We start from the raw sequence: 72,089 nt of genomic DNA on the forward strand, positions 1-72,089 counted from the left end.
CATTACGTTTTATTATGACACACACCATCATTGTCATATTGCTTTGCATGATCGTAAGATAGCTAGCATAATGTTTTCATGGCTTGTTTGTTTTTTATATCTTTGCTACGCTAGATCATTGCACTTCTTGGTACACCGTTGAGGCATTCATATAGAGTCATATCTTTGTTCTAGTATCAATTTATAATTCTTGAGTTGTAAGTAAATAGAAGTGTGATGATCATCATTATTAGAGCATTGTCCCATGTGAGGAAAGGATGATGGAAGCTATGATTCCCTCACAAGTTGGGATTAGTCTCTGGACTTAAAATAAATAAAAAGAGGCCAAAGATCCCAACAAAAAAGAGAGGCCAAAGAGCCCGAAAGAAAATAAAAAAATGAGAGAAAAAGAGAGAAGGGATAATGTTACTATCCTTTTCCACACTTGTGCTTAAAAAATAGCACCATGTTCTTCATGATAGAGAGTCTCCTATGTTATCACTTTCATATACTAGTGAGAATTTTTCATTATAGAACTTGGCTTGTATATTCCAATGATGGGCTTCCTCAAATTGCCCTAGGTCTTCGTGAGCAGGCAAGTTGGATGCACACCACTTAGTTTTCTTTTGAACTTTCATACACTTATAACTCTAATGCATCCATTGCATGGCAATCCCTACTCACTTGCGTCGATATCAACTGATGGGCATCTCCATAGCCCATTAATTTGCCTAGTTGATGTGAGACTTTCTCTTTTTTGTCTTCTCCTCACACCCTCCACCATATTTTGTTCCACCTATAGTGCTATATCCATGGCTCACGCTCATGTATTGCGTGAGAGTTGAAAAAGTTTGAGAACACCAAAAGTATGAAACGATTGCTTAGCTAACACCGGGGTTGTGCATGATAAATACTTTGTGTGATGAAGATAGAGCATGACAAGACTTTATGATTTTGTAGGGATAACTTTCTTTAGCCATGATATTTCGAGAAGACATGATTGCTTTATTAGTATGCTTCAAGTATTATTGTTTTTATGTCAATATTAAACTTTTGTTTTGAATCTTACGGATCTGAATATTCATGCCACAATAAGAAGAATTGCATTGATAAATATTTTAGGTAGCATTCCACATCAAAAAAATATATATGTTTTTATCATTTACCTACTCGAGGACGAGCAGGAATTAAGCTTGGGGATGCTTGATACGTCTCCAACGTATCTATAATTTTTGATTGTTCCATGATATTATATTATCTATTTTGGATGTTTTATATGCATTAATATGCTATTTTATATTATTTTTGGGTCTAACTTATTAACCTAGTGCCCAGTGCCAGTTGCTGTTTTTTTCTTCTCGTTTTTGGCTTTTAGAGAAAATCAATATCAAACGAAATCCAAATGGAATAAAACTCTACGATGATTTTTCTTGAACCAGAAGAAACCTAGGAAGCTTTGGGAGGAGGCCAAAAGACCTATGAGTAGGCCACATGACCTAGGGGCGCACTCCGAGGGGGGCACGCCCCATGGCTTGTGGGCCCCTCGGAGACCTTCCAACCCTAACTCCACCACTATAAATTCTCAAATATTCCCCTTGAAGGAAATATGCCCTAGAGGCAATAATAAAGTTGTTATTTATATTTCCTTATATCTTGATAAATGTTTATTATTCATGCTAGAATTGTATTAACCGGAAACTTGATACATGTGTGAATACATAGACAAAACAGAGTGTCCCTGGTATGCCTCTACTTGACGAGCTCGTCGATCAAAGATGGTTAACTTTCCTGACCATAGACATGTGTTGTCATTTGATGAACGGGATCACATCATTAGGAGAATGATGTGATGGACAAGACCCATCCATTAGCTTAGCATAATGATCGATAAGTTTTATTGTTATTGCTTTCTTCATGACTTATACATATTCTTTTGACTATGAGATTATGCAACTCCCGAATACCGGAGGAACACCTTGTGTGCTGTCAAACGTCACAATATAACTGGGTGATTATAAAGACGCTCTAAAAGTGCCTTCGAAGGTGTTTGGTGGGTTGGCATAGATCGAGAGTATGTTTTGTCACTCTGAGTACCGGAGAGGTATCTTTGGGCCCTCTCGGTAATGCACATCATGATAAGCCTTGCAAGTAATGTGACTAATGAGTTAGTTGCGGGATGATGCATTACGGAACGGGTAAAGAGACTTGCCGTTAATGAGATTGAACTAGGTATGAAGATACCGAGGATCGAATCTCGGGCAAGTAACATACCGATGACAAAGGGAATAACGTATGTTGTCATAACGGTTTGACCGATAAAGATCTTCGTAGAATATGTAGGAACCAATACGAGCATCCAGGTTCTGTTGTTGGTTATTGACCGGAGATGTGTCTCGGTCATGTCTACATAGTCCTCGAACCCGTAGGGTTCGCACGCTTAACGTTCGATGACGATTTGCATTATGAGTTATGTGTTTTGGTGACCAGAGATTGTCCGGAGTCCCGGATGAGATCACGGACATGACGAGGAGTCTCAAAATGGTCGAGAGGTAAAGATTGATATATTGGACGATGGTATTAGGACACCGGAATGGTTTCGGAATGTTTCAGGTGTTTTTCGGAGTACCAGGAGGTTACCGGAACCCCCGGAGGAAGTAATGGGCCTACATGGGCCATAAGGGAGAGAGAGGGGAGCCCACAGGGGTGGCGCACCCCCCATGGGCTGTCCGAATTGGACAAGGGGAGGGGGCGCGCCCCCCCCTTTTCCTCCCCCTCTCCCTCTCCTTCCCTTTCCCCCCTACGAAAGGAAGGAAGGGGGGGACTAGGACTAGGAGTCCTAGTCGGTTTCCCACCCCCATGGGGCGCCCCCTGTGGCCGGCTTCCTCCCTCTCCTCCTTTATATACAGGGTCAGAGGGGCACCCCAAAGCACAATAGTTGTTTCTTAGCCGTGTGCGGTGCCTCCCTCCACAGTTTACTCCTCCGGTCATATTATCGTAGTGCTTAGGCGAAGCCCTGCGCAGATCACATCACCATCACCGTTATCACGCCGTCGTGCTGACGAAACTCTCCCTCGACGCTTTGCTGGATCAAGAGTTCGAGGGGCGTCATCGAGCTGAACGTGTGCTGAACTCGGAGGTGCCGTACATTCGGTACTTGATCGGTTGGATCGCGAAGACGTTCGACTACATCAATGGCGTTAACCTAACACTTCTGCTTTCGGTCTATGAGGGTATGTGGACACACTCTCCCCCTCGTTTCTATGCATCTCCTAGATAGATCTTGGGCGATCGTAGGATTTTTTTTGAATTGCATGCTACGTTCCCCAACACCCCTTACATCAAAGGGCACACAAAAAAATACTTTTCTGCTGCCACAAGCTTCTGTTCTCGTGCGATCCTGTCTTGGAGCCTTTTTTGGCACTCCGTCGGAGGGGGATTCGATCACGGAGGGCCTCTACACCAACCTTGCCGCCCTTCAGATGATGCGTGAGTAGTTTACCACGGACCTAAGAGTCCATAGCTAGTAGCTAGATGGCTAGCATCAACATTATTAATACTTACTAGCAAGATACCCATGCGTTGCACGGAACATCAAGGTGCATTTATATGAGTAGTTTATCTTGTGAGAGAAAAGGATGAACAAGAAAAGACCTTATTTGCAAATATAGAGAGGTGTGGGTATCTTTTTGTAAAATTGCCATAGTTTCCTTTCTATCCATCAGATATAAATCGGACGGCCTATATTGCAAGATGACAGGCACACCATCATCACCAACTCTGTTTTTTATAAGAGTAGAGATTCACCATTTTCGAATACTCGTTCAAATTATTTTAATACTTATCCAACATTTTCTTCAAATACTCGTTCAACATTTTAATACTTATTCAACATTTTTCAAATTGTTTTTCAACAATTTTTAAATACTTGTTCAACATTTTTAAATACTCATTCAACATTTTCAAATACTTATTAAATATTTTTAATACTTATTCAACATTTTCCAAATAGTTGTTCAACATTTCTTAAATACTCGTTCAACATTTTTCAATACTTATTCAACATTTTTTAAATATTTGTTCAACAATTATTTCAAATGTCTTTTGAAGAGTTTTTTAATATATATATATATATATATAATATTTGAAGTATAAATAAAAGTACAAAAATAAATCAAAAAACGAGAACAGAAAACCGAAAAAAAAACAGGCCGTGGCTCCCGCGCGGCTGGGCCGGCCCGTCTGGGCTCCGCCAGAAGCGAGAAATAGGGGTGCCCGGGAAGGAAAGCCAGCGCTACAGATTCGCAACTCGCAAGGAGCCCCACATGCCCCATCTTCGCCCCACCTCCCCCCTCTCTCTCTCACGCCCCACATGCGAAAAACAAAACCACAAAATTGAAGAAATATTACAGAAAATATAGAAATAGAAATTAACTCTCTCCCCACCTTCTCTCTCTCTTCCCGTTCGTCTCTCTTCCTCTCCTCCGCGGATTCAACCAAAAGATCGATCTTCTGGCCCCATCCCGATCGGATTCTGGCACCGCCCTTTACACGGCACCGCAGCTAAACGGGTTCCCGTTTGCATCGCGCGGTGCGCCGTCTCGTGCCGTGTGGCCCCGGCGTCGCCGGCGCCAATGCCCGGCGCGAGCAGCGCTGCCGCCCCGGCCCCGCCGCCTCAACGCAACATGGGCGCGGGTCGCGACATATTGTGGTGATATCGTACTTTGTTTTCTCGTAGGCGGCACCTGATTGATCTTGATTCTCTTGGAGGCCCTTCTGCGGATTCCGATGCAATTTTTGCCACGGCCCTGGTGGTGCTAGTTCTGATCAGTTTTGTAGTCTTGATGAGGTATAGCCCCCCCGGCAATATTATTGATTCAGTATCTCACTTGCATAATTTTTTGGGTTAAATTAAGGCTGAACTTGTGGTTGCTCTAAAATAGGCAAAAGCCGGTGGGGAAACAGGATTAGGCTAATGTACCGCAATGCCAAACACAGCCTAAGTGCAGCGAGGCATGATGCCCTAGATTGTTAGTGCCATATCTGAACAAATTAGATTAGATACTGTATACTGAAACCTGTGGATTCTTTCTAGGTGCTTATACTGTTGTGCTCTGTATGTATTATTGATTCCTTGTATGCCCGTGGACTAGCGCATGTATCTTTAGACAACTTAGTAATGAATTATAAAACTGGAGGTAAAATACCATGTTAACCATACGATAACTTACAGCAGTTTTAGTTTGTCATGCTCCTGCTATTTTGTCCATTGTGAAAAAAATCTTTTTGCATTACAAATGCAATCATTTTTTGGTGGTGGGTGTCCGTACTATATTGTGGACAAGGCACACATTATAATTTAGTTTTAATAGAACATTTCTGTTAGAGCATCTACAGCCGGACTCCCCCAACCCCTTCTTTACGCCCGGGCGGACGGCCCGGTCACTGATTGGTCCAAAAACCCCATACCTGCCCCATATGGCTGGGCTGACCAACACTCCTCATATCCAGCCCATATCTGGGCGGATATGGGGAGGCCCGAGTGCGGCCGGGCGCGTTTGATTCGTCGGACTGACTGCAGGGACCCATGCGGAAACACCCCAAAACCCATCGGTCCGACGGGCATCTCCTTCGATTTTCGATGAGGGCGGTGAGGACACATTTATGGCGCCGCGTGGCGCGGCCCCAGCGCGCCGCCCGATGGCTCAAGTCCGGCTATTTAAGCCGGACAGCGACCCCCAACCCTAGCCGCATCCCATTTCCCTCCCCTCCGTGTCGCCACACACCCATCCGCTCGCAGCTCGCCATCCGTAGCTTTGGCCCGACAGTGGATAACCACCTACGCTTTGCTCATTCTAGAGCGCCTTCGTAGATACAGGCACGACGCGCTGCTCGGTTTGCAGCCGGCCTGCCTTTGGACTCTCTGAAGCATGAGGAGGAGGAGGAGGAGGAGGAGGAGGAGGAGGAGGAGCAGGCGTTGGCGTTGGATGCGATGATGGAGGAGGAAGAGGCAGAGCTGGCGCTTTCGGTTGCCCAAGCCGGATTCGGCATGACCAAGCGAGTTTGAGGTCATCCTAGACTCCATCCGCTCGGAGGCGGAGGTGGAGGCAAACCGCCGCTACATACGCGACCAATGGGCGGAGGTGGACGCAATCTTCGTGGACATGGAGTCTGACAAGGAGCCAGAGCCGCCGCGGGAGGCGGCGATCCGCTAGGTGGCAGGTTCGTTCGGCACTGCTGGCATGGACGTCGTGTACATCTCCGACGATGAGTGGGCTAGGCTTATCTTTGTAGCATGTATTTACGTAGCTTTTGTGTGTTGCTTGATGTAGTATGCATTTGAGGAGTGAAGTTTGAGGTATGTGGTTGCAATGGACCAAAAATGAGTGCTGACCGGTCATTGTCCGCGGACGCGCCCGGGCGCATCCGTGGACGTTTGGGGGGCGGATTTTGCTAGGTTTGGCTGTAAATGCTCTTAGATAGTTCTCCCTGCAAGATCTTTCTTAGGGCAAGCCTGGATTCATTTTATTAATTTAATAGAAAATAGGCTTAGATAAAGTGTCTAGAATAAGTGTTGGCGCTACACTGAAGCAGCACAAAGGTTGTGGAGGAGTAACTCCACCATGCTGCTACAATGTGTACAACACAAGTGCTGAAGGAACAGCTTCAACGTGCTGTGTTAGATATCGCTCTAGAGACGAATGTAGGCCAATAGGGCAGCAAAAGTTCAATCCAGAACTCCTAGGGCACAAGATCTACTCCAAGATCTTAGATAAGAACAACCAGTTCTATTATAGGTAGTGGGTGCATAGTCTGGGTACAAAGTAGAGGTGAGGACCTCTATTTATAGGGCTTTGGGAAGCCTTCACATACTTCTACTTATAGCTAGAATACTCTAGAAAACATTATTTAAGTTCCACCATTCTACTCATAGCTACTCACAACTAGAAGACTCTAGAAGACAGTAGGCAGGGTAGAAAAGGAAAGAAATACTACACTGGAGTGGAAGCATCTAGAACTCTAGAAGTAGCCAAACAGATTTGGCATGTGTTTTTCATCTTTTTCTCTCATCTATTGTTCCTCATCATTCTCCCCTGGTTGTTTGGAACTCGCCCTCGAGTTATCGTCATAGAGCATTTCTCTTACCTCAGAAATGGTCTTCGGAGTTGGCCATTCTCGGATTGCTTCAACCTTAGAATCATCAACACGAATACCGTCACATGTTATGACGAATCCTAGGAAAAGAAGTTGTGTTTGCAGGAAAACACATTTCTTCAAGTTGACGTAGAGCTCATTTTCCCTTAGTACTTCTAGCACCTTCCGAATGTGATCAAAGTGTTCATCCTCATCCTTGCTGTAGATCAAGATGTCATCGAAATAGACCACAACAAAGTGGGACAAGAAGGGTCGAAGGACTTGATTCATTAAGCACATAAAGGTACTTGGTGCATTTGAGAGTCCAAATGGCATGACTAGCCATTCAAACAACCCTTCCTTTGTCTTGAAGGCGGTTTTCCATTCCTGGGTCTGATACGGATTTGATGATATCCGCTTCTTAAATCTAGAACTCCGCCTATGTTGTCTCAACATAGCCGGTCCCAAGCCCGGGTAAAGGAGGAGGGTTGTGATAGGCTTGGCGAGCCAACGTAAAAACTCAGCCACTCTTATGGAGATGAAACCCAAAAGATTTTCGTTGGGGCGTAACCCTCTCAGCGACGCGCCACATCGGAACCCGGGTGTGGTGGAAAATGGGCAAGGGCCGGGCCGTCACCCCCCAAGTGGCGCGCCGTATCTTGATCCGGATACGGTGGCAAGTGAGCGAGGATCGGGTCGTCGCATCCTTAGTGGCGCGCTACATCGGCGCCCGGATGTAGTGGAAAATGAGCAAGGGTCTTCGCATTTGACTCGACGAGTGCGAAGGGTAAGGAAGCTAGCCGAGCCTAGGAGGATTCGCTTAGGTAGCTGGAACGTAGGGTCTCTGACAGGGAAGCTTCGGGAGCTAGTTGATGCAGCAGTGAGGAGAGGTGTTGATATCCTTTGCGTCCAAGAAACCAAATGGAGAGGACAGAAGGCGAAGGAGGTGGAGGATACCGGCTTCAAGCTGTGGTACACGGGGACGGCTGCAAACAGAAATGGCGTAGGCATCTTGATCAACAAGAGCCTCAAGTATGGAGTGGTAGACGTCAAGAGACGTGGGGATCGGATTATCCTGGTCAAGCTGGTAGTTGGGTACTTAGTTCTCAATGTTATCAGCGTGTATGCCCCGCAAGTAGGCCACAATGAGAACACCAAGAGGGAGTTCTGGGAAGGCCTGGAAGACATGGTTAGGAGTGTACCGATCGGCGAGAAGCTCTTCATAGGAGGAGACCTCAATGGCCACGTGGTTACATCTAACACAGGTTTTGAAGGGGCACATGGGGACTTTGGCTATGGCATCAGGAATCAAGGAGAAGATGTCTTACGCTTTGCTCTAGCCTATGACATGATTGTAGCTAACACCCTCTTTAGAAAGAGAGAATCACATCTGGTGACTTTTAGTAGTGGCCAACACTCTAGCCAGATTGATTTCATCCTCTCGAGAAGAGAAGACAGGCGTGTGTGCCTAGACTGTAAGGTGATACCTGGAGAGAGTGTTGTACCTCAGCATAAGTTGGTTGTTGACTTACGCTTTCGGATTCGTGTCAAGCGGGATAAGCGTGCCAACGTCGCTAGAACGGAGTGATGGAAGCTCAAGGGGGGAGGTAGCTCAGGCGTTCAAGGAGAGGGTCATTAAGGAGGGCCCTTGGGAGGAAGGAGGGGATGCGGACAATGTGTGGATGAAGATGGCGACTTGCATTCGTAAGGTGGCCTCGGAGGAGTTTGGAGTGTCCAGGGGAAGGAGAAGCGAAGATAAGGATACCTGGTGGTGGAATGATGATGTCCAGAAGGCGCTTAAAGAGAAGAAAGATTGCTTCAGACGCCTATACCTGGATAGGAGTGTAGACAACATAGAGAAGTACAAGATGGCGAAGAAGGCCGCAAAGCGAGCTGTTGGTGAAGCAAGGGGTCGGGCATATGAGGACCTCTACCAACGGTTAGGCACGAAGGAAGGTGAAAGGGACATCTATAAGATGGCTAAGATCCGGGAGAGGAAGACGAGGGATATTGGCCAAGTCAAATGCATCAAGGACGGAGCAGGCCAACTCTTGGTGAAGGACGAAGAGATTAAGCATAGATGGCGGGAGTACTTCGACAAGCTGTTCAATGGGGAGAATGAGAGTTCTACCATTGAACTGAATGACTCCTTTGATGAGACCAGCATGCGTTTTGTGCGGCGCATCCAGGAGTCTGAGGTGAAGGAGGCTTTAAAAAGGATGAAAGGAGGCAAGGCGATGGGTCCTGATTGTATCCCCATTGAGGTGTGGAAAGGTCTCGGGGACATAGCGATAGTATGGCTAACCAAGCTTTTCAACCTCATTTTTCGGGCAAACAAGATGCCAGAAGAATGGAGACGGAGTATATTAGTACCAATCTTCAAGAACAAGGGAGATGTTCAGAGTTGTACTAATTACCGTGGAATTAAGCTGATGAGCCATACAATGAAGCTATGGGAGAGAGTCATTGAGCACCGCTTAAGAAGAATGACAAGCGTGACCAAAAATCAGTTTGGTTTCATGCCTGGGAGGTCGACCATGGAAGCCATTTTCTTGGTACGACAACTTATGGAGAGATATAGGGAGCATAAGAAGGACTTGCATATGGTGTTCATTGACTTGGAGAAGGCCTATGATAAGATACCGCGGAATGTCATGTGGTGGGCCTTGGAGAAACACAAAGTCCCAGCAAAGTACATTACCCTCATCAAGGACATGTACAATAATGTTGTGACAAGTGTTCGAACAAGTGATGTCGACACCGATGACTTCCCGATTAAGATAGGACTGCATCAGGGGTCAGCTTTGAGCCCTTATCTTTTTGCATTGGTGATGGATGAGGTCACAAGGGGTATACAAGGAGATATCCCATGGTGTATGCTCTTTGCGGATGATGTGGTGCTAGTTGACGATAGTCGGACGGGGGTAAATAGGAAGTTAGAGTTATGGAGACAAACCTTGGAATCGAAAGGGTTTAGGCTTAGTAGAACTAAAACCGAGTACATGATGTGCGGTTTCAGTACTACTAGCTGTGAGGAGGAGGAGGTTAGCCTTGATGGCCAGGTGGTACCTCGGAAGGACACCTTTCGGTATTTGGGGTCAATGTTGCAGGAGGATGGGGGTATTGATGAAGATGTGAACCATCGAATCAAAGCCGGATGGATGAAGTGGCGCCAAGCTTCTGGCATTCTCTGTGACAAGAGAGTGCCACAAAAGCTAAAATGCAAGTTCTACAGGACGGCGGTTCGACCCGCAATGTTGTATGGCGCGGAGTGTTGGCCGACTAAAAGGCGACATGTTCAACAGTTAGGTGTGGCGGAGATGCGTATGTTGAGATGGATGTGTGGCCACACGAGGAAGGATCGAGTCCGGAATGATGATATACGAGATAGAGTTGGGGTAGCACCAATTGAGGAGAAGCTTGTCCAACATCGTTTGAGATGGTTTGGGCATATTCAGCGCAGGCCTCCAGAAGCTCCAGTGCATAGCGGACGGCTAAAGCGTGCGGAGAATGTCAAGAGAGGGCGGGGTCGACCGATTTTGACATGGGAGGAGTCCGTTAAGAGAGACCTGAAGGATTGGAGTATCGACAAAGAGCTAGCTATGGACAGGGGTGCGTGGAAGCTTGCTATCCATGTGCCAGAGCCATGAGTTGGTTGCGAGATCTTATGGGTTTCACCTCTAGCCTACCCCAACTTGTTTGGGACTAAAGGCTTTGTTGTTGTTTGTTTGTTTGTTTCGCTTCTTAAATCTAGCTTTGTGAACACTCTTGCTCCACTAAGCTGATCCAACATATCATCCAGACGGGGAATCGGGAATCTATACCTTGCGGTGATCTTGTTAATGGCTCTACCGTCCGTACACATGCACCAAGATCCATCTTTCTTTGGCGCGAGTAGGGCTGGTACAGCACATGGGCTAATACTTTCTCGAATGTGCCCCTTTTGCAGCAATTCCTCCACTTTCTCCTTCAATATATCATGCTCCTTTGGGCTCATTCGATAGTCTGGAAGATTAGGAAGACTTGCTCCCGGAATTAAGTCAATTCTATGTTGAATTCCTCTCATCGGTGGCAAGCCTTGTGGCTCTCCAAGTATGTTCTAAAATTCTGCCAATAAACCACGTACCTTTGCTGGAATTTCAACAGTCGGGTGCTCTTCTCGTTGTACAACAAGTGCAACACACAAATCTGCCTCCTTCAAGCCTTCCATAAACTCATGAGAGGTATGGGAGATAGTTAACATAGTTTTCCCTTCCTCCTTAGAGGTATTACCTTCGGTTTTGTTTGGTAAGATAATGATCTTTCTCTTGTTCCAAGTGAAAGAGTTAAGAGTTTTCCTTGCCCTTGTGTGTAGTATCCACATCAAGTTGCCAAGGTCTCCCAAGAAGAACATGGCTAGCGTCCATATCAACTACGTCACACAACACATTTGAGCGATAATGCTTGCCCAAGGAAAGTGGAAGGTTGCATTGTTTGGTGATCCTCATATTCAATCCTTTCTTGATCCACCCAATAGTGTAGGGGTTTGGATGATCATGAGTATCAAGCTTTAAATGGCTCACCAACTTCTGGGAGATAAGATTCTCGCAGCTGCAACTATCAATCACTAACTTGCATACCTTGCCATTCACTATGCATTTGCTCTCAAATATTTTCTTCCGTTGTGTGTCGTCAGGTTGTGGTGTGGAACATAGGAGACGCTGAATCACACATACCACCTCTTCACCTTCTTGACAAACCTCTTGTCCCTCTACATCTTCATATTCGTATTCTTCCTCATCGCCTTCACCATCATGGGTAGTTGTGTTAACAAATTTCCTTAGTGGGCAACTGCTGGATATGTGTCCCTCTTCGCCACATTTAAAACATTTCGGGCCTTCATTGGACTTACCCTTGCCTCTAGTTTGCTTCTGGATGGGTCGTTTTGCCTTTGGTGGAGCGGTCTTTTCTTCCACTCTATTAGGCCGACTCCTAGACAAGCCTTTGGTATGAGGATATGGAGGATATGGAGCCTTAGTTGCCTTTATTGTCCTCACAAACCTCTCGGCCTTTAAGGCTAGAGCTTGTGCTTGATCAACGGACCAGATTTGTTGCAGCATCAATTGATCTTGAATAGCATCATTGAGACCATTGATGTACCTTGCAACTTGTTGATCTTCAGTTTCAGCAAGGTTGCACCTCACTTGTAGCCTTAGAAACTCCTCCGTATAATCTGAAACAGTCCTATTTCCTTGAGCACAATTTTGAAATTGGATAAATAGGATCTGGTCATAATCAGCGGGCAAAAATCTCCCTTTCAAGAGACTTTTCATTTGCCGCCAAGTTCTCACACAAGGTTCTCCTCTCAGCCTGCGCTATTCTTGAACGCGATGCCACCAGGCACCGGCTCCTCCTTTCAGCTTGTATGCGACCAAAGGGACTCTACGATCTTCTGAAACCTCCATGACCTCAAAGAAAGTCTCCACTTCATATAACCAATCTAGGCACCCTTCAATATCAACATTTCCATTGAAAGTTGGGATCTCAGCTTTCACCATGTATGTATCCCTTGCATATGTAGGGCTGGGTACTCTCCGATATGCATAGTGATCAGCTTCTTCAAGGGCTTCATCATATTCTTCACCTTCAGAGGTTTCAACATAAATTGGCCTTCTTGAAGCACGTTGAACAACACGTTGTTGTGGCGGTCTTGCTCCAAGATTACCTCTCCTTCTTCTTTGATGAACATCTTCTTCTTTAGATGAATCTCCTTCATTGGTAGCAGGGGGAACACCCTTTCTTATCATCTCAACCAGCTGGTCAAATCTCCGATTAAGATCTTCACGCAGCTCTTTGATTTGTTGTTCTGCAGCACCCATCCTCTTCTCCAATTGCTCCATTGCTTGCTGCAGCTTGCTCTCGAAGAGGACAGCAAGAACTAGTATGGGTCAACGAGGCTCTAATGCCATCTGAAGCAGCACAAAGGTTGTGGAGGAGCAACTCCACCTTGCTGCTACAATGTGTACAGCACAAGTGTTGAAGGAACAGCTTCAACGTGCTGTGTTAGATATCGCTCTAGAGATGAATGTAGGCCGATAGGGCAGCAAGAGTTCAATCCAGAACTCCTAGGGCACAAGATCTACTCCAAGATCTTAGATGAGAACAACCAGTTCTATTGTAGGTAGTGGGTGCATAGTCTGTGTACAAAGTAGAGGTGAGGACCTCTATTTATAGGGCTTTGGGAAGTCTTCACATACTTCTACTTATAGCTAGAATACTCTAGAAAACATTATTTAAGTTCCACCATTCTACTCATAGCTACTCACAACTAGAAGACTCTAGAAGACAGTAGGTAGGGTAGAAAAGAAAAGAAAAGAAATACTACACTGGAGTGGAAGCATCTAGAACTCTAGAAGTAGCCAAACAGATTTGGCATGTGTTTTTTTCCTTTATCTCTCATCTATTGTTCCTCATCATACACTGCGTCTGGACTCCCACAATAAATAGACATTACAGCCAGACTTAACCAATACATGAATGAACTCACTCTCTACAGGATTGGATGTGTCGTTGCAGCATTATCTACATGTTATACAAAACATGACTTTTTGACGACCAATTTCTATTGCACTTTATATGCACTACCTAACAAAAATTATAATATTTTCAATTTTTTTACCACCAAGTTCAAATAGTTTGACTGCATGCGTTCTTGAGCAAAACTCTTTTCATTGTCAGGGATTATGTCATATTGAGTGCATTTCTGATTACATTTATTATTTTGCAGCAGATGAGGATGCAACTATGAGGATTTCTTCAAGGTGGTACCATTGCAGCCACCCATGGAGGCCTCGGATAAAACTTTTGCTGATGTAGTTAAGCTTTTGACATCATGGCTGCCTCGACGGTCGAAACCAGACAATGTCTCGAGGGACTTCTGGATGCCTGATCACAGTTGCCGAGTGTGTTATGACTGTGATGCACAATTCACCATATTCAACCGCAGGCACCATTGTCGTCGTTGTGGGCGCATATTCTGTGGTAAGTGCACAGGGAATTCCGTCCCAGTTCCAAGCGGCCCTGATAAAAGCGATGATGAGGGGGACAGGATTCGTGTCTGCAACTTTTGCTTTAAGCAATGGGAGCAAGAGCAAATTGCTGCTGTCAAACAGATACTGCCGGTGCTCAGTCCTTCCCTGTCTGAGGCGAGCCTGTTCAGTACAAAGTCATCTATCACCATTAATAGTGTTAGCACACCAGCTGCATCTTACTCTACTGGAAATTATCAGCATGTGGCTCGTGCTCCCAACATTGCCCCCCCCCCTCCCAAATTTTCCCAAGACAAAGTTTCCCTCAGTATGCAAGACAGCCATGTGCCTGAGATAAGTATGTCCACTATTTCAAACAGAGATGACTCTACCTTGATGCAGTTTGGCTATTACACAAACAGGTATTCTGAATAAGATCTCGTATCTTATAACATTACCCAGTTAAATTGTAGTGTAGTATTGTTTGTTTTCCTTAAATACCCTGCTATATCATATTATGCACTATGTTTTTCTTAATTACCATGAGTGTAGCTTCAGAAAAGGAATACAATTAGTTTACTTAAGATTTAAAGATGAAACTGTATTGATTTTCTTGTGTGGTACTTGACTAATTAACAAGTTATGTTGCTTGAAAAACTCCTGCCTCATCATGTGATGTCACATTCTTCTTCAGGAGTGACGACGAAGATGAAGAGTTTGGTGCTTACTTCTCTGACAGGCAGGTGCAACGTGAACAGCATAATAACCAATACTTCCGCTCAGTTGAGTTTGATGAGTTCAATGCATCGTACAATACAACAATATCAAAGACCATTGAAGTAAATGTACTTCCAAAAGAGTTATCAGCTTGTGCTGTTGACCATGGATTCCCTGGTACATTGCCAGTCACCAAAGTGGAGGATGAACAAGAACTTGATAATAGTTCAGACTGCGGGGCTGCATCGTCCATTTATGCTCTGGAAACTGCCGATACAAATTCAGTGGATTTTGAGAAGAATGATTATTTTTGGATTCCTCCAGAACCAGAAGATAAAGAAGATGAGCTAGAAACTGATTTGTTTGATGACGACGATGACGATGATGAGCCTGTATCTGATGGTGGACGGTGTTACCTTCAATCATCAAGTAGCTTCGGTAGTGGAGAATTTCGAAGTAGAGACCGCTCAACTGAAGAACACAAGAAAGTAATGAAGAATGTTGTTGACGGACATTTCAGGGCTTTGATTTCTCAGTTGTTGCAGGTGGAGAATATCACATTAGAGGAAGGTGATGACATGGGTTGGTTGGAGATTGTTACTTCGGTATCATGGGAAGCTGCAAACTTCCTCAGACCAGACACAAGCCAAGGTGGTGGCATGGATCCTGGTGGATATGTCAAAGTTAAGTGTTTAGCAAGTGGACACCGCAGTGAAAGGTGAGATATCTCTTGTTTATACATTAGACTCAACTAGCTACAATTGAGATCCTGGTTGACACTTCATGAAGCTCTATCTGTAAATATTTCCCCCCTTATGGGGTCTACATTCAATAAATGGTGATCCTGTTCATCCCGTCAATTAGCATTGGACAGTGTTGACTTTGATGCTTCATCGAGACATAACAGTTTGAATATTAACTGAAACATGTCTCCATTTTCTTTCAGCACTGTTGTGAAAGGAGTAGTCTGTAAGAAGAATGTCGCACATAGGCGCATGACTTCCAGAATAGAAAAACCTCGCCTTCTTCTACTTGCTGGAGCTCTTGAGTATCATCGAGTTACGAATCAGCTGTCAAGTATTGACACATTGCTCCAGCAGGTTCACGAATCTTTTCATGCTTCTTGTTATGCAATCTTAAGCTTGCATTGGCCTTACATGTATTTTTCTATGATATACAGGAAACAGATCACCTTAAAATGGCGGTCGCGAAGATTGTAGCTCAAAAACCTAACCTACTTTTGGTCGAGAATACTGTTTCTCGCTATGCTCAAGATTTGCTTCTAGAAAAGAACATATCACTAGTTTTAAATATTAAGCAATCCCTCTTGCAGCGTATAGCTCGTTGCACAGGTGCTCAGATAGTTCCTTCCATTGATCTCTTGCCGTCTCAGAAACTTGGTTATTGTGAGTTGTTTCATGTAGACAAACATATTGAACATTCCGTGACTTCGGGTAATAAGACTAAGAAAATGCTGAAGAACATGATGTTTTTTGAAGGATGCGCAAAGCCATTAGGTTGCACTGTAAGTGATATAACTACTTCCTGTTATTTTTTCTTGGACACTTGAGCTCCAAAAGTGCATTTACTATTTTATTTACAGAAAGAGACATAGTGCTACTTAGGATTAGGGTGATCATAAGTCGTAACAATAACTTGTTTGCTTATCACCATTGCTTGTGTATTGCAAACCAAGTAGTGTCACAACATTAACATTTTTTTCTCTAAAAAAGATCATCCTATTTGAGATGGTGGCTTTCAGAGCATTTTATTTTTATTTTTCAGCAAGATACATAAAATATCTGTACATTTTTTTTTCCTGTCATCCTCCAGTTTGTCTGCATGAAACATTGAAAGATAATATCTTCCTGAAAATATCATTTTACCCTATGTGACCTGCAGGTTCTGTTGAAAGGTGGTAGCATGGATGAGCTAAAGAAAATTAAGCATGTGGTCCAGTATGGCATATTTGCAGCATATCACTTGGCCTTAGAAACATCTTTCCTTGCAGATGAAGGTGCCACTCTGCCAGATCCCTTGAGGTCTCCACTGACTGTAACCTTACCACATAAGCGATCTACTGTAGACAACTCTATTTCAACGGTGCCAGGTTTCACAATTAATATTTCCAACAGCCAACAGGCAACTGATAGTTTTGAGCACCTGGACACAGACATTGTTTTATCAACTGACCCAGGTGGAGCAGCTGTGGTTGAACCACCAGTAGACAGTGATTGCCTTACTTCTCAAAAGGCCAACTCTCATTCTTTTGGACCATTGTGTACCAGTGGTTGTAGCTTTAACAGCAGTAATGGTGATAAATTAGAGAAGGTGACTGCAACTGCAGATTCTGTATCCATGTCTTCAATCACTACGCATGATGTACCCACGGATCCTTCACATATATATTCTACTGTAGAAAAAAAGTGTGTGTATTCTGGTGATTACCATGCTGATTATTCAACCAGTTCAGATGGTAAGGCAGTGAGAGCAGATTCAATCAACACAAACCATCATCAGAGCACGTCTGCAGTCAGCACAAATATTACTAATTATTCTAATCTCAAGGAGCCATTAGAGGGTTCAAATGCTTTGCCTAATGTGAGAATCGTCAATGCTAATAATTTGTTGGTAGTGCAACCAATGTCTAGTCCTGCAATGCAAAATCAAGAAACCAGTCAAGGACATGATGTCACATCAAATAAGACGGAAATTGTGCCTTCTGACCATCAGAGCATCTTAGTCTCTTTGTCCATACGTTGTGTATGGAAAAGATCTATTTGTGAGCGTTCCCAGTTGTTACGCATCAAGTATTATGGTAACTTTGACAAGCCTCTAGGAAGGTTTTTGCGTGACTACCTGTTTGATAAGGTTTTCTCCCTTTCCTTTTCATTTCCTGTATGTGTAATTTCATTAACTTATTCGTTTCTAATCTTCACATGTCTCACAGTAGTTACAATGATTTATACAGGGCTATCAGTGCCGATCCTGTGATAAGCCACCTGAAGCTCATGTCCATTGCTACACTCATCGCCAGGGGAGTCTAACAATATCAGTTAGAAAACTTGCAGATGTTGTTTTGCCAGGAGAACGGGATGGAAAAATTTGGATGTGGCACAGGTGTCTAAAGTGCCCCTGGAGTGATGGATTTCCACCAGCTACTCATAGGATTGTCATGTCTGATGCTGCTTGGGGTTTGTCACTTGGTAAATTTTTGGAGCTTAGCTTCTCAAATCATGCAGCTGCAAGTAGGGTAGCCAGTTGTGGCCATTCTCTCCATAGGGACTGCCTTCGGTTCTATGGGTAAGCTGTGTTCAGATGATTGCCTTTCCAAACTGGATTAATCTCAGTTTACTTCCATAGTGAGTAGACACCATAAATTATAACAGATTGGACATCTTGGTTTCTGATAATCTGCTTCTCTATATAGGTTCGGAAAAATGGTGGCTTGCTTCCGATATGCACCTATTAATGTTCATTCAGTCCATGTACCACCTCATAAACTTTATTTTACTCACCAGCCTTTGGACTGGATACAGAAAGAAGTAAACGAGGTGTGTACCGTATAGCAATAGTAGGCTTGGTTTGCATAAAAAATGCGTCTGTTTCTGCCTTCGTCAAACATGTTAAAGTTATTTCTTCATTTTTAATAGTTTGCTATCATAGAACTGTTTGGTTTTCAGCTCAATGGCTAACATTTGATCAAATTTGACAGGTTATTGACCGGGCAAAGGTTCTGTTTGATGAAGTATCACGTACTTTACACCTGATCTCCGAGAAAAAGGCTCACTGCAATTCTCTCAATGTGGAATGTACCAATTACATTGCTGAACTTGAAAGCATGTTTCGGAAGGAAAAGTTAGAATTTGAGGTGCGCTGCCTTTTTTTTTTAACTCAGGTGGGCTGCTTTTTGATACCACATTCTTGTAACATATCCATTAAAATAGAGCTTAATTGTAATTTCAACACATGGAAAAGTCACACCACTATAGACAGCTCCAACGGCATGGACAGATGGCTTGAACTATACCACACTAGTAAGCTTGCACATGCGACGCACGTCTCACTTGTTATCAAATAATTATCAAAATACGATTTGATATTTACATAGTTTTTCATCCATATACATGATATATCTCCAATAATAATGTTTCTCATGTGGAGGCAAAATAAATGACATGGACAAATGACGAAGGTGCAAATAAGATGAAAGATCAACCCATTTATACGTAACATACAGAGCTACTACCTAGGGATCACTTATTAGCATTCTTTTGTAGTCATGTTATAAGTTCGCTTAGTTTTTCACGTAGCTTGATGAATGTATTGTAAGTCCCGACGGAAATACAAATATCCAAATCGAAACTTCAGAGTCAAATTAGGGTGGACAGACATCCAAGTCCCCACTTTGCATGTTCAAATTAAGTCCAAATAAAATAATGTTAAGAAACATAACACATGTCTACCCAAAAAGGAAATGACTAAATATAATAGATATATCTGGTAGTATGGTAATATTTGATATGCCACATTGTTTCTTTATTTCTCAATGATTATCATAAAGAAAAATCAATAAAAAAGACATCAAACTAAAATTATACTTATAATAGACTCAGGGATCATCACTATCTTTTAGCAGTTCACGCCCCTGGTAGTCAAACAATTAATCTGAATATGGCAACTTACTACAAAGTAGGCGTACAAACATGCAAATCTTCATTGGCAAGAAAACAATATTTTTCAAATGGTCAAAACCTCCTGAACAACAAGATATTAATCGCATGCCATCATCTTACTGAACCCGTCATACAAAGCATTGACTAAGGACGAATGATTTAGAAGCTGATCTGTTGATCAGTATACTTTGGCAATGGTTGTACTGAATATTAATTCCAAACAAAAATCTGAAAAAGGCAGAATAATTCAGGTTACCCACAGAACTCCATGTATCCATCACATATTTTTCATGTGATCATGAACTTACCTAAAACAAAACAATCAAGAGGAAGACTGTCATCCAATAATCCATGAGAACATCGCAACGAAATTCCTACTGGTAAGGCATTTCTAGTATTCTTCTTGAGCAACTTCTCCTTTTCCCTGTCCCTTCTCCCCTTCTTTGCTTCCCGTGTCTCCCTCTCCTCTTTCCTCAAACGCTCCTCTTCAGTTTCCTGAAAATCAAGAACTGGAACTCCTATTTCAACGCACTTCAGAAAGTGGCAAAGCTCAGCATACCCATTGCCTAGTATCAAAGTTAAACTGCTTTAGATATAAAGGTTGTAGACTTCGCTCCATACAGAATAAGGAACATCAATCAAATATTCAGTACTAAATGTAATTCTACTACCACAAATTATATATTGTAAAATTTGACGTACTCCTCATCATAGGTGCAATGTCACAGGCAAGGTTATGAGATCGTTTTTGTAGTTAGAAACTTATGCTTCAAATATTTTTGAGGTCAGTAAGCAAAAGGTTGTCTGTCGCAATGTCCTGATTTCTCTCGGGCCAATCAAAATCTTCAACAGTGCACCCTGATCCACCTTTCAGTAATGCAACTATGAGAAAAAAGAAGAGATGTTAGCTAATAATGACACGCACACATGAACACGGCCGCATAATTAGCAAGTTGCAACCTACAATCATATACTCTTCTCACTTAGTCCACTTGTACCTATACTCCATAGAGACTGGCAAGTACCAGCTACAACATCAATGGAAGGGAACCATGCAAGTGAAAGAATATATAGGATGATAATAGCTGTTATCACCGAATTGAACATGTATCACTAAATATAGGATGCTATAGCTGCAGCATTGGTTCTGTTGGATTCCATTCAGCCATGTGTTTCCAGAATCGGCGGAACCTGCACCACATCGTGCCCATCCAAATATAATCATTAAAAATATATTTCAGAATAGGATCAAATAATCCTACTTCTATGGAAATAATGCATTCTAATCTTTGGCAACATAGCTCTGTATTCAATCTGAGGCTTTCTGAGTGGAGGGTAGTTGTATGCGAGGATAATCAACTTCCCTGAACAAACATACAAAATAGACTATTTGAACAGAGGCTGATGTAGAAGATAACCACTACTATTAATTTGTAACATAGCTCACAGTATTCAATCTGAGGCTTCCATCTCATGTTTTAACTACAACAATCTTTAAAGTTAATGAAGAAAAACATAAACTCCCAATCTGCAAACTATCCCACAAAATTTCCGTGTACAACCACCTGACATCATAGGTAGGCCTCCAACCTGACATCATAGGCTGGCCTGCAAATATCTTCAACTGCACATGCATCACAGGTAGGCCTCCTTGTCGACTACAGCATAGAACAACTGAAAAGTTAAGATTACAACGGAAGATATTTATAAACAGTAATAACATGAACATAGATCATCGAAAGCAAAGGGGAAGAACTGAGAGACAGGGGGGGAGAAGAGGCTTACCACCAAGTTTCGTCTCCGGTGGTGTACCAGACCATACCTCAACGGGAGTTTTCTTATTAAGTGGAATAGATTGTGACCTGTTGATGAGGTACCAGGCGGTGGAGGCGGCTTCAGCCCAAAAACGTTTGCCCATGCGAGCATTGGACAACATGCAGCGAGCCCTGGAGATGACGGTTCTGTTCATGCGCTCAGCCACACCATTCAGTTGAGTGTACAGGACGGTGTGGTGCCTGACGATGCCCAAGTTTCTGCAATAACTGTTAAAAGCTTTTGAACAGAATTCCATACCATTGTCAGTACGAAGTATTTTTATCTTCCTCTCAGTTTGCCTTTCTACCATAACTTTCCAATCCATAAAGGCATCAAACACATCATATTTATTTTTCAGAAAATAAGGCCACACTTTTCGCGAGCGAGGGTTTACGGGAAGGTCCCCACAAATCAGCATGTATGCAATCTAATATACCTTCTGTTGTATGAACAACAACATTGAACTATACCCTCTTGTGCTCAACGTTTACGAGTCGAAGAGTCGACGAGTCGTTCCAAGGTTGAGACTCATGGACTAGTCTAGACTAGTGCGAGACTAGTCGACATGGTACAGTAGCACTGAACTTACAGTACATAACTAATAATACCTAGTAGTAGTATGTAGTATTACACTATATAAGTATACAAGTACAGGATACAATACAAATGAATGCATGGGAAGTGGATGAAGAACCTGAGGCTGTGCCAATTGCAATATCCAATGGCCAGGGCCTCTGCTTCTCCACAAACCAGCAACAATAGTCTACAAAAGATAAAACCAGTCAAATATGCACTATCAAACAACAGTCCAGCACAACAGCACTAGCATGAAAAACAAGTTCAGAACTCCATAATCCATAGGAGAACACCTTAGTGTGACAACTTGACAAGACCAACATAAGGTTCAACAAGTAGTCCAACGTCAAAGTCTGAATTACAAAAGAAAGGTTCAACAACACCACAAGCAACAAGTCCAGTCCAGCAAAAGAAATCTTGTAGCCTTAGCCCTCAAATCAATCTAGATCTATATCCAGCTGAAAATTAGGGTCTATATCATTCGCTCGTGTAGGGCCATCATTGTCTTCACCATTGGCCTCCATGTCACTATCAATATCTTCAGCTTCCAATTCAGCCCGCAAGTCTTCATCATGGACAACCACACTTGTCCTTCGAGTGTAAAAGATATTAGAGCCAGCGGGAGAACTAGACTCACTGAAATCACCACGAGCCCTCCTTGGAAGATGGCGTCCACTTAGACCATCGGTCGCGCCAACGGCCTCATCAACATGGGACCAAAGTAGTGGATTGTCATCGTCCATAGCGTCATTTTGATGAACCAATTCAGCAGTAACATCAACCCATTCATTATCCCATTGAAATTCTTCTAGGATAAGTGCATTAGCCCTCTTTCCTTTGGAACCTTGCTCGCGTAACTTTTCAAACCTAGTTGTCATTTGCCGGTTGTATGAGACATATGCTAGCTTGTTCAATCTCTTATACTCCAAACGGTTTCTTCCTTTGGTATGGATCTGCAAGCAAATCCTTTTGTGAGAAGCTGCTATAGACTGCAATTATCTATCAAACCATCCAATTGCTAGATACTTACATGAGAAAATGCACTCCAATTGCGCTCACAGCCAGACGATGAACAACATAGACTAATGATCCGATTTGCAAAAGATTGGAGGTCATAAGCAAGGCCACCATATGCATTCCACCAAAGTACTACAAAAATCAGCAAGTAGGAGTTGAAACAAGCAAGTAGAAGTTGAAACATAGAGTCAAGAAGATAAGCTACAAGCTGCATTCTCATAGATACTTACGAGGACTCTTTTTCTCGCGGTCTTTAATTGCCATTTGCTTGGTGAAACATTCACCCTCCGTGAGCTCATAATCATCAGCCAATTTACTTATCTTGGATTGTAGTTCATCATCCGGCACCATCTTCCATAGCACATCATTGAACATTGAACGCAGCCGTGCAGCTAGTCTTCTGTTAGTCTCCTTCATTTTAAAGAACTTGCTGGGGTTCAAAAACATTGCAGCCCCATGTAGCTTTTGCTCCATCTGGTGATCCCACCTCTTGTCAACAATTGCTAGCACTTGACTTTGTAGGCCTGGCCTTTGTGACAATGCATCCTTTATGTGTGTCTTCGCAACATCCATGGCTGCCCAAATTTCGGGCATTGCTGGACTGTCATCACCATCAACAATCCTCAAAGCAACAAGAATGGGTTGTGAAGCTCTCATGCAGTTCTCCACCGATTGCCAAAACGTCACAGAGAGCACGGTATTTTCAGCCATCTTCCCTGGTGGGGTGAGCTTCAACTTGTTTGCATGCCATTCTGTGCTAACAAATAGTGCTTTCAAATGTTGGCGTTGTTTCCACATGCTGGCCAATGTGAGGAAGGAGGTTGCAAAACGAGTTGCTCCAGGCCTTACAAGATCTCTCTTGCCATTCAAGGTTCTCATTTGATCAAGAATCCTACCATGGGCATAAATAAATCTGGTTGTTTTCTTTGCTTTAACAATGCAATCACTGAACTCTCTTATCTTCCCAATGTCCTCTAGCATAAGATCCAAACAGTGAGCAGCACAAGGTGTCCAATACAAAGATGGATACTTATCCATTAGAAGTCTCCCGGCTGCCTTGTAGTTGGAGCCATTGTCGCTAACGACCTGGATTACCAATTCAGGCCCAATTGCCTCAATCTGTTCACTCAATAATTTTGCTACCAATTCAGCAGTAACAGACTCAGAAGAAACATTGGCTGTCCCTAAGAAGAATGTACCTTCAGGACTATTGGCGAGAAAATTGATCAAGTGTCGCCCACTCATGTCCGTCCAACCGTCGGACATGAGAGTGCAACCATACTCCTTCCATGCCTTTTGATGCTTGGCCTTCAAAGTGTCAGTCTTGAGCTTTGCCTTCTCAAGTAATGGTACCCTCACATCATGGTAAGAAGGTGTGATATAATCTGATCCATACTGTCCTACAGACTCCAATAGGATCTCCCAACTTCTCGAATTGATAATATTGAGTGGAAGGCAATTCTCATAGAGAAAGTCAGCTACATGACCATCTACTTCATCTTTTTGTTCTTTTGTCTTTGTTCCATAGTCCTTGATTTTTAACTGCTTGCTTCCTGCTCTATGCCTCTCAGCAACCACCTCCTCTGGTGTCTTCCTAACCTCATCTGCAATTGACTTGCTTGTCCTCTTTGCCGCCACCGGCGCCGTCACAATAAAAGAAGCCTTCCTTTTCGTGGAGGCTGCGGTGCTGTTCGACGCCCTTGAACTTGCTTCTACCTACTCCTCTCCTCCATCTCCATCAGTTGCTTCAACTTCATCCCCATCAAGTTGCATGGCTTTGAACTTGGTTGAGTTGGTCTTCATGTACAAATGCATCTCTTTCCTGATCTCATCGGTTGCTTTTAGACACATTTTCACCTTTGTGTAACCCCCACCAAGGTGCTTCTTTGTCCTTAGCACTCCAGAAGTGATGTTTTTGCCACACAAAACATACTGGAGTGTCAATTTGTCCTGCAGATCAGGCCAAAAGGCATATTTCCATGCTGGGTCCTTGCTCCTACGTGGCTTCCTTGCAGGATCCTTCGATGGATCGTAATGCTCATCGGCTTGAGCTGCAGCTGCTGCTGAACACACTACTTGACATATCTCCGGTGTTGTAGACATTGTACCTCAGACCTCAGGACCTGGAAATTGAAACACAGTCAGTCTAGCAGCACCAGCAACCAGCAGGAAGCAGGGCAGCACCAGCAAGCAGCAGCAAGCAGAGCAGCACCAACAGCAAGCAGAGCAGCACGAGCAGTCCTCCAGCAGCGAGGCAGAGCAACACCAGCAGCAAGCCAAGAAGAAAGAGGAGGAGAAAGGAGGCACTGAGGCTCACCTGCCTGAAGAGAAGAGCACGAGGGGCCGTCGACGCGAGACGAAGGAGCAGGAGAAGAGCACGAGGGGCCGGCGACGGTGGAGCTTCAGATCCGCGACGTGGGGCTGGCGACGGTGGAGCTTTGGATCCGCGACGTGGAGCCGGCGACGGTAGAGCTTCAGATCCACGGCGGCGCGCGTCCAGGGGCCGGCGGCACGAGGAGGGCTCGACGGGCGCGTCCAGCAGCCGGCGGCGTGAGGAGGGTGAGGAGAGGAAAGAAAGGATTAGGTCTCGTCTCACACGGGATGAGCCATCGTATTTATACTCCCCCAGTTTTTTGAGTCGTTCGACTCGAACATGTCGACTAGTCCAGACTAGTCGTCGACTAGTCGATGACTGGCTCGACTCGTATTTGTAGTCTACACGAGAAACCGAGTCGACAGCCACTTTGCGACTCATAGACTAGTCGAGCGACTAGTCTAGACTAGTCGTTCGACTCGTAATCGTTGTTGTGCTTACCAAAAATGCAGTGCTCACAAAACTCCAACTCACTTATGTTGCACCCATCCAGAAGTTCTCTCCTGGTTAATTCTGCCATGCCAAGTTTACTCATATGCCCAAGGCGCAAATGCCAAATATTTTTTGACAAATATCTCCTCCTTTATTCATTGATCAAAATAGTGGCATCGCTTACAAGAAAGGGAATAACCGCACTAGGGGCAGTATCCATCCAACAACTAGGAGGAGAAAACTTAGCTAACCTAGCCAATTCGTGAGCTACTTGATTGCTCTCTCTATTACAATGTTCATAAATGACTTGATTGAAATCTAATGACATGAAATAACAATCATCGAATATAGCACTAGCAACTGAAGAGAAATTGCCCTCTTTTAAAGCTTCAACCACCTCTACACTGTCGGAGTTGTTTTCGATCTTGCTACATCCAGCAGAACGGGCTAGATTCATTCCAAATCTTACCGCAATAGATTCTGCTGTAAATGAATCAAGGCATATGTCTATTGTTTCATTTGCAGCAGCAATGAACATGCCGTTGTGATCACGAAGGACTCCTCCCACCGATCCTTCAAGTGTATCCATATCAAATCTAGCGTCCACATTCAGTCTAGCATATCCGAACCTTGGTCTACTCCACCCGCCTACCTTCTGTTTAGCTTTGGGTGTACATGAGATAATGTAGTTCGCCGCTAGTCCTCTCACAGCCACACTGATTTGTGCTGCTGTTTGGGTGGCCTCTCCATGAGTTAATTTCCGCCGTTCATACCACAGGTACCATGCTGCAGTGGCTACTGTTTCTCTCAATTTAGGTAGGCCCAGGATATGAACTTCATGATCCTTTAAACACAACAGGTGTTCAAGTATCACTTCTCCAGCCCGATCCACTCCGATGGCCTTTTTGATGATATCATCCACGCCTAGCATTTCACACATCCATAGCTAGCTTGCATTGAAACAACAAATGTTTGATGTTGTCCGGCCCTAAGTCGCACGCAGGGCAACTTGGATTAATTTTTATATGCTTATTAGCATGGATTGATCTAAAGGGAATCGCACTATGAATCGCATATGCCAAATATTAATTTTACTGGATTTATCAGAAGTAACAGCAGCAACAGCAGTACCAGTAATTGTGCTTCCTCTAAGAATATATAACATAGCAGAATTCATGTCACCTATCATATGAACGAGGGAACCTTTTGTTACCTTCAGAACTGCACTTGAACCGGAGTGCTTGTACCCTTTGACGTCAAGAGTACTCTGCGAGATGAGTTTTCTGGCCATGCCTGGTATGTGTCTCACATCTGTCAATGTGCGTATCATGCCGTCATGCATCCTGATCTGAACAGAACCAATGCCCACAATCTCATGTGGGTTGTCATCTCCCATACGCACAACATCTCCACTCTGCACAAACTCATAAGTACTGAACCAATCTTTTTTTTTTCTCAAATATGCACGAGTGTGCATATTATATATTAAAGAAAGGCAAGAGAATGCCTCCACCAAGTTTTAAACAAGTACCTTACACTTACTCCTCACTGCTCGTCCACCTATGTAAACTATGGAAGAAGGGGTCTACATTCCCTTTAAACTTCCCAGCTACCGACCAAGTCATTCCTTCGGTCCGAACTCTACCTAGAAGCACCTCCATCGACGGTGATGCTCCGTCGAACACAAAGCGTTTCGATGTTTCCACAGCTCCCATAGTGTAAGAATAAAGATGGTATGTAGATCCTTTTGCCGTAGGTTATTGGGCCCTTGCTTATCCCGGAGCCATGTGTGCAGGGAGTCTTGTGCCGTCGCTGTCCACTTCGGCTTTCCCAGAGCCGCACATACCACCGCCCATGTTGATCTAGCAAACACGCAAGTAGTACGTGGTTAATCGTTTCCTCCTCCTGGTCGCATAGGGGGCATGCATCCTGATGCGGTAGCCCTCTCCTCGCAAGTCTATCCGAGGTCCAGCACCGGTCCCGTAGAGCAAGCTAGGTGAACTTGCAAGTGGAAGGTGCTCTGGATGTCCAAGTCAGGTCCGCCATTGGCTCCATCGTATGGCCCCAAAACTTTGCCGCGTATGCCGACCTCACCGAGTATTTTCCATTAGTCTCCCAGGCCCAAGAGATCTTATCTGGCACATCCACCTCTGGCTCCCACGTGCTTACTCTTAGCCATAACGAGAAGAATTCCGTCAGTGCCTCCTCCCCCATCTCCGGGCCAACATCCAAAGCCCAGGATCCATTCTCCATTGCCGGGGCAACAAGCCTCGTCGATCTGGTGCGCTCGTCGATCTGGTGCGCGGCGGTACCATGCCATAAATATTCGGCGCAAGGTCTTGCACCCTCATGTCATCTATCCAACGGTCCTCCCAGAAGAGCGTGGTAAGCCCACAATGCACCTCGCTCATAGTCGCTGCCTGGAACAATAGTTTTGCTTCCGGCGGAACCCTAATCTTGAACTCGCTCCATGGTCTGCTCGAAACACTTTGAAGCCAAAGCCATCTAGTCTCCATGGCCACATTGAGCCATCTGAGGTTTGGCAGCCTCAATCCACCGGCCCATTTTGGTGTACATACCGAATCCCAAGCGACTGCGCAGTTACCACTGTTCGCAGTGGCCCTCCTACACCAGAGGAATCCTCTACACACCTTGTTCATTGCTGCAATAGTCTTCACCGGGAGGTCCAATGCCATCATTGCATGGATGGGCATGGCGCATAGCACAAACTGTAGCAAAGTAAACCGTCCACTCTTTGGCATAAGGGCCGCCTTCCACTTAGGTAGGCAGTTTGCCATCTGATCAACCAAGTACTGCAACTGTGCCGGTGTTTGCTTTCTCAAAGCCAGAGGTAATCCCAAGTACTTGATTGGGAAGGACCCTCGTGGACAACCCAACTCCTGACTTGCCATATTGATTTCCTGATCATTGCATCTTATTGGGAGAGCAGCTGATTTTCTCATATTTATCCGCAATCCCGACGCCTCCCCAAACATGGCGAAAATACGCTTGCTAACCTCAAGCTCCACCGGTGTAGGTTTGAGGAACACCACCACGTCATCCGCAAAGATGGACAAACGTTGCCTCAATCCTCTCCGGGCCAGGGGTTCCAGAATACCTCTACTCGTGGCCCGATCAAACAGCCTCTACAGGGGCTCCATTGTAAGAATAAAGAGCATTGGCGAAATCGGGTCACCTTGCTGCAACCCCTTGCAGTTGTATATGGTGTCCCCGGGGTCCCCATTCACCATAATCTTGGTGGTGGATGTTGCAAGTATTCCACATATCCATGATCTCCACCTTGGGCCGAAGCCAAGTTGTTACATCACCTCAACCAAGAAGGGCCATTGTACAGCGTCGAATGCCTTCGAAATATTGAGCTTGAGTAGCACCGTAGGCATTCGTAGGGCATTTAGTCTTCGAGCCATGCTTTGGGCCAACATGAAGTTATCGTACAGAGATCTACCCTTCACGAAAGCACTTTGGTGATTCCCCACAAGTTTCGAAAGTTGTGTCACCAACCTACAAGCGAGCACCTTCTCAAAGATCTTTATTGCCCCATGGATGAGGTTAATCGGCCTAAAGTCAGCCACCTCCAAGGCACCGTCCTTCTTGGGCAAAAGAGTAACAAGGGATTTGTAGCCAAACCTCGGACATCCCCATTGTAAAAGCAGTTCATGGCCTTCATAAAGTCTCCCTTAATGATGTTCCAGCAAGTTGCATAGAACCGGCTCGTGAACCCATCCGGCCCCGGTGCTTTGTCCGAGGGGCATATCCTTGATTACTTTTTCCACCTCCTTAGAAGAAAATGGCTCTTCCAGCTGCGATAGATCCAGATGCGGCAAGTCTAGATCCTGGAGGTTAAGGGTGTAGTTCCTTGATTCCGTAGTGCCAAAAGCCGTGCCATAGTAGGCATCCACCGCTGACGCCACCTCCTCTTGCCCGGTGTAAATGGTCCCATTATACATCACCGATCGGAGTAGATTCTTTCTTTGCCGATGGCTTGCTTGCTGATGAAACACCCTTGTACTTCCATCTCCCTCCCGCAGCTGCAGCATTCGAGACCGTTGCCTCGCGATGGTTCTCTCGAGCGAACACAGCCCAAGTAGCTTTTTCTTCAAACGACTCCTCAAATCCCTTCTCCGCATCCGATAGTGCTTCAGTGTCCATAGCAACATCCAGCTGTTTTATCACTTCCATGGCAATTGCAATTTGGAGTTCGACATTCCCAATCCAGCGAGCACTCCACCTCTGAAGACTAACCGCCGTGGCCCGCAACTTGTTATGAAGCGTGAGGTAATCATTCGACGCCACCGGCGTCGATTCCCAAGCCAACTGCACCGTGTCCATGAATCCCTCCGCTTTGGTCCAAAAAGCTTCAAACTTGAATCTTTTCCGCATGCTAATCTCAGTGTTCATCTCCAACATGAGCGGGCAGTGGTCAGAGATCGCCGTCCCTAGAGCGGAGAAGACAGGATGGGAATGCTTCATCCCACTCATTTGAGACAAAAACGTGATCGATTCTTTCCAATGTAGCATTTTGCCTCTCGTTGGACCATGTATAGCGCCTCCCATTGAGATATAGCTCCTTGAGCTCCAACACATTTAACTTAGCTCTAAATCTCCCCAACATCCTCCGGTTAATCAACGCATTGCTCTTGTCCTCCTGCCGAGCCAAGAGGTTGAAGTCACCAGCAACCAACCAAGGCCCGGCGTGCAGGTCCCGGATATCCACCAAGTCCTGCATGAACTCTATCTTGTCTGCTTCATCTTGTGGGCCGTAAACACAAGTAAGCCACCAAACCTGCTCATCCTCTGGGCACTTAACAAGTGCGGTCAGCGTGTGATTAGTGTAATGCGGGCTAGATAGGTGGGTAACAGACTCGTCCCAAGCTACCAAAATCCCACCACGAGTACCCGCAGCCGGCAAGTAGAAGAAACTTTCATATGTATTTCCGAGACATTGCCGAACGATGTTCATCGATACATCTTGTAGCTTAGTTTCTTGAAGACAGATGATGGCCGGATTAGCCGCCACCACGACCTGTAACAGCGCATTCCTCCTCGCTCGAGCATTGAGACCACGGACGTTCCACACTAGCACTTTCAACGGTTGCATACTCATTGAGACGGTCTACACAACCACCAAGCTGCCCAAGCAGCTAGACCACACACGGTCCGTCCACCAGTGGCACCGGAGGCGACTCCCAACCGAACAGGGCCAGCACCGCTGTGATGTGCGCATCCGAGAGGGGGCGGGAGAACAAGTTCACGTACATCCGTAGCGCATCATCCGAAATTGCCTCACCCTCATGTGCTAAACATAGCTTTCTAATAAGCACTTGCTGTTGCTTGGATGCAGCATGCTTGGCGATCCTTGCGCTACGCCTTGGCGTGTATTCCAGCCTTGGTTTCTTTCTTGCCTGCCTGCTCGGGTTAGCAATAGCACGAGCAGCGGGTCTCGGCAGGACCGGGGAAAGCGGCCTGCGCAAATCGGCACAAAAAACTCCCACTTCCATGTGAAACTCGCCCGCGTCCCTAGCCTGCATGGGTGTGGACGTGCATGGCCTTGGATCTCTCGCCCGGTCCGCCCCATCGATGCCTTGTGGGGCCACCAGCACCCCATGCAGAGGCGTGCATGGCCTGGGATCTGGCGCCCGGTCAGCCTCCTCCACAAGTGGGGCCAGAACCGCACCCTGCAGAGGCGTGCCAGCCCTTGGAGTTGGTGGTGGGCTGCAGTCCCCACCAGATAGACCGACTTGGAAAGTATCCCAGGCCTCCACTTGCGCGTTCCCCACGGTCTCACCGCAGGACAGCGACAACAGTTCCGAATCTGCGCCAATCCCAGTGCCGGCCGAATCCACCTCGGGCAGGTCCAACAGATGGATATGCATGGGAGCCAATTTGGACTGAATCACCCCGCCACTGATCCCTGCATGGCACCAACTCCAAAGCACTGGGCCCATCCAGCCGCAAAGCAACCGGTCCTAAATCTTCCAATTGTCGCCATCAGACCAGTTGCACCGATGGAGGGGAACCAACAGTCACCTCAGCAGCATCATGGGCCCGCATACTGGAACCGCTGGCACCACCCAGCCAATCACCGCCGCGCAGCTGATCCACAGGGCCCGCAGGGGATCCGTTGACGTTGGCCACGCAGCTGTTGCTGACCACGCGACTCCCCGGCGCACGCCTAGTTTGAACATGCGCGCGCGTGCCCGCCGGCAGCGCCACCGCGGTCGAAGATTCCGCTGTGCTCGCCGAGCCTCCACCAGTGTCATCCGCGCCGTGACCGTGGCCTCCCCGACTCCTCCTACCAGCAGGTCTAGGGCCATGGTCATCGTCCCCCGAAGACGGGGATGGGGGAGGCGACGGGGGTGGCGCCGCCCCACCGTCGTCCAGCTCGCCGTCCGCCAGCACGGTGATGTCGATAGGATACCAGAGAGCCGTAGAGCACCGCGAAGCAGCAGTTCGCCGTCCCTCTGCCTCCGACCAGAGTGTTCGCCTGGGCTTGTCGATGAAGAGAATGCGCCGCCTTGGAATCCGGCTTGGTATGTCCATGGGTAGCCAAACCCTGAAGTCCGCCCTGCTCGCCGTGTCCTCGTCCACCCGACGACATACCCCAGGCACCGTAGGATCGTGCTCGCCGTCCGCTGGCTCCAAGCATGGGTAGGCACACCCCGCAGCGAGATTGGGACCAGGAATGGTAGGGACGCCGCCGTTGCTTGGGCTTGCCGAAGCCATGGCCGCAGGGAAAGCTCAAACCAAGACGCGCTCGCACGCCCGGCGCGCACCATGCGCTCACGGAGAGCCCCGTCGTGGTAGAGCACCAGAAAGTCCTTAGGGAAGAAGCGACAGACAGACATCTCCGCCAGCCAGACGCCAAACGCCGCGTGCAGCGCGTGCGCCGCCGAGTCGACATCCACCACCGGCCTAGTACCAATGACGGTGACCAGCACAGCCCGTGCCAGTTCCGCCTCGAGCAACCTTGTGTCCTTAGCCGCCTCCAAGAAGCACGCCCCCACCAGCTCATCGCCGCAAGGACCCGCCCGAGGGACCAGGCCCTCCGGCGAAGCGAATGGCGCCGAGAAGACTGGGCCTGCCGCGCCCCCCACTGACAGCGGCTGCGCCGCGGCGGCTCCTGCACCACCTGACTCCACAAACGCACCGCGCCAGGCGGCGGAGGTCCCGGCGGCGGGGGCGGCAGGACCGAAAGCGAGCGCCTGGGCGAGGCCGGCAACTGCACGGGCAAGCCAGCGGCCACCCCGGACTGAAGAGCAGGCGGCGGGCGGAGTGGAGGGCGGCGAGTGGGGTGGCCGCCGGCGCCAGAGTGGCGACCGGCGCGGCGCGCTAGGGGAGAGGGGTTTGCTAGTTCAAATAAATGTTTTCACTGAACCAATCTTTGTTACAACATATATGAAACGAACAGGCAGAATCAAGTATCCATTCATCATGACATGGAAAACATCCAGCAAAAACAACTAAAGCATCATGACTTATTACCCGATATAACATTGACCTTACCATCACCATCGGATTTGTTTTTAGGTTTCCACGTACCGTTCCACTTCTCCTTATTTTCCAACTTCCAATAGTCATCAATGAGGTGGCCCTCTTTCTTGCAATACCTGCAGAATTTTTCCTTCCCAGATTCTCTGGACTTCGAGCGACCTCTGCCGTTCTTGCTTTTATCTCTGTTGTTGTAGTATTTTTTCTACTCAGGCCTGCCTCGTACCTGCAAAGCTTCTCCTTGAAGATCGATAAGTGGTTTAGCACCGAACCACCTTCTTGCAACTTGTGTGTGAACGACTTATCTTCATGTGCATCTTACTGGTTAGATCCTTGGACATGCAGACCGACTCCAGTTTCAGCCAGAGAGCTGCTGCAGATTTCTCCTCCAGCACTTCTTGCAAAATATTGTTAGATAGATGAAGATGAATCAAAGATAGAGCCTTACGATCTCTGTGCTTCTCAGTTCTTTTCCACCGAAGCCATCTAGCGCCTCATCCAGATCGGGATGCGCTAGCACAACCCGCATCTTCACTTGCCACAAGGAAAACCTCGTGTCGTAGTCCAGCAGCAGAAGATCGGACTTCTTCGATGCCATGTCGTCGAAACCCTAGACAGAAACAAGGCTCTGATACCACTTGTTAGAGATACGACAGGCAACACGACGAAGAACGAAAAACAAGCAGGAGACACAAGATTTAATGTGGAAAACCCCTCCAACATGAAGGAGAAAACACCATGGGCGCCAGCCAACAAATCTTCACTATATCAGGGGAGGTTACAAACGCCAGGGATTTACAAACAACTAATCCCGTGCGGCGGCTTACAAAGGATACATATATATCACACAGGTGACCTAGGCCGCTTCGGCTCAAGCCTACTAGCGACGGGCCTCGCTCCGCTCGCTCGTTATAAGTTAGCCTTTCTCTTTATACTTGAATTTGGATCACAACATAACACCTCTGGTGGCAGCTTCCTCCTCAGATCTGCAGCAACTTCCTCCTCTTCGGCAATAGCTCCTCCCCCTCCTCTCTAGCTCCAACTCCTCCCCCCTCCTCTGGTGCAACCCTCTTCCACCAGACCAGCAGCATAAGGTATGGCTCCTGCCCTCTGCATTCTCTTTGGGGAGAAGAGCAAGTGCAAAGAGGGTGGAATGGATGGATGTTATGTGGGCTTTACAACCAGCAACATATGGTATATATGTCTCACTAAATGGTTCTCTAATCTACCGCCCATTAGGTTTAGATCAGTCTAAAGCGCCGCCTCGCTTTACGCTTAAGCGGTGAGCCCCGCCCCCAACCAGCGCCTCGCTTCGCTTTACTGCTTTAAAAACATTGGCGGGCCCAACTTCTGAGGGACAGACTAAAGCGTGCTTCACCTCCGCCCACACGAGGTGCAGGCCAACCTACACCTCTGAAATTGTTAACAGTAGCTTAATTTGTGCAGCGTTCGTCAAACACCCAAGAAACAAAACACCAAGGCCCAAGAAAACAACATGAAAATAGATTGAAGCACACGTACAATTGAGGCTGCAGCGGAATTTGCCACAGATGAACGGGACCTTTGACGCAGAATAGATCGATCAAAGGACCTGAAAATTACAAAATACACAAGACCTTATTATTGATAATTGTTGCAATTACACATCATGCCTCTAAAGTATTTGCAATTATGGCATTCTCAGTAATCTGAATGTGTAGGAAAACTCTGAATTTTGTACCGTAGGAAGTTGTGCTGACTCAGACCAGCAGCATGTATTTGTACAAATTTCAAGAAAAATGACACTTCTCAAGTACTAAAAAGTGAAACTCTGAATTACATGCCATAGGATAATTGTGCTCACTCAGGGTTGCGGCTTTTGTATGCGTACAACTTTTAAGAAAGGTAGCGCTTCAGCAAGTATGAAAAGATGATGTGCAAATGCCAACTGGAAGCATCAGAACCAAACAAGTTCTGACAATTAATTTCTCTGGTTTCCTAGGGCGGGCACTTGTCCTCCACGGTTTATCAGGTAACCACAGTCGAAACTAAATGGAGGTGGAACAGAAAACAAAATCTGCTGGAACATTCACTCGTCTCTTGCAGAACGACAAGGCCGGAGAAGAATACCTTCAGATGACTTGTGCGGATCTTGAACCTTCAGATGAGGCCGACGACGGAAGGGAGGAGACCTTTTCCCATTTGTGATAAATACCGGAACATGATTTACTGGAAAGGATATGCGTGTTGTCGGCGCACCAGTTGGTGAGGGATTTATCGTAGAAAGAGCTCCCCGGGCGTCTCGTGGGAGGTGAGGGCCGTCGGCGGCGTGAGTGGGTAGGTGTGGAGCGGACGTGCACTTGCGGCGGCCGGGCGTGGAGGCGCACGAGGCGGCGGCCGAGCGCGGCATGGCTCTGGCAGAGGAGCAGCGGCGGCCCAGCGTGGAGGTGCGCTGGCGAAGGAGCAAGGGCTGTTGGGTGCGGAGGCGCACTGCTGAGGAGAGGGTGCGGACGGGCGCCGCGCTGGATGAGGAGCAGGGGCGCCCGGGCGCGTGGGAGATCTAGCGGGCAGAGGAGGGATTGAGTGGTTGGCGTGGGATCCAGCATTTAGAAAATTTTAGTGGGATAACCGTACGCTAACCACGCGTGGTTGATGCTAAACATCAGGACGAGTTTGATTGTTAGATCCGTTGATTACAAGGACGAGGTTAGAACTGAGAAAATCTAGCATCTGTCGATGCACAACTCATCAAAATATAACTGTGACCATTAAAGCCCCAACTCATTTTGCCTTGTAGAGAATAAGACCCAACTCATTTGTTTTCAACTTTCATGTGCATAGATGCAAATATGAATCTTTTGGCTAATGGTATATTTATGACTAGTAAGTTTGTGCATATTGTTGAAGTATGTTTGGATTGCACAACCATCTCCATCAGTTTGGACTTTTGCTTCTACTGGTTGGTGCAAGGAACTTAATATGGTATCAGAGCCAAGAAATCTTGGGTCTACAAATATGAATCAGATGCAAATATGAATCTTTTTGTAATTTGAATATTAAGGTGCCCAGATATTAATATGAATCTTTCAGAGCCAAGTATATGAAACTTTCAATGTGGATTTACTCACGTGAGTGTGAGTGCTTCTGTAATTTGATTTAAAAACATTACTCACCCTCTTTCTGTCCATGTTTAAGTCTTATCCATATTAAGTTTCATATACCAAAAGTAAGAACTGACGGAGAAGCTTAGGTAAATCCACATATACTTAAAACACTCATACTCACGTGTGTCTCGATAAGGCCTGCATGTGAACAGAAAGAGAGCAAACGATTTTTATTTGAATTGTGAAAGCCGAGACTTGAACCCAAGACCTCTTGGCTTTGATATCATATTAATAACTTTTGTGCACCAACCAGTTGAACCAAAGGACCGAACTGATGGAGAAGGTTGGGCAATCCTCATATACTTCAACACATATTAAGTAGGGGACAGATCTAGTGTTAACAAACACAAAGACAAAGGTGTTACCATGTCAGCCTTCTTTGTTTGAACATGAAATCAACTAGAAATTTCCAGAACATTTGTGTAAGTGGTCATTGAAATGATTTGAGCACCATAAAAGATTCCATTCCTTTCCTCTAGTCCTGGATGTATGTACTTTTAAGAGGTCAGTTGATTGATTTCTAATTCTACTAATTAGGGATGTCTGAATAAAGTTTTGAAAAAGGAAGTGCTGAAATGTCAACCAGACATTCTCGAGATTAATAGGCTGAGGAGACAGTTACTTTTCCATTCATACTTGTGGGATCAAAGGCTGTTATTTGCTGCAAGATCAGATAGGAATCGCCATGAACTATCTAACACCAGGCAAGGCGATAAGGAGACAATCCATTCCGTGGATGGTGCTGCTGATCCAAATGTCACAGAACAGCCTCAAAGAGAAAATAGTGGCAGTGTGGCTGCTAATAAAGATGTTAAATATGCTGAAAACCTCCAGGTAAGCATTTGTGGACAGAGTTGCAGCGGAGTTGATCCAAGTAATAGTTATTGTAATCTTGACCAGCGGATACCGACAAGTGAGTCGGATTTCCTCCAAAGAAATATCCAAACACCTTTGTACAGCAGTGTCAGTGTGAATGGGGATTCAGTTCCTTTTGAGCCTGATCTTGTTGCTCGACGAACCCTTTCAGAAGGGCAGTTTCCCAGTTTATTGGATGTGTCAAATGCACTGGACGCAAAATGGACTGGTGAGAATGATCCTGTCACTAGCAAGGTAACATTGCCAGATTCTACGGCATCGTCAGAGGACTCAGAAGAACATATCAGCGATACTACACCTTCGTATGCCTCTGTATTGCTGAATAAGCTAGGGGATAGTGCAGAGGACCATTCCAATTGGATAGGAATGCCTTTTCTACAATTGTACCGTTCTCTTAACAAGAAGTGGAGTCGTTCAAAAAGGTTTGATGCGCTAATTGAATACACACCTGTTTATATTTCTTTCTTAAGGGCAGTGGAGCGACAGATTGGGCCCAAATTTCTCTTTCCTATAGGGATCAATGACACTGTTATTGGAGTATACGATGATGAACCTACTAGCATAATCTCGTATGCACTTGCCTCTCATGAATACCATCTTCAGCTGTCAGATGAGCTGGAAAGAGAGGCACCAGATACTTCACCCCCACTTTGCGATTCAAGAAGTGTATCCTTAACTGAATCAGTGGATGATACTACTTCTGAACTTCTAAGAACTGTTGTGTCAACAGACGACAATATTGTCTCCATTCCAGGAAGCAAGAACCCATCCACTTCGGATCCACTTGTATATGGTAAAGTAACTCACATAAAGGTTAATTTTGGGGATGAAGGTCCTCTAGAACAAGTGAAGTACACAGTAATTTGTTACTATGCGAAACAATTCGATGCATTGAGGAGAATATGCTGTCCATCGGAGCGTGACTTTGTCAGGTCACTAAGTCGTTGCAAGAAATGGGGTGCTCAAGGAGGCAAGAGTAATGTTTTCTTTGCAAAATCACTGGATGACAGGTTCATAATTAAACAGGTTACCAAAACGGAATTGGAGTCTTTCATGAAATTTGCTCCAGATTATTTTAAATATCTGTCCGAGTCAATTTGCACTGGCAGTCCTACTTGCATTGCAAAAATTCTTGGTATTTATCAGGTAGTTTCCATTACTGTTTTCTGCATGAATTCCTTTGCGCCTTTTCCACTGACTGAACAATAAAATTTATTTGCTCTGCCTTTCGGATATAATTTTCTGATGGTCATATTACTGTTTAGGTGACTTCATTTTGTATTTATCAGGTAGTTTCCATTACTGTTTAGGTGTATTCTTGGTATTTATCAGGTAGTTTCCATTACTGTTTAGGTGACTTCATTTTGTTGAGGATCGCTTATATTGGAAAAGCCTATATCTGATTGTTATTTTTCCGGATGGAACTGAATATTCTATTGTTATTAGTAGTCTTTTCCGGAGAACTATTAGTGAGTGAATGTATTGGAAGGTACTAGCCCTCTTTCTATACTGATGTTATTTACGTAGTCACCTGAATTCGGATGGTTAGCCATGTAGAAAATGAACCTCTACATTTTGCATTACATGTAATTTCAGATATAATGCTTTACTAACATTCTGTTCAGAAAGTAGCGGCCAAAGCTATATTTCTCTTTGCAAAGTCACAACCTCATTTTGGGTTTTTGGAGTGGGAAATTTTGATTTGTATGTGTAATCTTCAGAAGTGTTTATTTTTAGATCTCTTACTCAATATTATCCTTTGGGAATGAATAGGTTAAGAGCCTGAAAGGTGGAAAGGAGGTGAGGATGGATGTTCTGGCCATGGAAAATCTTTTATTTGAACGTCGTGTGACAAGATTATATGATTTGAAGGGCTCAACAAGATCAAGATATAACCCTGATTCAAATGGTAGTGATAAAGTACTTCTTGATGAGAACTTGCTTGAAGCGATGCCTACTTCCCCTATTTTTGTCGGGAATAAGGCAAAGCGGCTTCTGGAGAGAGCTGTTTGGAATGATACTGCATTCCTTGCTGTAAGTACAACTTATTTGCATACTTGATTGCCATATATTGTGTTCCTCTGTATAATATAGTATATAATCCAGAGAGCGGCGTTGCAAAGACCGAGCTCCATGGAACTCGTTTCAAAAAAATAAAAATTAAAATATATTTAGAAGTTTCAAAAAATGTCAAAATTTCTATAGATAAATATGTATATTCTTCAAGTATGTATAAAATTTCATCAACTAATTTGATTATTTGCATGCTACACAAAAAAGGCAAATACAACAACAACAACAACAAAGCCTTAGTCCCAAACAAGTTGGGGTAGGCTAGAGGTGAAACCCATAAGTTCTTGCGACCAACTCATGGCTCTGGCACATGGATAGCAAGCTTCCACGCACCTCTGTCCATAGCTAGTTCTTTGGTGATACTCTAATCCTTGAGGTCTCTCTTAACAGACTCCTCCCATGTCAAATTTAGTCTATGTCGGTGGGAAACGACACCTATGGGATCACAAGAATCCCTACTACGGTTGCCGGGGCGCGGGTCGTCAGAAGAGCAGGATTAGCAGTCAGCACGAGGATCGTTTACCCAGGTTCGGGCCGCGAGGATGCGTAAAACCCTAGTCCTGCTTTGGTGGATGTATTTAGTGTTCTTGGGCTTTCGAACTAGCTACGGTGGCTAGTTCAAAAGAGCTGAATCCCCCTCCAATACACCATAGGCCTTCTTTTATAGTCGAAAGAGGCTGCCACAGTGGCACACAGGAGATGGAAAGGCCTACAGTACTGCGAGCTTATCGCCGGTATTACAGGACAAGACACATTTAATGCATCGCTTAGGTGTCCCTTAGCTTTATCGGGGACGGGAACGAGGCCTGTCTTGTCCGTTGCCGCTCCTCCTCGCTTCGACACGCGCCCAGGCTAGCGATGCATGCAGTGCCATGTAGACAGGCTGGCAGCTGAGGTGGCACGGTGGTAGGGCCTTCATTAAGGTCCGCACGCCGCCACGCGGGTGCCTGCTGATTTGGCCTGGAAGCTGCATGTTGCCACGCAGGTGCCTGCCCAGCTGGTTGGGCTGGCAGCTGCATGCGAACGGCGGTGGTAGTCTTGGCTGGTACGGGTCTGGCAGTGGCCCTGCTGATGCCCTCGGCAAAGGCCTTGCCGGGGGCCCGGCAAGGGTCTTGCCGGCGTCGCCGTCATCTCCGGCAAGGGTCTTGCTGGGGGCCTTGCTGTCATCCCCGGCAAGGGTCTTGCCGGGGGCCTTGTGGACTTCCTCGGCTGGGATCCCGCCGAGGGTCGTCGTCTTCTGGTCCTCATCTAATCCTGAGTGTTTCTCTGTCTTCACAAAGATCTGCATGCCACCCTGGAGGTGTCTCCCGAGCCCTGGCCCAATGTGGTTGATGGTGTTGGAAACCGTGGGCTCAAGGGTGGTGCGCTCCGCTGGCGTTGGGCGAGCTGCCCCGGCAAGGATCTTGTCAGGGTCGATGAGGCTGCCCCGGCAAGAGTCTTGCCGGGGGAACCTGTTTCGTCCCTCTGCTCTTTGTGCTCTCGGCCTTGGCGTTGTCTTGTTTGCCTTGGTGCTTCGGCCTTTCTCCAGCTTCCCTCCTCTGCCCTGCTAAGTGTGGCCGCGGCGCGTGGCTCTGATCGCCTGCGCACAAGTAAAGGGGTCAAAAGGAGAGCCCCTACTTTTGTACACCGACAGGAGCCCCGGGCCTGGGCCATATATAAGCGTGACGCGTTGTTGGGCTAGGCCCAGAACGATGTGCGGGCAGGTGGGGCGGATTCTACCGTAGTAGCTTCTCATCCGCTGCGCTACCCTGCCACTCTCGGCCGCTTGAGCTGTTGAGCGGACTCGAAACAGAATAAGAGCGTTGCCAATTGCGGAAGGGCCCCTTTGCGTGCAGGCTTTCATACATAGGGCAGGACCTCCGAGGACAATAACCTCGTATATAAAAAGGAAATTGCTTAAGGTTTCGTATGACTAAGCTTTCCTGTCGCCGCACCGGCGTCCTTCGCGCTTGCAGGCGGCGTCGTTCCCTTGGCTGTCTTCTTCTCCAGAAGCCATGGCCATGAGGAACTGTTAAGCCGGCTGCTAGACCAGGTTCTCACACCTGTGCCCCCTACCTAGCGCGCCAAAGATGTTGGTGAAAAACGACACCTATGGGATCACAAGAATCCCTACTACGGTTGCCGGGACGCGGGTCGTGAGAAGAGCGGGATTAGCAGTCAGCACGAGGATCGTTTACGCAGGTTCGGGCCGCGAGGATGCGTAAAACCCTAGTCCTGCTTTGGTGGATGTATTCAGTGTTCTTGGGCTTTCGAACTAGCTACGGTGGATGTGTAGTTCAAAAGAGCCGAATCCCCCTCCAGTACGCCATAGGCCTCCTTTTATAGTCGAAAGGGGCTGCCACAGTGGCACACAGGAGGTGGAAAGGCCTACAGTACTGCGAGCCTATCGCGCGGCTTTCGAACTAGCTACGGTGGCTGTGTAGTTCAAAAGAGCCGAATCCCCCTCCAGTACGCCATAGGCCTTCTTTTATAGTCGAAAGAGGCTGCCACAGTGGCACACAGGAGATGGAAATGCCTACAGTACTGCGAGCCAATCGCCCGTATTACAGGACAAGACACATTTAATGCATTGCTTAGGTGTCCCTTAGCTTTATCCGGGACGGGAACGAGGCCCGTCCCGTCCATCGCCGCTCCTCCTCGCTTCAACACGCGCCCAGCTAGCGATGCATGCAGTGCCATGTAGACAGGCAGGCAGCTGAGGTGGCGCGGTGGTAGGGCCTTCATGAAGGTCCGCACGCCGCCACGCAGGTGCCTGCTGATTTGGCCTGGAAGCTGCATGTTGTCACGCAGGTGTCTGCCCAGCTGGTTGGGCCGGCAGCTGCATACGAACGACGGTGGTAGTCTTGGCTGGTACGGGTCTGGCAATGGCCTTGCTGATGCCCTCGGCAAATGCCTTGCCAGGGGCCCGACAAGGGTCTTGCCGTGGCGTCGCCGTCATCCCCGGCAAGGGTCTTGCCGGGGGCCTTGCTGTCATCCCCGGCAAGGGTCTTGCCGGGGGCCTTGTGAACTTCCTCGGCTGGGATCCCGCCGAGGGTCGCCGTCTTCTGGTCCTCAACTGATCCTGAGTGTTTCTCTGTCTTCACAAAGATCTGCATGCCACCCTGGAGGTGCCTCCCGAGCCCTGGCCCAACGGTGGGCTCAAAAGTGGTGCGCTCCGCTGGCGTTGGGCGAGCTGCCCCGGCAAGGGTCTTGTCGGGGCCGCTGAGGCTGCCCCGGCAAGAGTCTTGCCGGGGGAACCTGTTTCGTCCCTCTGCTCTTTGTGCTCTCGGCCTTGGCGTTGTCTTGTTTGCCTTGGTGCTTCGGCTTCTCTCCGGCTTCCCTCCTCTGCCCTGCTAAGTGTGGCCGCGACGCGTGGCTCTGACCGCCCGTGCACAAGTAAAGGGGTCAAAAGGAGAGCCCCTACTTTTGTACACTGACAGTCTACCCCGACCTCTCTTGACATCTCCGAATGCTTTAGCCATCCGCTATGCACTGGAGCTTCTGGAGGCCTGCGCTGCATATGCCCAAACCATCTCAGACGATGTTGGACAAGCTTCTCTTCAATTGGTGCTGCCCCAACTCTATCTCGTATATCATCATTCTAGACTCGACCCTTCCTCGTGTGGCCACACATCCATCTCAACATACACATCTCCGCCACACCTAACTGTTGAACATGTCGCCTTTTAGCTGGCCAACTTTCGGCGCCATACAACATTGCAGGTCGAACCGCCATCCTGTAGAACTTGCCTTTTAGCTTTTGTGGCACTCTCGTCATAGAGAATGCCAGAAGCTTGGCGCCACTTCATCCATCCGGCTTTGATTTGATGGTTCACATCTTCATCAATACCCCCACCCTCCTGCAGCATTGACCCCAAATATCGAAAGGTGTTCTTCTGAGGCACCACCTGCCCATCAAGGCGAACCTCCTTCTCACACTTAGTAGTACTGAAACAGCACATCATGTACTCGTTTTTTTACACAAAAAAGACAAATATTTGACCCAAATACAACAAAGAAAAAACCTATCTTGACCTGTTCAACAGTTAGGTGTGGCGGAGATGTGTATGTTGAGATGGATGTGTGGCCACACGAGGAAGGATTGAGTCCGGAATGATGATATACGAGATAGAGTTGGGGTAGCACCAATTGAGGAGAAGCTTGTCCAACATCGTTTGAGATGGTTTGGGCATATTCAGCGCAGGCCTCCAGAAGCTCCAGTGCATAGCGGACGGCTAAAGCGTGCGGAGAATGTCAAGAGAGGGCGGGGTCGACCGATTTTGACATGGGAGGAGTCCGTTAAGAGAGACCTGAAGGATTGGAGTATCGACAAAGAGCTAGCTATGGACAGGGGTGCGTGGAAGCTTGCTATCCATGTGCCAGAGCCATGAGTTGGTTGCGAGATCTTATGGGTTTCACCTCTAGCCTACCCCAACTTGCTTGGGACTAAAGGCTTTGTTGTTGTTGTTGTTGTATTTGTCTTTTTTGTGTAGATCACATATGACTGTGTATGTTTATGAAATTTTATACGTGTATACTACAACTATATGTGTACATGTATACTTTTTTTCAGAATTTATTAGGGAATATAGAAAAAGTATTTTCTCTGAAAAAAAATAAAGGGCTCTATGGAACCCGGCCTTTGCTTGCACTTTTTGACATAGTCCATCCTTATTTGTTATATCAGCAGTTAGCTACGATCACTTTTCTACCACCGTGGGAAATCACACACAATAAAAGTGTGCCTCTTTATCATTCTCAATATACATTGAATTATTCCAAGATACCACAATATAAGGTTTATGAAAAAAATTCATCGGAAGCCTTAGATTATGCAAGATACCATTTTTACATACAAAAACAGTATATGTGCAAATAAAATGAAACATATTGACTTAAATGAATTTTTTCATAAAATCCATTTTGGGGTTTCTAGCAATTATCTATACCAATATAAAAAGACCCAAAGAGGCAGATCCAATTAATCTCGGCCATCAAATCATGTCAATCCAACGACCTAGACTGCTTCAATGTCGAGCGCTCAACACGTTTAGCATGCAGTTAATTTCATGCCAAATATAATGCTAATCATATAATAACACGCAAATAATACCTACCTAATATCCGCATGCACTTAATATATTTCCAAATTAACGTGCATTGCATGTGCGCATTGACTAGTTAGATAAGTATATGAAAAATAATAAAGAGTTATATAATCAGTTCATCTCTGTGGTATATGAGGAGCAGGTGTACATCATCATTTTCCTATTGCATCTGATGGTTTGCATGGTCAGACTTTGATCATCAATCTGAATGAAAATATGTTTCTTCAAATGAAACTGAGTATAAATTACTCCCTCCGTTCCACAATGTAAGACGTTTTTGCAAGCTAGTCAGCGTCTTATATTATGGGACCGACGGAGTATGAAACTACATTTCATGAAAGATCCAGTAATAGAAATGCGTGTTGTAGATATTGGTACGTTTAAGACGACAAATGTATTATTACTCATTTAGTCATTCTCAATATTGGTAACTCAATCCCGCTAGAAATATTTGTTTTTCAACAAGTAATGCCTTTTGAAATGCGGAAAAGTTATTAACATATAGTCAAAAGATGAATATTATAACAAATAAAAAAGTTGATCTGATATAATGTTTGCTTACAGGTAGTGCCTTGTCTAGGAAGTATCTAGTCTGGTAGAATTCTGAATGAGTTAATATGTCATGCTTTTAGTTGCACAATAAGCAAGTGCAATTTCTGACACAAACATTGGTAACTTTGTTGCAGTCTATTGACGTAATGGATTACTCTTTACTTGTCGGTGTTGATGAGAAGAAGCACGAGCTTGTTATGGGAATCATTGATTTTATGAGGCAATATACGTGGGACAAACATCTAGAGACATGGGTGAAAGCTTCAGGAATATTAGGTGGACCAAAGAATGTATCACCAACTGTAATTTCACCAAAGCAGTACAAAAAGCGTTTCAGGAAAGCTATGTCAGCCTACTTTCTTGTTGTCCCAGATCAATGGTCGCCTGCAGCAATTATCCCTAGCAAGCAAGTGTCTGACAGCGCCCAGGATAGCGATCAGTTCGTCTCCACGGGATCATCATCCATGCTGGACTGTTGAGATGCAGGGAACTGTCGTGGAATAACTACTACTTTTCTTTTGATGACGTATATATATATATATATTTTGATTCGTTGCAATTTTGCTCATCCATTTTACTGGCCGTATTTTTCCGGTGCCTTCATTCTTTTCTTCTTTGGAAGATCAAGATGTACAAAATCAAGCTGAAGTTATAGATAGAAACTTAACAAGTTTATAGTGTGTATAAACATTAGTTTAGTGCCTTGAGGTATCATGCCCTGTAGAAAGAATCGAATCATTTTTGTTACCATTGTAGACAATATTTTACTTGTTATTTTCTACCCTCTCTGCCCGAATTACTTGGATGTATCTAGACAAATCCAAGACAAGTAATTTGGGATGGAGGTAATACCCCCCTTAAAGAAATATAAGAGCATTTAGGTCATTACTTTAGGATCTAAACACCCTTATATTTCTTTAGAGGGAGTACATTTAAAAACATGTTATTGTACCCCTTTCTTGTCTAGGTAGTAATTTACACAAAACAGAAGTGGCCCCGTCGTCCGTGCCGATTCGTGCCGGTCCTGGCAACTTCTGCAGTGACTAGCGCTCTCTGTCGGCGACTCTTGCTGTTCAACCTCGTCTCAGATCCACCAATCTTATCTTAAATCTTGCTTTTTTCCCTTCGATTCATCCAGCCTGCTCCCAGATCCAGCTCTCTTGCAACATCTCGTGAGCCAAAAGCCTTGGGGGAGACAATCATCTTAGCTGCGGGAGGTTTCAAGCCTGAGAGAGGAACCAATCTTTGAGGTACCGGCGGCAACTGGGGTTGTGTAGCTGTAACACCCCAAGAGTGATGGGTCCCATTTTGTAATATATCCAATCTTGGTCATGATCTAGTTCCATGTGGGTTCTATCATTTATGGCTTCATCATCTTTGGCTACATTTTTTTTAAATAATACACTATTTTTTAGTAAATTTGAGAAATATTACGCTGCCGGTAAGCCAAGTAGGACTCAGTCGGCCACCGGTAAGCTGATTAGTGGCTGCTCGGCCAGGTGCGCATGCAGTCGGCCAGCGGTAAGCCGATTAGTGGCAGGTGCGCATACAGTCGGCTGATAAGTGGCTATATGCCTCGATGGATGGACGGATGGGTGCAAGTGGTATTTTAATCGCTTCTTCTTCCTTGTACCAGGATGGGTGGCGAGCTCTGCAGCGACGACGGCAACGGCTGCCAGGAGGTGGCGGCGTCGGCCGTCAGGTGGACGAGGGCGAGGCGGCCGCTGCGGCTGTGGAGGAGGTTGTCGGGGAAGAACGCAGTGCATGCCGGGGCTGTTCCGGATGGCACAGCATAGGCGTGGGGTGATGCTGCTGGTGTTCCTGGCGCCGGCACGGCGGGCGGCCTCGCTGCTGGTGGAGCCGGTGCGGCGGACCGTGTGCGCGGCCGAGTGCCCCGCCATCGTGTTCTCCTCACAGTGGGGGCTCCCCGTGCTGTCCCACTCCGCCAGCCGGACCGCCAGTCTGCGGGCTTTCTACCTGTTGAGTATGTGTCTTGTATTGCACATGTATTAAAGTTATGGTCTCTTGTATAGTTAAGGTAGAGGCCTTTTCTTATAATATATATACGTGCACGAGCACCTCATCAACACAAGATTATTGTATTGTAAATCATCTCTCTATATGGTATCAGTTTTTAGGTTTTAATCCTCGCCTTCCACTGCCGCCGCCGCCGTGCGACTCCTCCCGCGTTGCCGCCGCCGTGACCCAGCGCCGCCGCCGCCGCCGCGACTTCTGTGCCGCCGCCACTCGCTCGCCGTCGCCGCCGCGCGACTCCTCCCGCGCCGCCGCTGCCGCTAACCCACCGCCGCGCGACTCCTTCGCGCCGCCATCGCCGCTACCCCCGCCGCCGCGCGCCTCCTCCGCGCCGCCGCTGCCGCGCGACTCCTTCGCGCCGTCGCTACCCCCGCCGCCGCGCGACTTCTCCGCGGCACCGCCGATGGCGTTCGCCGGCCTGTCCGCTGCCGCCTCTGCCGTCCCGCCACCAGCGCCCTCTGGTGCGGCCCCAGCGCCATACGGCGCAGTCGCCGCCTACGGCGCATCCGGCGTCACCCACATGCAGACGTCCCCGCCAATGGCCGGCGGCCCTGCTCCGCCCGCCCCGACGATGGCCTGTCCGGGCTGGTGTTACCCGTCGACCGGCACCGGCTACGACACGCTCCTTGTGCCGCCGCCGGCCCAGGGCGCCGGCTGGGCCCCGCACTACCCGTAGGCTCTCCCCGCGGGCCACCGGGGGTTTATCGGCGCGCCTTACCAGTCGACCGGCACCGGCTACGGCACCCTCCTTGTGCTGCCGCCCCTCTGTGGTTATGGCCCGCCCGCTTCGGCGCCGCCCTACGGGGGCCTCTCACCGCCGCCGGTACCTGCGCCATGGGACCCCGCCCTCCTCGCCGCCCAGCACTCCGCGCCATCGCCGAGTAGCTCTATCGGCGGAGGCGACTGGTACATGGACTCAGGTGCTACCGCGCACATGACAGCTCATCCCGGTAACCTAACCTCCTCCACTCCCGTTCACACACCCACTCGTATCACCGTCGGTAACGGCTCCTCCTTACCTATTACTCATATCGGTAGCGCTAGTTTTCCCTCCACTTCCACACCCATCAATATGTCTAATGTTCTTGTTTCACCAGACTTAGTCACGAACCTAGTTTCCGTTCGTCGTCTTACTCGTGAGAACCCACTCACTGTTGAATTTGACGGCGTTGGCTTTTCTGTGAAAGACGCCCGTACCCGGATGGTTCTTCACCATTGTGACAGTCCCGATGAGCTCTACCCCGTGCACGCCGGCGCCTCCACCTCCACACCTGTCGCCTTTGCCGCCGGCATCGACCTTTGGCACGCTCGCTTGGGTCACCCCAACCACACCGTGTTACGTCAAATTCTTAGGAGTTTCTCTTTCTCATGTAATAAGCTCGACGAGCACTCTTGTGAGGCATGTCGCTTAGGCAAGCATGTTCGTCTTCCCTTTAGTGCGTCCTCCTCAGTTTCCACTTTTCCGTTTCAATTACTTCATAGTGATGTTTGGACATCTCCCGTTGTGAGTAACACGGGCTATCTCTACTACTTGGTGATTTTAGATGATTATTCTCATTATGTGTGGACTTTTCCTCTTCGTCGTAAATCCGATGCTTTAGCCACACTCACCGCCTTTTATTCCTATGTCACCACCCAGTTCGGCCGCCCCATACTTGCACTCCAAACTGATAACGGAAAAGAGTTTGACAACATTGGTCTTCGCACACTTCTCGCCTCTCACGGCACCATCTTTCGTCTGACTTGCCCCTACACTTCACAGCAGAACGGCCGCGCTGAGCGCATTCTCCGCACTCTTAATGACTGCGTTCGCACATTACTCTTTCACTCAAACTTGCCCGCTCGGTTTTGGCCCGATGCCCTCGCCACCGCCACCCTCTTAGTTAACATTCGTCCGTGTCATCCTCAGTGGAACTACGCTCCTCACCACCTTCTCTTCGGTACACCACCGTCCTATGATGGTCTACGCATCTTTGGGTGTCTCTGTTATCCCAACACCGCGTCCACCACGCCACACAAGCTCGCACTCCGATCCATCCCATGCATCTTCCTTGGCTACCCTCCCAACACCAAAGGTTACCGATGCTATGATCCTGTCACTCATCATGTGTACACCTCGAGGCACGTGTATTTTGTCGAGACGGTGTTCCCTTTTTCAGGTCCCTCCGGCTGCGGATTCTTCGGCGCCGGCCCCGCGCGCCCCCTAACTGGAGCGATGCACGGCGGCACCCCCTGGCGGCCCACCCGGCCTGGCACCTTCTGCCGCCACCTCCCGGGTTCTCGACTCCCTCTTACGAGGTCGAGTCGGTGGGCACACCGCCCGCCACCCCGGCTGGCACCGCCACCCCTGGGACGGGCTCGACCTCGACCTCGCCTGTCGCTCCCGCCGCCATGGGATCGGCCGCCGCGGCCTCTGCCGCCGCCGCCGCCAGCGGCCCCCGCCACCGCACCGGGTGCCCCCACCACCGCGGCCCCCACCGCCGCACCGGGTGTCGCCGCACCGGGTGTCACCGCCGCCGTGCCCCCTTCCGCCACGGCACCCGCCGGCCCTGCTGCCCCGTCACTTGGCGTGACTACCCGTGCCTGAGCAGGAGTGCTTCGGCCCAGTACGTGCTACTTCGCCGACGAGTATGTGTGCACCGCCTCGACGTCGACGCCATCACCCGTCCCCACCTCCGCTCGTGCTGCCCTTCGGGATCCCCACTGGCTAGCTGCGATTCAGGAGGAGTTCGATGCCTTACAGCGCAACCACACGTGGCAGCTTGTTCCGCGACCCCCTCGTGCCAACATCATCTCTGGCAAGTGGGTGTTTCGCCACAAGACTCGCCCAGACGGTTCTCTCGAGCACTACAAGGCTCGATGGGTGGTTCGTGGTTTTTGGCAGCGCGCGGGCGTGGACTTCACCGACACTTTCGCCCCGGTTGTGAAACCGGGCACGATCCGCGCCGTCCTTCAGCTGGCCGTCTCGCGCGCCTGGCCTGTGCATCAGTTAGACGTTTCCAACGCCTTCTTGCATGGTCATCTCGCCGAGCAGGTGTTCTGTGAGTAGCCTACTGGTTTCGTCGACACCGAGCACCCCGACTTCGTGTGCTTGCTCTCTCGCTCTCTGTAGAGTTGAAGCAGGCGCCTCGGGCTTGGTACCAACGTATCACCGCCTTCCTGCAGTCTCTGGGATTTCGGTCCACTCGCTCCGATGCCTCACTTTTTGTGTATCATCAGGGAGCTGCCACTGCATATCTGCTGCTCTACATCGATGATATCATCCTCACGGCATCCACCCCCGATCTCCTTCAGCGGCTGACTGCTCGTCTTCGTGATGAGTTCGACCTCAAGGACTTGGGGCCCCTGCACTACTTTCTCGACATCGAGGTAATCCGCCGGGCTGACGGTTTCTTTCTGCATCAGCAGAAGTACGCCCACGAGCTCCTTGAGCGTGCCGGTATGCTTAACTGCAAGCCGGCGCCCACTCCCGTCGACACGAAGGCGAAGGTCTCTGCTTTGGAGGGGTCTCTCGCGTCCGATGGAGCATTTTATCGCTCTATTGTCGGTGCTTTACAGTACTTGATGCTGACTCGCCCCGACCTGCAGTACGCTGTTCAGTAGGTGTGCCTCCATATGCACGCCCCGCGTGACTCTCACTGGACTCTGGTGAAGCGTATTCTCCGTTACATACGCGGCACCATGTCCTTGGGACTCACCCTGACGGCCTCCGCCTCCACCGACCTCGTGGCCTACTCGGATGCTGACTGGGCTGGCTGCCCCGACAAGCGACGCTCTACGTCAGGCTACTGCGTCTACCTTGGGCCCTCGTTGATCTCTTGGTCCTCGAAGCGGCAGCCCACGGTCTCCCGCTCCAGCGCCGAGGCAGAGTATCGCGCCGTGGCCAATGCCGTGGCCGAGTGCTCTTGGATACGTCAGTTGCTCCAAGAGTTGCTTTGTGATGTTCACAAGGCCACTCTTGTCTACTACGATAACGTCAGCGCGGTCTACCTCTCCGCCAACCCGGTGCACCATCGACGGACGAAGCATATTGAGCTCGACATTCACTTTGTGCGCGAGCAGGTTGCCCTTGGCCGTGTTCGAGTTCTCCACGTGCCGACATCGCACCAGTTTGCTGATGTGATGACTAAGGGATTGCCTACTCCCGTCTTCGAGGAGTTTCGGTCTAGTCTCTGTGTCTCCGGCGACGCTTCGACTGCGGGGGGGGGGGGTGTTGAGTATGTGTTTTGTATTGCACGTGTATTGGAGTTGTGGCCCACCTCCTAGTCTTGTATAGTTGAGGTAGAGGCCTTCCCTTGTAATATATATACGTGCACCAGCACCCCATCAATACAACGATTATTGTATTGCAAATCATCTCTCTACACTACCTCGAGAGGAGCCTCTCCGCCGGCTCCCCCTGCTGATCGTCTCAACAACTACACACAATCGACAGCGCGCGGCTGGCCATCGTGCATGAGCTAGCAAATCATCTTCCCAATACTGTAATCATGTGTTGCATGTAAGCCTCGAGCTAGCAAAGCATGTTCACGATGCTGTAATCATGCGTTGCATGTAAGGATTAAAATACGAAGCAGTAGCATCCCACTTGCACCCATCCGTCCATCCATCGAGGCATATAGCCACTTAGGGCATGTACAATGGATAGCCTTAAGGTGATGCCTCACATGCCATGTAGGATCGGATATGACGTAAAGTAGGTTCAGATAGGGAAGCGGGATTCTCTCTAGAAGGCGGGTGCTTGAATGCCATGTAGGATCGGATATGACGTAAAGTAGGTTCGGATAGGGAAGCGGGATCCTCTTCAGAAGGCGGGTGCTTGAAGAGAAAAAGTGTGGTCCGGTGACAAAAACTGAAAAGGTTGGAGTGAAAAGTAGAGATGCATGTGTATTAGAGTCTTTATTTTCTATTTCTTAATGAGACCCATTAGTGATAGCTTGCATTGGAGAGAAAAAATTAATATAAATACCTCAAATTACTTTTTATCATGGGACATATGTATCTATATGCCACCATTGTACATGCCCTTATCGGCCCTAATGGGCTTACCGCTGTCCGACTGCATGCCCACCTGGCCAAATGCATGTGCACCTGGCCGACCAGCCACTAATCGGCTTACCGATGGCTAACTGGGCCCACTCGGTTTACCGGTGGCCGACTGGGCTCTACCCGGTTTACCGGTGGCCGACAGAAGCCAATCGGCTTCCCCCAGACTGATGCCATATTATTTTTGAAATAAATCTAAGCACCGTAATATTTTCCAAATTTATTAAGAAAAGTGTATTATTTAAAAAAATTAGCTCATCTTCGTGTGTTTGCATTGTTCCTTCTATTTGATGCATGAGGATTATTATGTGTGGCATTATCATAATTGTTGTGCATATATCATTTCTCTATGTTGGATGCCATAATCACTTTGTTGTGCCATTGCCATATTCACGCTACATGCGTCATGGTCATTTTGCTTGCGTTTTCATTATTGTTGTTGTTGTGCATCTTGTGTTGTCTTGTCATCTTGGGTGATCCCTTTTTCCCCATCTCAAATTGTTTTCATCTTGCTCATTCCACCTTACACCATTGTCCATGAAAAAACCATCTCCATCCTCCTCCACTTCAATTTTAGCCATTTATTCTTTTCCTGTTAACAAATAGTAGGCCATGCCAAAACCCTCTCCAATTTTCAGCTCATTTGGAATAGTTTTGGTTGGACTAAAAATTCACTCAAGTTTGAATTTAATTCAAACTTGTTTAAATTTTCTGTCTCTAAATTTACCATAGTAGTTGTTTCAAATTGGCCATCTTCCAAGGGTTCTAGATATATTTTTCTCTCGGCCTAACTCTTCCCAAAACTCTCTGCACATTTTGACTTCGCATTCCGTTCTTTTTAAATGGAAGGAGGAGAAAAGCCGGGAGGGGGGGATCAACCGCGACCCACTAGCGCTAGCCCACCTAGGCCTTTTCTTTTCCTAGACCAGCCGAGCCGAACGGCCACCTGCTCCCTGTTCACGTCGTCGTCCTTCTATAGGGAGTTAATTACACGATAGTACCACATTTGGGGCGGTGGTGGCGAATTGGTACCACTTTTGGTAATTTTTACGTGTCAGTACCATGTTTGGGTCGAACCGTTGCAAATCAGACTAAACTTCGTATTTCTATGTATTGACGCTGGAACTGACCGCCCAGGCCCGCGCTCCAGCTACCACACTGGCAAAACGGCACCCGCCCGCTCGCTCGGTACGTGCGGTCCGGCTCAAAACGGACCGGCCCGTGCTCTGTCTCTCCCTCTCCTTTCCTCTCTTCCTCTGTTCGTCGACGAACCCTAGCTCCCCCATGCATCTCTACGGCGATGGCGGCGGCGACCCCGGGCAATGGTGGTGGCAGTGGCAGTGGCGGTGGCAGCAACGACGATGGCGGCGACGCAAACATTCCCCTTTTCGACAGCGGTGCGGCAGGAGGAATCGAGGGGAGAACTCCAATCGAGGGTGGCGATGACTACTCGAGCTCTGAGTATTCCAGTGATGACGACGAGTTCGTGGAGCCCGCACTGTCCATGGAGTAGCGGGTACGGCTGGCGCAGCAATGGGTGGCGAACCCTAGCAATAGCCACGAGCTGACCCACGGGCTCGGCGGCGTCCTGTAAGTTTCTGTCTTTTTTTCTTCTCATTTTTTATACTTAGGGTTATAGTGTACTAATTAGGCAAATTGCATGTGAATTGTAGTTTATATGAAGACATATGGAATGTTAGGATCCATTTTGACAACAATGATCTGCTAGAGAGGAAGTTAAGCTGTTCAGATGTGATATATCTGAATATGGTTGCATTGATGGAAACACAAGGCTTTAGTATTGATGATTCACTGCTGTTTTACATGGAGACCCCAGGAGAGCAGGGTTTGGAATTGGTTGATAGTAGTGTTAAACTACAGTTGATCAAGAGGCAGAATGAGGAGTGTTTGGTGCTTAATTTGCTATTTAGGGCTTGTCCACCAGTCGTCAGTGTAGCAAAGAAGGGTTTTGTAGAGAAGCAAAAATTTAGATCCAATTGTTTATTCTGAGCCTGTGGTTTATCATCTGGCTAATCCTCCTGTTTATGCTGTTGATCAGCAAGGGTGTTGATTATGAAGGTCAGAGTAGCTGCTCTCTTGCAGCTGTAGGCCCTGCTATTTTAACACAAGAGAGCAGGAGTGTTCTAAATCCAAAGTTAAAAGAAGTTATGGAAGAAGAACAAGATGGATATGATGGCAGTTATGCATCTTCATCTGAAGGGCAATATGACAGTGACACTAACCCTTATTATATGGGGGATTTAAGGCCTAACTATAATGAGGAAATGAATGATGCTAAAGACATGGAGATGGAAGAGGGAAACGGATAAAGAGAGGAATAAGTACAAGAAGAACATGAGGAAGAAACAGAGGATGAAGAATCAGAAGAAGAAACAGAGGAGGAAGAACAAGTGCATTATGAGGGTGACACAGAGGTAGAGGAATTATTTGATTTGGAAGATGATGACCCTATTGTTCCAGAAGAGGAAGAAAAAATATCTGTGCCAACAAAGAAGAAGCAGAAGCTGCAAGTAAGGAGGGGACCAACAACAAGGTCACATTCCAGTGTTTTAGAAGAAGTGCAACCTGATTGGAAACCATCATCAGATGAAGAAGATAATAGTTTACTGAAGGACAGTGAAGATGATGTGTTTCAGCCACTAGCATTTGTGCTACCTCAAAGAAGGAAGAGCAGGGCAAAGAAGAGGCCACCTAGAGTGTGGTACAATGAGGATTTGGAGCAACCACACCAACAACTATAACTGCATATGTGTTTCATAGATCAACATCAATTCAGAGATGCTTTGTTGAGCTTGCACATCACTCAGTGCAGAGACTTCAAGTATCACAGGAACTCAGATCAGAGGATCATTGTGCATTGCAAGAATTCACAATGCAAGTTCTGCATTGTGGCAGCTGTTATAAAAGGGGAAAACACTTTTGCAATTAAGAAGACGAGATTACAACACACTTGCCCCAGTTCTACTGAAACAACCAGGGTAAGTGCCAAGTGGCTTGCAAAGCAATATGAGCCACTTTTCAGATCTGATGTCACTACTAGCATACATACACTTATTGATGCCTACATGGAAAAGTATGGTGTGGATGTGCCCAAGGCTATGGCATATAGGGCAAAAAACCTAGCTGTTGAGGCCGTGTTGGGAGATCATAAGAAGCAATACCCAAGGCTGAGAGACTATGCTCAGACTGTCATGGATACAAACCATGTGAGTAGAGTTGTAGTCACCACTATAACTCCAATAATCACTGAAAAAATCCCACATCCAGGACCCAGATTCCATGCCATGTTTTACTGCATCAATGGAACAAGGGAGGGATTTCTATAGGGGTGTAGACCATTCATTGGTTAGTTTATTTTAGCTTGTACACTACTTTGATGTTGTTAGTTTCAATAGCTTGCACATATAAATGCATTTAACATGTTATGTTTACTTCATGTTTTAGGTATTGATGGATGTTTTATCAAGCTGACCACTAGTGCAAAAATCCTTGCTGCCACTGGTAGAGATGGCAATAACAACATATACCCACTGGCATTTGGCATTGTTGGACAAGAGGACAAAGCAAACTGGTGCCGGTTTCTACACCAACTGAAAATTTGTCTTGGAGGAGAAGTTGGAAAGTATGGTACATATACTATAATGTCTGACAGACAGAAGGTATGTCTATCCACCTTGCATTGCCTGCTAAATATGTGTTTACATGTGTATTATATAGTAGCTTAGCTATTTAAATTGTGTGCACCAGGGGCTACTGTATGCAGTGGATAGAGTTTTTCCTAACATTCATCAAAGATTCTGCTTAAGACACATATATGCAAACTTCCAAAATGCTGGCTTTAGGGGGGAAGACCTTAAGAAGTGCATGGATAATGCCATTTATGCATATAATGAACACAAATTTAATAAAGCAATGGATGATCTCAAAGCTGAGAGTGAGGAAGCTTGGCAGTGGCTTAGTGCAATACCCAAGAAAACCTAGGCTACGCATGAATTTGATACAAATAGCAAGACTGACTTGGTTGTCAACAATTTGTCTGAGGTGTTTAACAAGTACATACTATATCATAGGAAAAAACCAATAAGAACTATGTGTGATGGCATAAATGATAAGCAGATGGTTAGGTGGCACAGGAATAGAGAGAGTGGAAAGGAATCTAGATGGGAGATCACACCACATTACAGTGAGAAGTTGGAGATTGAAAAGGAAAGGGTTAGGTACTGCAAACCCATTCAAGCAGGTGTTAACTTGTGGCAAGTAACAAGTGGGGAGCAAACACATGCTGTTAATTTGGAACTTGAAACCTGTGGTTGCAGAAAGTGGGACCTTAGTGGCATCCCATGTAACCATGCCATCTCAGCAATTAACAAGGCAAAAAGGTTTCCAGAGGACTATGTAAGCAAATTTTTCAAGAAACCATAATACTTGGCAGCATATGAACCAATGATATATCCCGTCCCTGGTGAGCATGACTGGACAAAGACCCCAGGTCCAGACATAGAACCACCAACATTTAAAGTCAAGAAAGGAAGAAAGAAAGAGAAGAGGATAAAGGGAAAATTTGAAGTTCCAAAGCCAAAGTCCACCTCAAGAATGGGGACAATAACTTGTAGCAATTGTGGATTACAAGGGCATAAATACACAAGCTGCCTTAAACAGTTGAAACCTGAGTTGGCCTTAAGAAAGAACAAACATGTGGTAAGCCCCTTTGAACTAGTTCTTCACTTTGATGTTTATGTAAATTACCTTTGTCCCTTGTACATTTCTTACTTGTAGTATTATTAAGTGTGTTTCCTTTGAATTGTTTGCCAAGCCTGCTGCAAGGAATTCACAAGGAAGAGGTGTTGCCCCTACAGCTCCTGCAGCAAAACCCCGAGCTGCTTCAGCAACACCTAGAGCTCCTGCACCAACAACTAGAGCTCCTGCAGCAACACCTAGAGCTACTTCAGCAACACCTAGAGCTCCTGCACAAATAACTAGAGCTCCTACACCAACAACTAGAGCTCCTGCACAAACACCAAGAGCTGGAAGAACTGGAAGTGCTGCTGGTAGAGGTGGTGGAAGTGGTGCTGGTAGAGGTGCTGGAAGGACTGGTGGTGGTAGAGGATTTGGAAGAGCATCTTCTAGTGCTCAATCTTCTGCTGGGAGAGGTGCTCATTCTTCAAGGCCTTTCTCTGCCCCAAGGCAGTATGGTGCCTCAACTTTTAGTGCTCCTCCACCAACTGATGGCACACACACTGGATGGATGGCCTGGTTCAATGGTAGTAGAGGTGGAAGAAGGTGATGCAAACTTCTGCTGATGCTACAATGGGCATCTACTACAATGTGGAATGTTATCTTTTGGTTTGATGTCACTCCAGTAACTTCTGCTGATGCTTTATTTTGGTTTGATGCCACTGCAGCAACTTGTGCTGATGATACATTGTGCTTTATTTTGCTTTGATGGCACAACAACTTGTAGTCATGCTACAATGTGTATTATTTAGAGTTTGATGCCAGTACAATGTGTTTTCTTTTGGGTTTCATGCCACTAAAGCAACTTGTGCTAACGCCAGTGGATATCTTGATGGTTCTGGTTCTGTTGGGGATAACTTGATGGTTCATGGATTGATGCCACTTGGGTGGATAACTTGATGGTTTATGTTCATATTTTAATGGCATTGTTTTGCTATCTGGTCATGTCGATGAACCAACCTAAACCTAAGCATTAGTGTTTATGGTGGTTAGGGGTCAACGGAACCACTAAAACCTAAGCATTAGTGTCTATGGTGGCTAGGGGTCAACGGAGCCACCTAAACCCAAGAATTAGGGTTTACGGTGCATCGGGGTCGACAGAGCCACCTAAACCTAAGCATTAGAGTTTACGGTGCATCGGGGTCGACAGAGCCACCTAAACCTAAGCATTAGGGTTTACGGTGCATCGCGGTCGACGGAGCCACCTAAACCTAAGCATTAGGGTTTATGGTGCCTCGGGGTCGACGGAGCCACCTAAACCTAAGCATTAGGGTTTACGGTGCATCGGGGTCGACGGAGCCACCTAAACCTAAGCATTAGGGTTTACAATGCATCGGGGTCGACGGAGTCACCTAAACCTAAGAATTAGGGTTTACGGTGCCTCGGGGTCGACAGAGCCACCTAAACCTAAGCATTAGGGTTTACGGTGCATCGGGGTCGACGGAGCCACCTAAACCTAAGCATTAGGGTTTACGGTGGCTCGGGGTTGAAAGTGCTAGTGATCGACTAGAGGGAGGGGGGGTGAATAGGCGATTTTTATGAAAGTCTTCAAAACATGTAAGTTTCAAAGACAAACGATAGAAATAAACCTATTACCATGCAGCGGAAGGTAGACTACACTAGGCAAACCATAGTCAAGTATTCAATGAAGTGAAAGCACAATGACTAATAGCAGCTAGGCAGTAAGGATCAGGTAGGAAGATATTGTGAAGCCAATCAGAACAAGTAATCACTCAGTGAAGCCAAATGGTGTTGCAATCGTATAATGACTTCACAAGGACCAACAGTAAGTAAAGGGAAGGGAAGGACGAAACCAGTGACTCGTTGAAGACAATGATTTGTTGGACCAGTTCCAGTTGCTGTGACAATTGTACGTCTGGTTAGGGAGGCTGAGATTCAACTCAGAAGACCTCGTCTTCACCTTATTCCCCTTGAGCTAAGGACACCCAGTCCTCGCCCAATCACTCTAGTAAGTCTTCAAGGTAGACTTCCAAACCTTCACAGACTTTGTTCACCGGCGATCCACAATGACTCTTGGATGCTCAGAACGCGACGCCTAACCGGCTGGAGGATTCACAGTCCTCAAGTGTAATAAGTCTTCAGATCACACAGACAAGAAGACTTAAGTGATGCCTAACACTCTTTGGCTCTGGGTGTTTAGGGCTTTATCCTCGCAAGGAATTCTCTCTCAAAGGCTTCGAGGTGGGTTGCTCTCAAACGACAAAAGCCATACTCTAACTCTGAGCAGCCAACCGTTTATGGTTGTAGGGGGTGGGCTATTTATAGCCACTAGGCAACCCGACCTGATTTGTCCGAAATGACCCTGGGTCACTAAGGAACTGACACGTGTTCCAACAGTCAGATTTCAAACACACATGACAACTTTACTTGGGCTACAAGCAAAGCTGACTTATCCAACTCTGGACAAGATTTGCTCTCATAGTCTTCACTCGAAGATATAGGATTTTGGTTAAGCATCACTTCAGTCATTCTGACTGGTTCTCTTGTACCCCACTTAACAGTACGGTGGTTCCTATGACTCAACAAAGAAAAACACAGAACGACGAAACTGCTAAGTCTTCGCGCTCCATAGTCTTCACGCAATGTCTTCTCTTGTCATAGTCTTCAATGTGAATGTCTTCACATACCACCTTTGACTTCAATGTCTTCATACATTTTTAGGGGTCATCTCTGGTAGGAAAACCGAATCAATGAGGGACTTCTACTTGTGTTATCCTGCAATTCTCACAAACACATTAGTCCCTCAACTAGGTTTGTCGTCAATACTCCAAAACCAACTAGGGGTGGCACTAGATGCACTTACAATCTCCCCCTTTTTGGTGATTGATGACAAACTAGTTGAAGTTTTCAATGGGGAATATAATATGTGAATTTGTAAAGGATAGGGAATTGTCTTCATAAGTTTCAAGGGCTCCCCCTGAAGATGTGCATATAAGTAATTTGCTTTTGGAATGCAAATGCACATGGCAGGTTGTACTTGTGGAGATCCTCTTCAACTTATGATGACAATTCATCATGCATGAAAAGTATGTGAAGATAATGATATGCATAATGAAAAATGGACGTCTGCAGAATGATCTAAGTGCGGAATTTCTCGTCGCACATGCGGAATTTATCATCGCATCACAGAATTGCAAATAAGTAGCAGACGGCCATCGAGTTTAAGTGTTACAACTCAAAGAACCAAATGTATCAAAATGAGAGTTGTAAACACTAGGCAAAACATAAAGCAACCACCCATATGGACCCGCTTGAAGACTATCAAACTCATATGCTTCTCCCCCTTTTGTCAGTAAGGACCAAAAAGGTTTGAAGACATAGAGCATCTACTCGTTCCCATGAGGAGTAGGTGAAGCAGCAAGGTCGTCGGTGTTGTTCGGCGGTGCAGACAAACTCGGAGCAGTGTCGATGCATGCAGAAGTAGGGGGCGATGAAGTGGCATCGTCTTCGTCCTCGATCACTCTGGCATTCACAGTTGCCGCGGAGGAAGAGAACTCAGAGTCTTCAAGAGATGGAGTTCGTCGCAGCACAGTCCTTCTTGGAGGTGTAGAGTCAAACTTGAAATGTTCAGAGAAGCCATCCTCTTGAAGATCATCTCCAGAGCACATAAGCGTCAGCCCTTTCCATGTACGCCGAAAGGTTTCATGGGCAACAAAGGCATTCTTGGTGGCAAGATTGCGAATGCGGTTGACATCCACCGAAGGCTTTGCATTTGGCGCTTCAGCCAGTCATGATGCCTATCCTGTTTCTGATGAAGGGCAACCAGAAGCTCTCGGTCATTGAGAACACGAGATCGCTTCTTGGGCCGTTGGGCAATAGTGCTTTCAGTGGCTTCAGTGAGGGCACGATGAGGTGCACATGTAGTACCAGCCAGAGGATAAACACGAGTGACTGCTTCAACTCCTTCAATGTTTTGAGAGAAACTTTGATGCTCAGCATTCTAAAGACTAAGAGGCTCCTTGGCAGGCTCTGGATAGATGGCTTCAACGGACATATCAACATCAGGCAGAAAGATCCGATGATTGCGAGCAGAGGGCTGATATGAGATAGCTGAGTGTAGTTTGATCAGCCGCATTATCCATGGAGCGTAAAACTTCAAGCCAAAAAGATCAGATCCTGATGCAGCAAGTTGGCGGATGAAGAAGTCTTGTGCATTGAAGCATTTGCCATGAATAATATAAAAGACCAAAGTCTTCATTGCACCTTCCAGCTTTGCATGTGGAGAATGTCCTTTGATGGGCCAGAGAGTTCGCCTTACAATGTGATAGATAGTGCGTGGCAGATACTCAAGGTCTTCAACAAAGAACTCCTTAGGATATGCAGCATCTGGAGGCAAAGGCTTCATCATGTTAAGCATCTGACTCATGTTTGGTTCAGGTTTCTGAAAGATGCTCTCCATAGCTGCACTATGAAGCTGACAACCAGGTTCATATAGATCTCCAGGAGTGGGCAGACCAGTGAGCTCAATGATGTCAAAGGCTTTGGCTTTGTGATGAACATTGCCGGTCATCCACTCAAGGACCCAAGTCTTCGGATCTCTGTTGTAGCCACGAATGTGAAGAGTGGCATAGAATTGGAGCAGCAATTCTTCGTTCCAGTGCTCTTTGTCGGTGATGAAAGGCAACAATCCAGACTCTTTGAAGCAATCCAGAGCTTTTTCCAAGCAAGGCAGACCAGTTATAGCTTCAGTGTCAAGACGCTTATGAGGGAAAATGCGACCTTGATTGTACAGAATGCATGAGTAATAACTTCGGTGCGGATAGCTCCAGAACCGATCAGAAGATATTCTTTCCCTTGAGTAGGGGTTCTTGGCGCTATTGAAGAAGGTGTTGTCTGCTTTGAAGCCGTTGACATTAAAGGATCCGGGTGCTGATGCAGGACTTGGAAACCTGGCAAGCTTGGCATTGGCTTCTGTACCTGAGGCCTGTGCTCAACATGATAATCAAACTGAGGACCAACAGCAGGTGCAGGAACAGGAGCAGTGGCAAAGGCGTTGGGCTGCACAACAGAGGCTTCAGGAGCAGTTGCATCATTAGCTTCATTGACTTCTGGCATTGGTGCAGGCTCCACATTTGCTTCAGCCATGACTATGTCATTGGCTTCATTTGTGTTGGGGGTGGCAGCCTCAAGATTCTCAACCTCCACTTGATAAGCTGGAGGGTCGGCCACAACTGGCTTCTTCTTCTTCTTGGCAGCCATCCTGGGATCGATGCCAGGACGACCAAGGGCCTTACGCTTCTCAGCCTCATTGTAGGCTTGCACACTCTTGTCAGCTAGGCTCTTCATGCGCTCACGAGAACCTTGAGCTTCTTCATGCTTCTTGAGAAAGGATTCTTTGAGCTCGTGCAGCATGATCTTCAAATTTTTGACCTCTTGCACGCTGAGCTTGGCCATGTGCCTCTTGAACTGAGCTTTCTCAAAGTCGATCTTTTGCTTCAGTTCAACGATGCGCTGAGCTAGAGCTAGCTCTGAAGCAATGGCGCCATGGAAGGCGACACTGAGGCCAATTGGAAGTTGCAGATCTTCAAAGCTGAGGTTGGGCGTGTCAAACCACTCATCAATGAAGTTGTGGATGATTGCCACGTCAAAGAGAGGCAAATCATTGAAGATTTCTGCTTCTTCTTTGCTCTTGATCAGTTGCTCAAGAGCGTCATCTGCAAGATCTTCATCGCTGGACAGATCAATAGCGTCGTTGCGCAGAATAGCAACAACAGTTAGTTCTTGGCTAGTGTGTTGCAAAGGCATCTTGACTCTCGAGGGCTTGGAGATGCGTGACAAATCTTCAGACTGCACACTATCTTCAGGAGGTGCAGTAGCCAGTGGCTTCGCTCGTGAGATTTTTGGTGCTGAGGCAGGCTTTGAAGCTTTAGGCTGCTTCAGTTTCTTTGGCTTCGGCAGTGTAGGTGCTTCATCATATTCAGCGTCATCTGCAGGCTCATCCACGGCTGTCCCTTGAACCATGATATGAGTGATGAGACCGTCCAGGTTGTAGAAGGGCCCAACAAGATTGGGTTCAGCTTCGCGGGTGCCATCGGCACAGGGAGCAGAGGGACCAGGTTTGAAGTCTAGTCCCAAGGACTTCTTGTTCTGCTTCGCCGAATTCTGGGCAAACTGGAAGTTGCGCTTGAACAGATTGTTGTCATGACACCATAGCAATGACGATGGGTCAGCATCCGCAGGCTGTGGTCCACGGACCATGCAGGGATAGAAGCCTTGTTCAATGGCTTCATCTCTGGACCTGGGTTGAAGATTTCTGTATAGGATGTCTCCCCATGGTCGCTTGATGGCATTCTTCTCAGCATATTCCTTGGTCACAAACCTGTACTTGAACCACTGTTCTGCCCAATATCGTCGAATCCATTGGATTCGTGTCTTGCACTGATTGTAATCCTCTTCTGGATCTGTCTTGTACAGCTCTGAGAGGTCATCGGGCAGATCTCTTGATGTTCCACCTTGATGCTTTCTGCCACCCTTTCTTACTGATTTCTCTACAACCATGAACTTTAAACTGAATGGCTTCAACACGTTCAAAGGCTTTCGCTTGCTGGACAAACAGGAACTGGCTTCGGGAGAATTTATATGATGTTGTAAGAATTCTGCAAATGAATGCAGACTATGAGAACCAAGGGATTCTCCCATGGACATGTACCTGTGACAACATTAAGGTGCGAGGGAAGGGGAAGAGGTCATATGCATTCTCAGAAGATTTTGAAGATAAATCAGTTTAGAAGACATTGACCTCATCGTGCGAAGACATTCACTCATAGATAAGGAGTTGGTTCCAGATTTGTACGAATCCACGGATCAGTACAAGTGAGGAATCTAACTACTTTGTGAAGCATAAGTGAACATACTAGGCATATTATGAGATGCAGTATGAAATAGATCCAACTTGTGTGAAAAGAAACTACTTGTGGTAGAAAGTGACGAATCTATAGGATCAAAGGGGCCGTAAAAAGGAAGTTTTATTTACCACGCGAAGAACTGCTAGACGGAGTGGAAGAGGAGGCCGAGCAGTTCGATCGTCCGTGCCCTAACTTGGCGACGGAGGACACCTACGGCGACGGCGGAGAAGACGATGTCCGCGGCCGGCGTGAAGACGGCGTCGGAGAGGTCGCGGCAGCTAAGCGCTTCGTCGCCAGCGTCGTCGAGGGCTAGCGGTGGCGCTAGGGTTTGTGCGAGAGTGGAAGAAAGGATAATGACTGTGGTGAGGCGTGTATTTATAGGGACAGGGACGGCACAGTGTTATTACACAGGTGCCCCTGGCGATTCACATCTGAAGGACACATGGCCATCATGCAACATATCGGAGGTTGTTCCACGTTCCCACGCACGCCTGGATTGTCGGGTGGTCGTTCCCACTTCTCCGGGTTTCAGGTGAAGGAATTAGCATTGAAAGCGGACTTAATGTTTGTCTCTGTATCTTCTGCTGACAAGGACGCAGAGAAGACATTCGACAGTTTCAAGAGAATGCATATGATTTGGAGAGATAGAGTTTGAGATAGAAAGCATAGAGAGGTTAGGGTCCGATCACATTCACTTAGTTCAAAATATTCAACAAGAAGACATAGCTATAAGTGAATGCTGTAGAGGACAGAACACTAGTATATATATATATATAAAATCAACATAGTGAAGATAATCATGAAGACAGGTTGAGATTGAAGCCAAACCAAATGTGAAGACATAGCAAATGTAACGCATGGGTGAAACACTTCAAACAGAAGAATTTGGTGGTGGCGTTACCCACCGTATAGGAAGTATTAGACCCAGACATGGCGCACAATTATTGTGGCGCTCCGAAGTCAAATTCCACATTAATGTATTCACACTTAGAATGTATGTCTTCATTGATTGAAGATACACTTTACTTCATGTGTTGCACATCTAAGTCATCAATATGCATAAGTGTTAGGATGTGTGCGTGATCACAGGACATTTGAGGATTCCAAGATATTTAGCTCACACCGTAACTTGCAAAATCTCTTCTTATCCAAGGGCTTGGTGAAGATATCTGCCAATTGCTCTTCAGTGTTGACGTGTATGATATCAATATCTTCCTTCACAACATGATCTCTGAGAAAGTGATGACGAATTTCAATGTGCTTTGTCTTCGAGTGCTGAACTGGGTTGTTGGCAATCTTGATGGCGCTTTCGTTGTCGCAGTAGAGTGGCACTTGCTTCAAATGAATGCCATAGTCTTTGAGTGTTTGCTTCATCCACAGAAGCTGAGCGCAGCAAGATCCAGCAGCAATGTATTCAGATTCAGCAGTGGAGAGAGATACACAGTTCTGCTTCTTTGAAGACCAACATACAAGTGATCGTCCCAGAAAATGACATGTGCCTGATGTAGACTTGCGATCCACCTTGTCACCAGCATAATCAGCATCCGAGAATCCAACCAGATCAAACTCTGAGCCCTTGGGATACCATAATCCTAATGTTGGGGTGTGAGCCAAATATCAAAGAATTCGCTTCACAGCTAAGTGATGCGATTCCTTTGGTGCCGCTTGGAATTGAGCACACATGCAAACACTAAGCATAATATCTGGCCTAGATGCACATAGATAAAGTAAAGACCCAATCATGGAGCGGTATACCTTTTGATCGAACTCTTTACCATTGTCATCGGGACCCAGATGATGTTTGGCTGGCATTGGAGTTGTGAAGCCTTTGCAGTCTTGCATCCCAAATTTCTTCAGGCAATCTTTGAGATACTTCTCTTGAGATATGAAGATGCCGTTGCGTTGCTGACGTATTTGAAGACCAAGGAAGAACTTCAGCTCACCCATCATGGACATCTGATATTGCTCTTGCATCATATATCCAAACTCATCAGTGTATTTCTGATTGGTGCAGCCGAAGATAATGTCATCCACATATATTTGGCACACAAACAGTTCACCATCATATGTCTTCGTGAAGAGAGTGGGATCGAGGGAACCAGGTTTGAAGCCTTTGCTCTTCAGGAAGTATTTGAGTGTGTCATACCAAGCCCGAGGGGCTTGTTTGAGGCCGTACAATGCCTTGTTGAGCTTGTACACCATGTCAGGATGTTTTGGATCTTCAAATCCAGGCGGTTGTGCAACATACACTTCTTCTTCAATCTTGCCATTGAGAAAGGCGCTCTTCACATCCATTTGATACAGAAGAATGTTATGATGATTTGCATAGGCCAGCAGTATGCGTATGGCTTCAAGTCTAGCCACAGGAGCAAATGTTTCATCGAAGTCAATCCCTTCAACTTGAGTGTATCCTTGAGCAACGAGACGAGCTTTGTTTCTGACAACTTGACCATGCTCATCTTGCTTGTTGCGATATATCCATTTGGTGCCTATTATATTGTGCTTGCGAGGATCAGGACGCTTAACCAGTTCCCATACATTATTCAGCTCAAACTGTTGAAGCTCTTCTTGCATAGCTTGAATCCATTCAGGTTCCAAGAAGGCTTCTTCAACTTTCTTGGGTTCAGATATTGAGACAAATGCGAAGTGCCCACAGAAATTTGCTAGTTGTGTTGCCCTTGAACGAGTGAGTGGACCTGGTGCATTGATGCTATCAATTATTCTCTCAATCTGTACTTCATTTGCAACACGAGGATGTACAGGACGAAGATTTTGCTCTTGCTGATCATTGTCATCGTTAGAGGGATTGTCTTCAGGCTGAGCATTGTCTTCAGGTTGATCAGGTGCGGAGATGATAAGTTCCTCTTCAGGCTGAGCTTCAGACGGTATGATTTCTCCAGTTCCCATAAGTTTGATTGATTCACTGGATGGAACTTCATCTAGCACATTTGGCAGGTGCTCTCTTTGTGAGCCGTTCGTCTCATCAAACCGCACATCCACTGTTTCAACCACTTTATAGTGAAAAAGGTTGAAGACTCTGTAGGAGTGCGAATCCTTTCCATATCCAAGCATAAAACCCTCATGTGCTTTTGGTGCAAATTTTGAAGTGTGATGTGGATCCTTGATCCAGCACCTGGCGCCAAATACTCTGAAGTAACTGACATTTGGCTTCTTGCCAGTAAGGAGCTCATAGGATGTCTTGTTCAGAAGCTTGTGAAGATAAACACGGTTGATGATATGGCATGCAGTATCAATGGCTTCAGGCCAGAACTTTCTTGGAGTCTTGTATTCATCAAGCATCGTCCGGGCCATCTCAATAAGTGTTCTGTTCTTGCGTTCGACGATGCCATTCTGCTGTGGCGTGTACGGAGCTGAGAATTCATGTGTGATGCCTAAGGTATCAAGATATGTATCTAGGCCAGTGTTCTTGAATTCAGTGCCATTGTCACTTCTGATGTGCTTTATCTTGGCGCCATAGTTGTTCATTGCTCGATTGGCGAAGCGTCTGAAGACATCCTGCACTTCAGTCTTGTAGAGGATTATATGCACCCAAGTATATCTTGAATAATCATCAACAATGACAAAGCCATAGAGACAAGCAGTAGTAGTAAGAGTTGAGTAATGAGTGGGACCGAAAAGATCCATGTGGAGCAGTTCGAAGGGTTGAGTCATTGTCATGATTGTCTTCGAGGGATGCTTGGCCCTCGTCATCTTTCCTGCTTCACAGGCACCGCATAAGTGATCCTTCTTGAACTTGACGCCCTCGATGCCTATGACATGCTTCTTCCTTGCAAGGGTGTGGAGGTTCCTCATGCCAGCATGCCCTAGCCTTCGATGCCAGAGCCAACATTCAGAAGCTTTTGCTAGAAGACATACTGCAAGTTGTGGTCCTGCTGAGAAATCTACCACGTACAAATCATCTTTCCGATACCCTTCAAACACTAGAGACTTGTCAGATTCCATTAGTACAAGGCAACGATATTTTCCAAACATCACAATCATGTTTAAATCGCAAAGCATTGAGACAGACATTAAGTTGAAACCAAGGGATTCAACAAGCATGACTTTATCCATGTGTTGATCCTTTGAGATTGCAACTCTACCTAGACCCAATACCTTGCTTTTACCAGTGTCAGCAAATGTGATGTGACTTTTGTCAGATGGACGTAAGTTGAGTCCATGAGAAGGCTTCGCTTGCCAGTCATGTGATTGTACACCCACTATCAATAATCCATTCTGAAGCAGCTGGTGTCGTACCCTACAGTGCAGTTAGGGGGATAGGCTTCACGAAGAGAATTGTGAAGCAAAAACATTTGACGAACCAGTGGATTATTAAAGCTTAGATCGAGATTAGGACTGATAGGGCAAGTAGCAAGCGATTCAGGAACAAAGTACATAATAAGACCATTTGGGCATTTGATCTTGCGCCCTACAAGATGTTTAAGGTCCCCAGCAATAGCGTCAGACGATTTTGGTTTTCGGCTGGAGACCTTTCCCTGCAAAAGAGAGTTAAGCTTTCTTAGCCACCCACATCTTCAAGGGTGGCTTCGAAGCAATGAGTCTAAGTGCAGCATCTGAGAACTTTGGCTTTGGAGCCCTAGCAAAAAGTCTTGCAGGTGGACAATAGTACTCATAAGAATAAGCAGAATAGTTCTTGGTCTTATGAACATGGCGGTTTGATGAACCGCGCTCATATTCATAGGCCTGAGTATGGCTTCCCTGCAAAACATTTGCGTTAGTGCGACTCAGGTGAGTCCTCTGTCTGTATGAAGCCTTTGGACCGTATGAAGCCTGTGGTCTGGGGTTTGTCTTCTTCACCTGTGGTGTCATGATGACATTCACAGGAAGATTCTCCAAACACCTTTTCGGCACCCAGATCTTCTTCATAGGCGGTCCATTCCTGCAGTTAGTACCAATATACCTGGCAAACACTTCACCATTCTGATTCTTAAACAGTTTATAGTTTGCATCAAAGGATTCATCAATAACAATGGGATTAGCACAAGTGAAGCCAGATAGGGTGGATGGATCCGCTGAAGGTTCCTTTGCAGCAACCCATGTGGTTTTGGGGTACTGCTCAGGTTTCCAGTAAGAGCCATCAGCATTCATTTTCCTTTCGAACCCAACACCCTCTTTCCTAGGGTTTCGGTTCAGGATCTGCCTTTTGAGGACATCACATAGTGTCTGATGCCCTTTGAGACTTTTGTACATCCCTGTTTCAAGCAGTGTCTTCAACCTGGCATTCTCATCAGCAATAGCAGTGGTATCCTCAGCAGAGGGGTTAGTTACCACATCAACAGTTGAAGATATTGCAACAGTAGCAGCAGTAGAACATTCAGCAACAGAAGTACCGTTATCACGCTCAATGCATTTAAGACATGGTGGTTCAAATCCTTCCTGAGCTGAACTGATCTGTTTGGCGCGAAGTGACTCGTTTTCCTTTTGAAGATCTTCATGAGCTGCTCTCAATTTCTCAAGATCTTGCTTCCTTTGAAGATAATCATAGGAAAGCCTTTCATGAGTTGTTGAGAGCGTTTCATGACGACTTTCAAGTTCCTCATACTTAGCGTGAAGATTTTTTATGTCTTCAATTAAGGACTGAGATCGAGTCATTTCAGCGTCTAACAGATCATCGCTTTTGTCTAACAGTTTTTGAATGTGTTCCATAGCTTTCTGTTGTTCAGTCGCAATTTTAGCAAGTGTTTTGTAGCTGGGTTTGGAACCACAATCAGAGTCATCGTCACTAGATGTTTGATAGTGAGTAGTGCGTGTGTTTACCTTGGCGCCGCGTGCCATGAAGCAGTAGGAAGGAGCAGAGTAGTCCTTGTCATTTGCATCAGTGTCGGTGATGAAGTCATTGTCTTCAGTGTTGAAGATGGACTTGGCGACGTATGCTGTAGCCAGACTCGCAACGCCAGAATCAAACTCCTCCTCAGACTCCACCTCCGCCTCTTCAGAAGCAGACTCCTCCTCAAAATCCATTTCCTTGCCAACAGACGCACGTGCCTTGCCAGATGAGCTCTTCTTGTGTGATGAATACCTTGAGGAAGACTTGGAAGAAGACTTTGAGTATTTCTTCTTCTTCTTCTTCTTCTTCTTCTTCTTATCGTCAGAGTCATACTCCTTGCTCTTCTTCTTCTTGTTCTCATTGTCCTACTGTGGACACTCAGAGATGTAGTGGCCAGGTTTCTTGCACTTGTGACATGTTCTCTTCTTTTAGTCATGAGCAGAAGCTTCATCATTCCTTGAGCTTGATCGTGAAGACTTTCTGAAGCCTTTCTTCTTGGTGAATTTTTGGAACTTCTTCACAAGCATAACAAGCTCCTTTCCAATGTCTTCAGGATCATCAGAACTGCTGTCAGATTCTTCTTCAGATGAGGAGACAGCCTTTGCCTTCAAGGCACGAGTTCGCCCATAGTTGGGACCGTAGATGTCTCTTTTCTCAGAAAGCTGAAACTCGTGTGTGTTGAGCCTCTCAAGTATGTCAGACGGATCGAGTGTCTTGAAATCAGGACGTTCTTGAATCATCAGGGCTAGGGTGTCAAACGAACTGTCAAGTGATCTCAGGAGCGTCTTGACGAATTCATTCTTGGTGATCTCAGTAGCCCCGAGGGCTTGAAGCTCATTTGTGATGTCAGTGAGTCGATCAAATGTGAGCTGGACATTCTCATCGTCATTTCTCTTGAAGCTATTGAAGAGGTTGCGAAGGACACTGATTCTCTGATCTCTCTAGGTTGAGACGCCTTCGTAAACCTTGGAGAGCCAGTCCCAGACTAGCTTAGATGTTTCCAAAGCACTCACGCGGCCATACTGTCCTTTGGTCAGATCACCACAGATGATATTCTTTGCAATAGAGTCCAGTTGAACGAACTTCTTGACATCAGCAGCAGTGACACCTTCTCCAGCCTTGGGAACGCCGTTCTTGATGACATACCATAGGTTGACATCAATGGCTTCAAGATGCATGCGCATCTTATTCTTCCAGTAGGATATTCAGTTCCATCGAAGACGGGGCACGCAGCGAACACTTTAATTATCCCTGCAGTCGACATAGCTAAAACTCCAGGTGGTTAAACCGAATCACACAGAACAAGGGAGTACCTTGCTCTGATACCAATTGAAAGTGCTAGTGATTGACTAGAGGGGGGGGGGTGAATAGGCGATTTTTATGAAAGTCTTCAAAACATGTAAGTTTCAAAGACAAACGATAGAAATAAACCTATTACCATGCAGCGGAAGGTAGACTACACTAGGCAAACCATAGTCAAGTATTCAATGAAGTGAAAGCACAATGACTAATAGCAGCTAGGCAGTAAGGATCAGGTAGGAAGATATTGTGAAGCCAATCAAAATAAGTAATCACTCAGTGAAGCCAAATGGTGTTGCAATCATACAATGACTTCACAAGGACCAACAGTAAGTAAAGGGAAGGGAAGGACGAAACCAGTGACTCGTTGAAGACAATGATTTGTTGGACCAGTTCCAGTTGCTGTGACAACTGTACGTCTGGTTAGGGAGGCTGAGATTCAACTCAGAAGACCTCGTCTTCACCTTATTCCCCTTGAGCTAAGGACACCCAGTCCTCGCCCAATCACTCTGGTAAGTCTTCAAGGTAGACTTCCAAACCTTCACAGACTTCGTTCACCGGCGATCCACAATGACTCTTGGATGCTCAGAACGCGACGCCTAACCGGCTGGAGGATTCACATTCCTCAAGTGTAATAAGTCTTCAGATCACACAGACAAGAAGACTTAAGTGATGCCTAACACTCTTTGGCTCTGGGTGTTTAGGGCTTTATCCTTGCAAGGAATTCTCTCTCAAAGGCTTCGAGGTGGGTTGCTCTCAAACGACAAAAGCCGTACTCTAACTCTGAGCAGCCAACCGTTTATGGTTGTAGGGGGTGGGCTATTTCTAGCCACTAGGCAACCCGACCTGATTTGTCCGAAATGACCCTGGGTCACTAAGGAACTGACACATGTTCCAACATTCAGATTTCAAACACACACGACAACTTTACTTAGGCTACAAGCAAAGCTGACTTATCCAACTCTAGACAAGATTTGCTCTCATAGTCTTCACTCGAAGATATAGGATTTTGGTTAAGCATCACTTCAGTCATTATGACTGGTTCTCTTGGACCCCACTTAACAGTACAGTGGTTCCTATGACTCAACAAAGAAAAACACAAAACGACGAAACGGCTAAGTCTTCGCGCTCCATAGTCTTCACGCAATGTCTTCTCTTGCCATAGTCTTCAATGTGAATGTCTTCACATACCATCTTTGACTTCAATGTCTTCATACATTTTTAGGGGTCATCTCTGGTAGGAAAACCGAATCAATGAGGGACTTCTACCTGTGTTATCCTGCAATTCTCACAAACAGATTAGTCCCTCAACTAGGTTTGTCGTCAATACTCCAAAA

The 72,089-nt window shown here is 46.6% G+C and overlaps 1 protein-coding gene across 4 annotated transcripts; it reads left to right on the plus strand.

Moving 5' to 3' along the window:
* The first annotated feature begins 4,381 nt into the window (after positions 1–4,381).
* Positions 4,382–45,724, plus strand: LOC123086099 (1-phosphatidylinositol-3-phosphate 5-kinase FAB1B). Of its 4 annotated transcripts, none has more exons than XR_006440437.1 (12): positions 4,382–4,825; positions 13,880–14,539; positions 14,812–15,552; positions 15,781–15,934; positions 16,015–16,359; positions 16,737–17,705; positions 17,806–18,137; positions 18,265–18,388; positions 18,550–18,732; positions 36,914–38,398; positions 38,606–38,741; positions 39,026–39,275. XR_006440437.1 is itself a non-coding variant. In XM_044507804.1 (12 exons), exons 2-12 carry the CDS (start codon positions 13,932–13,934, stop codon positions 45,441–45,443), a joined length of 5,547 nt encoding a protein of 1,848 aa, XP_044363739.1. In that variant the 5' UTR covers positions 4,383–4,825; positions 13,877–13,931; the 3' UTR covers positions 45,444–45,724. The 4 variants fall into 4 exon arrangements, 3 of the variants coding, with proteins under 3 accessions (XP_044363739.1, XP_044363738.1, XP_044363740.1); XM_044507804.1 differs by lacking the exon at positions 38,606–38,741 and adding an exon at positions 45,099–45,724 and having other exon boundaries at positions 4,383–4,825; positions 13,877–14,539; positions 39,026–39,286; XM_044507803.1 differs by lacking the exon at positions 38,606–38,741 and adding an exon at positions 45,099–45,724 and having other exon boundaries at positions 4,384–4,825; positions 39,026–39,286.
* The last annotated feature ends 26,365 nt before the right edge of the window (positions 45,725–72,089 follow it).

The sequence above is a fragment of the Triticum aestivum genome, chromosome 4A (assembly GCF_018294505.1).
Source record: "Triticum aestivum cultivar Chinese Spring chromosome 4A, IWGSC CS RefSeq v2.1, whole genome shotgun sequence".
Classification (NCBI taxonomy): domain Eukaryota; kingdom Viridiplantae; phylum Streptophyta; class Magnoliopsida; order Poales; family Poaceae; genus Triticum; species Triticum aestivum.

Coding starts and splice junctions, on each gene's coding strand:
- LOC123086099 (XM_044507804.1), top strand. CDS start 13,932: ATGGAGGCCTCGGATAAAACTTTTGCTGATGTAGTTAAGCTTTTGACA. Junction 16,360..16,736: donor CAAAGCCATTAGGTTGCACT/GTAAGTGATATA, acceptor TGTGACCTGCAG/GTTCTGTTGAAAGGTGGTAG. Junction 18,733..36,913: donor GCCTTTTTTTTTTAACTCAG/GTGGGCTGCTTT, acceptor TCTACTAATTAG/GGATGTCTGAATAAAGTTTT.